We start from the raw sequence: 72,089 nt of genomic DNA on the forward strand, positions 1-72,089 counted from the left end.
CCTAAATTAAGGGGGGCTCTCAATGCCTCCCGATCTTTATCTACTCAGGGCCACCCAAGGAACAACCTGTGCCAAGTCTCAGTGCTTAATCATAAAATGCAGGGTGTTGTGCAATAGCGTCCCCAGTATCAGGACGGTTTCCGAGGTATTTACTAGAGATTCCAGGTACCCTCAGAATCTATTTCCTGTTTTCGCAAAAACTGCCTTAATGCGCAAAAGTGTATTCTGCTTAGCTAGTAAGATTTATAACAAATTCCCTGTTAGTTTTAGAATGTTACCCTTAAATGAATTTAAACGTAAACTATTGACATTTTTAATTGATAATTGTTTTTATTCTATTTCTGAATTTTTGCTACATAATTTTTAATGCCCACGGCCTGATATGAATTTCAATATTAATTATATTATAACTAATTATTACTCAATTTCCCAATTTATGTTGAATATAGTTACGTAAAATCAATTTCGCATGTTAGTATGTAAGGACATAATCACAGACATAATGAAGTTTTTGTACGCCATCAGGCAGAGTATAGTGCTACATATATGATATTGTTTACCACCACTGTAATCAGTTTGACATATACTTACAAATAAAACACTTTGGACTTTGGACTTTGGAAAATTCTCATAAATTAATGGGACACCAACCCATATCCCACAGTCACAGTATAATTCAGAGTACTATCGTGGTATGGCCACTCCCGCTCCCCGCTGAAAGTGCCGCCCACCCCCTCGGTTACCTCACAGTTACCGCCTGTCAAAAAGGCGATCAGTCGACCTGTCATATTTCACTCACACAAGCATAGTACGCGTTCACCTACACGAGCTTAGACTGTGTGCTAGGAACGCGCTTCCTTTAGAGCGTGCGCAGACAGAGAGCGGTCTGCGTTCTGTCAGAGTTCCGCGTTCTGGTGACCGTTGACCGCTCAAGAGCTCCAACGCACGCAGGCCGCGTTCAAATTCTCGCGTTCTAGTTTCGTTTAGGTCTTTGTACATGCAACATGTCACAGGAATGAGGAAAGTTCGTTTTCCTATGAAGAAATATTGCTCAAAAATTCCACCTATTAAATTCTCCTTACAGATGAACAGCGATTCGATATTTTTATTCGCATGTCGATGAATAGTTTCATTAATTGAGAAAAATAAAGGCTGGCTGTATTTTGAGTAATTATTTATTAAGGATAAAATAAACATAACAGCATTTCGTCGTGTACTATCTTTAGATTTGACCTCAGAAGTCCTCCTTTTTCCTAACCAATTCATTATTTTTTCTGTGTTTGCAACCTCGGACATCCCCGCGTTCCGGCGTTCTCTGTCTCGGCGGGAAAAGAACGCTAGAACGCGGCGTTCCGCTTTGACCGCCGCGGGCAGACTGCCCGCTGTGTGCGTTGCTGCTACAGACTCGGTACATTCTAAAGAACGCAGAACGCTGAACGCGGAACGCAGAACTCCAGACCGCTCTCTGTCTGCGCACGCTCTTATATATTTGATCACCAGTGTCCGAGGTGTGCCACAGTCAAGTTTTACGATACCAACGGCTGTCAAATAAAAGGTAATATATATGAATAGAATCGGTGGTGATATCCTTAACCCGTAAGTACACTATTTTGGCTACTGTACGCATTAAAAGGGTTCAGCTGGTTAAAATATTCGCTCGATTAGCTTGTCCAAGCTGTTGTAACAGCATTCGACTTTATTGTTCTTTTTAGAAGCTTGTTTAGCGCGATTTTGTTTACAAGCGAACTTTGCCTGTTCAACTTCCTACTTATACTGCAATGGTTGCAAACAAGAGTCAGGTATAACCTCATAGCCTGAAGTATGGTGCTAAAAAGTACGGGGATTAGGAGTTGCCATTTTATGGATAAAGAATGTACCTAAATAATTTAACATTTATTATTTATTATTCATTTTCATTTATTATTTTTAATTTTAACATTGACCGGTCTGGCCTAGCGGATAGTGACCCTGCCTGCTAAGCCGTGGTCCCGGGTTCGAATCCCGGTAAGGGCATTTATTTATGTGATTAGCATGGATGTTTTGTATGTATATAAGTATTTGTTTATTATGTATATCGTTGTCTGAGTACCCACACCACAAGCCTTCTTGAGCTTACCGTGGGACTCAGTCAATCTGCGTAAGAATGTCCTATAATATTTATTTATTTATTATGAATGGGCTTACTCTTGACCACAGACCACCCAAAGGCAACGACGTGGCCTACGATGGAGTGAGCTCGCCCAAAAGATGCCTCTTCACTGTTGATTTGAAGGTCGCCTAATTTTAGACCACGCAAAGTCTTAAAAATACAAATTAAATACATACAAAATGTAACATATATATTACGGAAGAGAGTCAAGTAAATAAAGAATCATTGTTATAATAATATTTTTAGTCAGAGTGCATACACTGTTTGACACAACATATTTTGTACCTCAGTTTTGACAATTTCATCTATACATAAACACATATTATGTAACACACTGTGTCTAAACTTTTACCCCCCAAAGTGGCCCCTATAATGGTCACAGGTTAACATTGTGTGTGTCAAATTTCAGGTTAATCGGTTCAGTCTTTTTGGAGAAAATTGGCTGTGACAGACGGACAGACAGACGCACGAGTAATCCTATACCTAAGGGTTCCGTTTTTCCTTAAAAAAAGTGATTTATTTTTGCAAATACTTTTAAGGTTACAATTACTTAAGTATACGTTAGTACTTTTTGAGGTACGGAACCCTAAAAATGGAAAAAGTTGACGATTTGGCGGGACTTGAACCTGCATCTTCTGCAATTCGTGCATAGCTCTTAATCATTTGGGCTGCGGAAGCCACGATTTTTCCTTTGATATAAAAATGTAGAATAGGTACATAGGTGCTCCTGTCATCTGTATTCCCGACCGAATACAATCTGGGTATATTCAAGTCAAGAGTGAATAGGCTATTACTGAACCAGTGAGCTACAACTTCGGTCTTGTCGTCACTTTCCATCTCTCACGCTTTAGCAAGTATGTCAGTGTGAGAGTGACAGATGTCTTATCCACGTGGATAAGTGATAAAATTGGCAGCATGATACGCCGGCAGGTGCGACTAAGGTCGATAACTGGTTAGTTTATAATAATAAAAAAGGTATCTACATACATACATATTATTCTATTTGTTATTCGATGTATTATTATTATGCCCAACAGAGGATGGGCATTATGTATAATGCCCGGGCAATTTAATTACTGCCCACTCACAGTGAGCATTATTCATAATGCCCGGGCATTATGTATAGTGCCCGATTTATCACTTAGTCCATAACACATACATATATATAATCACGCCTGTATCCCATAAAGGGGTAGGCAGAGCACATGAACTACTAAGTTTCAGTGCCACAGCACTCTTTGCAAAAAGGGGTTGAAAGAAATCCAAATTGTGCCATTGCAGTGACAGGTTGCCAGCCTCTCGCCTACGCCACAATTGAACCCATATCCCACAGTCTACGACACCCACGGGAAGAAAGGGGGTGGTGAAATTCTTAACCCTTAACAAAAGGTATCTATTCAATAAATTTCACAAATAATTGGAAAGAAATATGACATGTTCTTTTTTAGGGTTCCGTACCTCAAAAGGAAAAAACGGAACCCTTATAGGATCACTTTGTTGTCCGTCTGTCCGTCCGTCCGTCCGTCTGTCAAGACCCTTTTTCTCAGGAACGCGTGGAGGTATGAAGCTGAAATTTATATCAATTACTCAGGTCTACTGTCCCTTGAAGCTGTGAAAAAATCAAACTTCTAAGCCAACGCAATCAAAAGATACAGCCGTTTATGCCGCAAATTTTCGACACTTGCAAGGGAATCAAAACCTACAGGGTGCTTCCCGTGAACTCAGAATCTTGAAATTTGGTACGAAGCAACGTCTTATAGCATAGATAGATAAAGGAAAAATTACGAAAACCATAAATTTTTAGTTACATCACATAATATTTTTTTTTTTAATAATTTTAACCTTACTACCCATTTCCTCATAAACGCGTAGAGGTATTAAATTGAAATTCATACCAAATACTCAGGTCTATAATACCTTTAAGCTGTAACAAAATCAAACTTCTATGTCAACGCAATCAAAAGAAACAGCAATTTAAGCTGCATATTTTGAAACTCGCAAGTACTCGCAAGGGAATCAAAACCTAAAGGGTACTTCCAGTCGACCTAGAATCTTGAAATTTGGCATGAAGCAACGTTTTATAGCACACATAAAGGAAAAATTCCGAAAACCTTAGGTTTGTACGGAACCCTCGGTGCGCGAGTCCGACTCGCACTTGGCCGGTTTTTTATTTTTTCATTCATTTATTTCGGGACTTTTAATCTTAAAATTATGCCAGTCCCATCGTAACTTAAACTAAATTACAGTCATCTACGGCCTTACAGTATACTGAATTAAATATTTATAAATAAACAAATATATCTTTGCCTCTTCTGAGATCGGTATAGCTAAGATACTTTGAAATGCGCCTATATCTAATTTATTTATATTGAGTGACACAATCAACTGTTGTCTCCTATTTTCGTTTCGCACACATTCCGCTAATACATGCTGAACATCTTCTACAACATTGCAAGCTTCGCAGTTTGGGGATGGCACTTTCTTCATCATAAAAGCGAACTTTTTAAGAGGAATGTGTCCGGAACGAAGTCTTAAACCTATCTTGATTATTGTTGTATCGCACGTTTATACATGTACAGCAATCACAATAGTCTTGAAACACGGACGTTTGTGGTGTTTCCGACACGTGCAAATTTAGGATGAAGCCCTCTCGTTTGCCACGAGACTCTCCTGAGCGAAATAGCGTAAGTCCGTTTTCACATTATCCGATCCGATATCGTATGTCGAAATTGAAAACGAAATTGTGATATTGCAGTAACTGGTTAGTTGTTACGAAAAAAGAAAAACCTTTACGTTGAAATTTAGGTGTCTCAAATATTTATTTAAGAATAAGAATAAGAAAATATTTATTGACACACAAATTTAATAAAAATTGAACATTTACACAAAAATATAAAAAATACAATAGACAATTAGCATGCATGTCAAAAGGAACTGGCTCAGCATGTTATGCTGCGCAGCCATTTTGTTACAAATTGCCTGCTCAGCGCTGATTTTCAGTCCGTCCCCTTTTCTGAACCTCATTAACAACTATGCGGTGTAGGTATGTATTGTATTTAACACGAACAGTATTTATTATTATTTACTTCTGCGCAAATGATAACTAAATGATATCACGTTCAAACATTCTTCGTTTCATAGCATTTCTGTCATATCAGAATCATAACTATCAAATGCCTAGAATAAAACTGTTACAAGAACAATAAAATTCAAATCTGTAACGCATTCCAGAACGCTTTCATTCAAAATTACTTTTTAATTGTTTGGAATTCGAAGCTGCTTTTTGTGAACGTTTTGAATACTTTCAATTTGCGCTCTGTAAAAATGCGGGCTCGCTGCGACGATTTTAAGATGTTAGTTACTGGTTTGGTAGCATAGATGGCGCTGTCTTCAATTTTTTATGAGGTAACTAAAAATATTACGGCTATTGCTTATTAAAAACGTACTTAGGTACAAAGGAGCATGGTTATGATGACGGGTAAAGTATTTGTGAGGTTTTAAAAGTAAAAGGGACCATATTGTCGCTAATACAAATAAAACTAAATTTGCTTATGGCTGGTTTCAAACATTATGTCCACATGTGTAATGAGGTATATTTTATTTGAGAAGAGCACATACTATATCGTTATATTATATAATTATTATGATCGTTATTTACAGTGGATGCCTTGGAATTTTAGAATCTAAGTCTATTTTTCTTTTATCTATCAAGTATTTTGTAAAACTAGCACTAGACCCTACACATAGTGTTGTGTTCCTGTCGGTGAGTAAGGCTGCCAGATCTCAACGACGGTGTGGTGTGCTGGAGACGGAAGGTCCTACGGAACTAATTTGTTCCGTCTATTGTCCTTTGAGTTGTCGGCAACCCAAACCTGTGTACTGACGCTCACGTGACCCTACTTGAGTTACAGGTGTCCATAGGTGACGGTGACCGCTTTCCATCAAGCGGACCGTGCTTGCTTGCCACCGACGTCGTATAAAAAAAGATATATATTTATAATCTATAATATCAGATTCGATTCGCGTATTATCTAAAAAGAACTTCGTAGCTGCTTAGCTAATAATTTTTCACTTATATCACTTAAGTACTTAGAAATTGTTTCGCCATAATACGAGTACGAGGGTCATGCCAAAAGAAATTAGATACTCAATATTTACATACTTTATTCTTCATTACAGCTATCTATTTTTTCGAAGTATTCACCGTGAACACGTATACACTTTTCCATCCGTCTAAACCACTTAGAAAATACCGATGACCACTCTTCTTTAGACACCTCAGAAATTTCGTAATTATACGCAGCCAGGGCATCTTCTTTGTTCTCAAATCGCTTTCCTTTTAATTTTTATACGGGGCTAGGTCAGAGGAATATGGGGGGTGGGGCAGAATAGTCACGTTTTTTGAGCTGAAATAGTCAAGTGTTCTAGCGGAAGTGTGCGGGGCAGCGTTGTCGTGGTGCCAGAGCAGGTGCCGGGTTCCTGACTTCGGCCGCTTGTCACACCAAACTGACTCTTGGGGCACAAACTGTCACATACCATTCTGAATTAACTGTCTTTTGATCTTCTAGCACTATTTTAGCAATATGTCCCGTCTTGCAGAAAAATGAGGCAACCATTTGTTTTTGTGTGCTTCGGGTTCGGCGACATTTTGTTGGCGTCGGCTCATCTTCAAAACACCATACTGTGGTCTGTCGCTTTGTTTCGGGATCGTAGTTATATAGCCATGTTTCGTCACCTGTAAGTATATCATATACGTTTTTTTTCTCGCCTGCGTGGAATTTATCTATCATAAATTTGCACCAATCCACGCGACGGCCTTTCTGTAAATCGGTGAGCTTGTGCGGCACCCATCTTGAACAACGCTTATGAAGAGACAGATTACTATGAATTATAGTTTGCAATGCTGCTGATCCAATGTCCAGTTCACGCTCGAGCTCTACATATGTAATTCGTCGGTTCGCACGAATATTTTTTTCCACAGCCTGTACATTTTCTTCAGTGACTACGGTTGGCGGCCATCTGGTCTTCGCCTCATCTTCAAAGCTCTCCCATCCTCTTTTAAATTTAGAAAACCAATTAAAAACAGTTGCACGTGAACACGCAAACTCTCCAAAAGTCGAAACTAAAAGTTCAAAACACTCATGAGGTTTTAAACCTTTTTTAAAGTCATAATATATCATAACACGAAAATCACGTCGAGTAAGCTCCATTGTTGCAGAAAATTCCCGCCAAAATTATTTAGAAAAAAAATAATTAAAAAAAGAATCCTAAGAATTTCCAAGTGTTCCATTTTTACATTTATAAGCAAAAAACCTACCTTTAAAATGGTGTATAACTGGCCAGTATCGATCAAATGACCATGGAGTATCTAACTTCTTTTGTGCTTGGCATGCTTTTGGCATGACCCTCGTATGTATAGTAGATATGCGATTTCCTGTACCTAAATAATCCGCAAACATATTCAATAACAAATTTGCACACGTAGTATATTTACCAATAATTGATGTCAGTCAGTGAATGCGGTTTGGTTAGCTAACTGTATGTAAATGATGTAAGTAACTAAACGGTCAAGTAATTAAAATTATATTAGTTATCTGTTTATTCGTGTACAGCATAATAATTATCTCTTTGATTGGTTTACGAAAAATTTTGTGTTTATTTATTGTATTTTTGTACATATTCCAAAATTTATTTTGAATTTTGATTTGATGACAAAAGGTTTCAGATTCAAAAACAATTCCTTCTGGGTCTCAAGTTCAGTAGGTTGGATAATTTACTATAGTTTCTCTACTTTCTCTTTATTATGATGATTGACGCCGGTCTGGCCTAGCGGGTAGTGACCCTGCCTGCGAAGTCGCGGTCCCGGGTTCGAATCCCGGTAAGGGCATTTGTTTGTGTGATGACCACAGATATTGGTTCGTGAGTCATGGATGTTTTCTATGTATATATGTATTTGTATATTATATATATCGATGTCTGAGTACCCACAATACAAGCCTTCCTGAGCTTACTGTGTGGCACAGTCAATCTGTGTAAAAAATGTCCTATAATAAATATGTATTATATTATTATAAATGGACATCATCACACACTAGGTATATGGAATCCTGAATGACTGAAGCCTTTGATTGACTAATTTATCACACTATCTACACAAAGCTGAAAGGATTTAAGGATCATTGTATAAATATTAGCCAATAAGCATCACCGCAACCTTCACACATGCCAAATGTCAAGCCGACCGGATTACTGGCCAAATGTCAATATTGGCGCAGTTTGGGGTGGAAAGATCTAGCGTATAAGGGTAAAATATCTGGGCGACCGAGCTTCGCTCGGTTCTATTTTTATATATCACGTCTTTAGATAAAAAAAACTCTTATAAATACAAAAACAAAAAAAAAGACAAGAAACAAAAACTTAATTTCTGGCCGGGATTCGAAACCCTGACACCTACTATCTATCTGCGTACATTAGACCGACCTCGTACGACTGAGCTAAGCGGAATCGATGCGCGCGCGGCGAAATTAACGACCATATTTTACGTTTACTAACGCGAAAGAAAAACTCATGAAAACTCGAAAATTCGCGTTTTACGGGATCTAAGGCTACGCTAGATCGATTTTTCACCCCCGAAAACCCCCATATAACAAATTTCAGCGAAATCGTTAGAGCGGTTTCCGAGATCGTCGGTATAAATAAATATACAAGAATTGCTCGTTTATAAGTGTAAGATAAATATAGTTAGCCATATTATCATAACTAGCTTCGGATGAGACGTTCTTTTTACAAGCTTTTATTCAACTTGCCTTGTTAGTATGAGTCAACACGTAAAAGCTCAATTTGACCCACTTCCCGGATTCAGAATGAGCTGAAATTTAGCACACGTATATATTCATTTGATAATGCAATATTATGGTATGATGGAGCTGATGTGATGATGGAACAGAAAGGTGGTCGTAGGAACTCTTTTATGAAACGTCGTATCCCCATTGAGTAAGGGGTTTTTAAAAACGTCTCGGAGAGCAGTAGATGGCTGTTGAAATAAAGGTACAGTCGGCGATAAAAGCTTGTGCCAAAAAAATATTTTTTGCAAAAAAAACGTATTTATATTATAAATGGGCTTACTCTTAGCCACAAACTAGCCTAACGCAAAGACGTGGCCTACGATGGAGTGAGCTCGCCCAGAAGATGCCTGTTGGTAACATTTTCATCGACTTTATAACCTTTACCTTGAAAGTTATTGCAGGTGACTAACACACTGAGTGATAGAAGTCATAAAATACTACAAATTTTATGAAAAATGTACGTTTTACACGACTTCCAAAAAGAAGTATAGTATAGGGATGACGACTACATAAAAAAAATGGCATTCTGTTTAGTCCGTCAGTTACATCGTCCAATAATACTGAACACATATTTTTCGCTTTTTCTAATTAATGAAAAAATACAAAGATATAGAGCATATAAGTTCCGGAGTGGGGGCTTGTGACGTCACTTCTAAGTAAAAATTGTACCTAGGCATGACGTCACGCGAAACTTCAACGCACTGTACCGTCGTCATTTTTAGTTTACGAGAAAAAAGAAAAAAATACGTGTCTACAATTCTTTGATAATCTAACTGACGGACTAATTCTTTTTTTTTTAGTCGAATCGCCTATTGCACCTTGTCATTTCATATTACATATTATGACCTAAAATAATAATTACAATACCATACTCACCACATAGAGCTAGAAACCACAATTTGTGTTTAATAGCGCCGCTCACAAAGCTCTCTATTGGAGTCGATTAATTCATGTTTAGAATAGTTAGAAATTATCAGGTTCAGATTCGGGCTGACGGCTTATGTATTGGTGGTACAAGTTAAGAGAAAATAGCGATTTAAAATCAGAGACTAAATATAGCAGTACAATATGATTAGGGTTTCTGCTCGAGAGTCTCGAACTCGAGACTTCTCGAGAATTTCGGCTTCATTCGAGACGAGAAAAAAATGACAGGTATTTAATTCGAGACGTCTCAAGTCCTGAATGTAAAGTATGACCTGAAGTGAAATGCAACTTTTTGCCTTCTGCCCGGTCTCATCGCGCGGTGGTGGTTGCGGCGTCGAACGGCGGCCATAAATTGGAACGTGATAAAGCGATCTATCCTCTCGTTCCAACGTAAGCTGGCAGCGACTTTTTTGAGCTAGTTTTGACAGCCTCGTGTTATTTAAAAGCACTTCGTCATTACGAAAAAGTCAGCGCGTTCATGTATCTTGGGTCATTGATAAAAGAGTGCTATGGCTAACTTCGACAAGATTTGGAAGAACAGAGGAATCCGACGTCAAAATAAAGTGCGATTAGTTCGATCTCTTGTCTTCTCGATAATCTCGATATTTATGTATGGTGCCGAAACTTGGACCCTGAAAAGCTTTGACGTGGCTAAGATTGACGCTTTTGAGATGTGGTGCTGGCGAAGACTGCTACGAGTATAACTTGAAAAGCTAGATGAACTAACATCTCTATTTTGCAAGAACTGAATATCACCACACGGCTCTCCAAAATATGCCAAGAGCGACCCTCAGATTTTTCGGACACATTATGAGAGCACCAATGCATAATATGGCGAACATTCAATCAGTCAATTAATGGTAAACATTCTTGGGGTGGGGCTCGTAAGAGATGGTCTAACTGTGTGTAGAAATCGTGTGGCGGCAGCGTATACTGTGCAGTCCACATTGCTTATGACCGCGTTCAATGGAGACACGCTACTTGTGGTCGCGATCCTCAGCAATGAGGAAACGAGGAAAAAGAAGTTATTTTAAACGTTTAATTTCAATGACATTATGATGTAATACATGACATTTTAATTTACTTAACCCGTGAACAGGCGGGGAAGTTAAAGGATTAGGTGTTATTTTCAAGACTATAATTGTAGTTTTCTTGTTAAAATTTGATTTATGATTATTTCAAAGAAGATTTTTATTACTGTTACGCATTTTTTATCACAGTGTGGTGCAATAAAAACTACTAATCATATTGTTGTTTATTATTTTACCAAAATTTTACCATTTATAAAAAAAGACTCGAGACTCGAGAAGACTCGAGACTTTGGGCTCGAGATTTCTCGAAACTCGAGACTTCAAATAGGTCGAGAAATCAGAAACCCTAAATATGATAGTACGGATGGCAATCCTAATTGTGTCGTTAAAAGCCTAAATATTGCTCTTTTTACTTTATAATTTTGCACCGCCTACAACTCTGCTTTGCCTAAAGGTTGACTGGTAGAAAATGCCTCATGGCATTAAGTTAGCCTATTGTACATTGTGTTACTTTGTTTAATAAAGATTAAATAAAATAATTTTAATGAATGGAAGCAAAAAGCCCATAAATAATTGGCTAAGAAATTTATCTATGATGACATTGAGAAAGACACGAAACTACACGAAGGCGCAAGCGAAATAATGCTAGAGTGTCAATATGAATTTGATTTTGTATGTTCATAACATGACAACCCTTAATAGTTCGCTTGAATAAGAGCCATACTAATATTATAAATGGGAAAGTGAATGTGTCTGTTTGTTTGTCCGCCTTTCACGGCAAAACGGAGCGACGAATTGACGTCATTTTTTAAGTGGAGATAGTTGAAGCGATGGAGAGTGACATAAGCTACTTTTTGTCTCTATCTAACGCGAGCGAAGCCGCGAGCAAAAGCTTTATAAAAGCCGTTATAAAACTTTGATGAAGAGAGCATTAAACGCAAAAACAGTGCACTGGATCTTGTAACTCTGTGAGTATTTATTAAATTAGAGTGGCATGCTCTGAATTAATTTGGCTGGGCATCCATCTTTATCAGGTATTGTTAAATTCTTTGTTACTGTTGTACACATTTGAGCACTCTTATATTTTATTTGAATATTGCTACCGGGTTTAGTCACATTACACATTTAGGCTTCCCGTGACCAAATCACAATATTCTTCTGTCACAAATCTCCTATTATTTTTCAGTTAGAATCGCCCCCGCTTTTAACTTAAGCCATCGATTTACTCATGAAATGCGTAATGAGGCATACGATTTGCATATTATAGATGTTTACTGCTGGAATTAGTTTTGGCGGTAATAGTGCTAATATAAGAGTAATTTCGTAGCTTCGACCGGATAATTCATATTGGGCTAAATAATTTTGTTATAATGCAATATGGAAGCCACCTATTTAGTTTAAATTGCATAGAGTTTTTTTTTGTAGACCGTGTCAGTGGCAAAGAGGTACACGGTCCGCCTGATGGAAAGCGGTCACCGTAACCTATGGACGCCTGCAACTCAGGGGTGTCACATGCGCATGATGATAAGTTTACCTATTATGGATAATAACCAGCGGAACTGTGATTAGTATTAGCGCCAAAGAGTGATAATAAAGTATACAGTGTTTATCTATTTTGTAACATGAGTTTTTGCTTCATTACTCGATAATAAAGTTCTTATGCCTATACTTAGTCTGAACTCACGTTACCAAAATAGATAAACACTGATGTTTATCTATTTTGGTAACGTGAGTTTTTGATTCTTTACTCAATAGAATAGGTCATAAATTGTATGGAGAAAATGACTCGTGTATCTATGTGGCAATGAATATATGTATAAAATGTATTTAACAGTAACAGCAATAACTAACCTAACCACAAAATTAAAATTTTGAAAAAACCCCCGACTGCGACATAGTTGACCGATTTTCATGAAACATGGCTAAGAACACTCCCGACTAACTCAGCTTTCAGACAAAAAAAACTAAATCTAAATCGGTTCATGCGTTCGGGAGCTACGGTGCCACAGACAGACACACACACAGACAAACAGACAGACAGACAGACAGACAGACAGACAGACAGACAGACAGACAGACAGACAGACAGACAGACAGACAGACAGACACGTCAAACTTATAACACCCCTCCGTTTTTGCGTCGGGGGTTAAAAAAAACTTTAGTTTCAGACAAAAAAATTGAATTCCCACTTTTTTTTAACCCCCGACGCAAAAACGAAGGGGTGTTATAAGTTTGACGTGTCTGTCTGTCTGTCTGTCTGTCCGTCTGTCCGTCTGTCTGTCTGTCTGTCTGTCTGTCTGTTTGTCTGTCTGTGTGTGTGTCTGTCTGTGGCATTGTAGCTCCCGAACGGATGAACCGATTAAGATTTCGTTTTTTTTGTCTGAAAGCTGAGTTAGTCGGGAGTGTTCTTAGCCATGTTTCATGAAAATCGGTCAACTATGGCGCAGTCGGGGGTTTTTTCAAAATTTTAATTTTGTGGTTAGGTTATTAGTGACAAGATTTGCTTAAACGCCTATAACCACAAAATTAAAATTTTGAAAAAATCCCGACTTTCAGACAAAAAAGACTTGAGAAGAAAGAAATGACACACACACAGACAGACAAACAAACAGACAGACAGACACGTCAAACTTATAACACCCCATCGTTTTTGCGTCGGGGATTAAAAATACAACTGAAAAATAAAAATCGTCGCTGGCAGACGGCACTCGGCCTGTGGCTACGGCGCACAAAAGGACGCCAGGAAATTTGCGTCCCGCCCTCATACTAACTAATTGGTTTTACTCTTTAGCGCGCATAGTTTCTGCATTACACTGGGGAGGATTAAAAATGGGTCAGATTGTATGCGTATTCAGAGATGATTGGTTGGTACATTTTTAAGCCCCGTCGCAAAAACGACGGGGTGTTATACCTAAGTTTGACGTGTCTGTGTGTGTGTGTGTGTGTGTGTGTGTGTGTGTGTGTGTGTGTGTGTGTGTCTGTATGTCTGTCTGTCTGTGGCATCGTAGCTCCCGAACGGATGAACCGATTTTTATTTAGTTTTTTTTTGTCTGAAAGCTGAGTTGGGCTTCCCACAGACAGTCTTAAAAATTCATAATCTTAAAAAAAACTTGTATGCAATCTGACAGTTCAAACTGACATTGACAAGACACTGACAGATCTGTCAGTGTCAATTTGCATACAAATTTTTTTTAAGATTATGAATTTTTAAGACTGTCTGTGGGAAGCCTTAGTCCGGAGTGTTCTTAGCTATGTTTCATGAAAATCGGTCTATATGTCGCGGTCGGGGGTTTTTTCAAAATTTTAATTTTGTTGTTAGGTTATTATACTTACCTTGTATACTAGAGAGCAATCAACATAACCGAATATAAATGTAGTTATGCAAAAAGGTGACCCTATTTTATTGGCAGGTGTAATTATTGTTTTCGGAAAATTTTAAACATATTTTACAGTTTATAACACATGCCATGTTTATTAGTGACATCACCAATACCACTGACAATCAAATATATGAAAGAGGCGCGTTCTTAACACACTGTCTGAGCTCGTGTAGGTGAACGCGTACTATAAAAAAAAAAAAAAAAAAAATGGGTGGAAAAATCGAATGCCACATGGATGGCAACTACCTTAAATATTGTAAATAGCACATTTTGTGTAAGGGAGACTTTCCTTTGTTTATGAAAACAATAAATTCTGAATTTAAGGATTTATGAAAAATCGCTTGCCTCAGTCGGGACTCGAACCGGTCAAATGTGACACAAAATAACGTGCTGTATTTTATGATGCAGATTGAAAGGGTTACTGGTAAGCTTAATTTTTCTCTAAATAACAAATAAAATACAATCAGAATAACGGAAGGCCATGAAAATTTCTTCTTAATTGCGGTGCATTTCACGTGACGGGTGAGATCAAAAAGGTAATTGTTAGTTTTCATGGCCTTCCATTATTCTCATTGTATTTGTTATTTAGAGAAAAATGAACCTTACCAATAACCCTTTCAATCTGCATCATAAACCCCCACAAAACAAATTTCAGCGAAATCGTTAGAGCGGTTTCCGAGATCGTCAGTATATATAAATAAATAAACAAATAAATATACAAGAATTGCTCGTTTAATAGTATAAGATATGACATTGGGGTGTTTTTATAAATTACTAGTGCATATTAATGCTATTATAAGCAGATGCCTACCCGATGGATGCTGTTAACTCTTTTAAAATTTATTACAAGCAAAATATGTCCCTGTTATTAATTTCCCTAAAAAAATGTTGCGCATACGACTTGCGTACGCGGCGGTAGCGCAACAACTTTTTTCAACGAGCATGTGGCTGGCCCGGGCCTTTATTTTTGTTAACATCCGTTTTTCAAGGGTTAAACGTCTAAGATCACATCCACAAAAAAACTAGTTCGTTTTCTATTCCATTAACACATATTTTAAAATAATAGTTAGGTTTTAGGAGTGGATTAGTAGGTGGTAGGACAGGGGGCCGATTTTTGAATGTCGGCCATTCGATTTCGTGAAATTCGTTCAATAATATCTCCACTACTAGCGATTTAAATTCTACTAACAGAATCGAAAACGAGTGGTCTTTACATGGTCTTTACCACTAGTTTTACGTTATTTTTTGTCACATTTGACCGGTTCGAGTCCCGACTGAGGCAAGCGATTTTTCATAAATCCTTAAATGCAGAATTTATTGTTTTTAAAAACAAAGGAAAGTTTCCCTTACACAAAATGTGCTTTTTACAATATTTAAGGTAGTTGCCATCCATGTGGCATTCGATTTTTCCACCCTGTATATGCTTGTATGAGTGAAATATGACACGTCGACTGTTCGCGTTTTTGACAGGCGGTAACTGTAATGTAACCGAGAGGGGGGTGGGCGGCACTTTCAGCGGGGAGCGCAAGTGGCCATACTCTACGATAATACTCTTTATTATACTGTGTCATAGCTTCCGAACGGATGAACCGATCTAGATTTAGTTTTTTTTGTTTGAAAGCCGAGTTAGTCGGGAGTGTTCTTAGCCATGTTTCATGAAAATCGGTCCACTATAGGGTTTTTTCAAAATTTTAATTATAAAGCAGAAAGATGTCCGAATCTTGAAAATACTTCGCTGAGCCCGGTAGACCCTATTGGTATCGAATATTATTATTACTCAAAGATTAATAAGAAGTTTACACTCTTCTAAAATAAGCGATCGATTGATCATCTTGCTAACATCACATTGTTGAACAGGTGATTAACAAAACGATCAGCTGTCAATACTAGTATAGACAGATGTACTATAATTGACTTCTAGTACCAGTGGTATTTCGTGAATATTCATATGCACCTGCTTTTGCATTCTTGCACCTTACTTGCCTCAAAAGGGATAACAGGAACCTGCCACCCAGTATGATGCACTAACAATATACAGTATGTGAACTAACGAAAACCATTTACTGTAACCTGTAAATGTCCAGGTGATACTGAGAAACTTTTACTATGGGATCAACCCCGAAATCACGAAAATATCTTCTGACAGTTTCATAGGTAGTTTTATTTTATAGTAAGTATTTCCTATGGGAGAGTAAATTTTTATTTCGCGTTTTGGGTGTTGGTCCCATAGTAAAAGTTTCTCAGTATCACCTGGACATTTACGGGTTACAGTAAATGGTTTTCGTTAGTTTACATACTGTATAATATATAGTACGACCGGTCTGGCCTAGCGTGTAGTGACCCTGTCTGCTAAGCCGCGGTCTCGGGTTCGAATCCGGTCATTTATTTGTGTGATGAGCACAGATATCTGTTCCTGAGTCATGGATGTTTTCTATGTATATAAGTATGTATTTATCTATTTAAGTATGTATATCGTCGCTTAGCACCCATAGTACAAGCTTTGCTTAGTTTGGGGCTAAGTTGATCTATGTAAGGTGTCCCGAATATATTTTATTACATTCCCCGTGATAAAAAAATCCGTAACCCCATTCCCGGGCCGGTGTATATTCCGGATAAAAAACTTAACGCTGTATATATTTTGTTATTTGATTTATTTTAAGGGCACAATACCATGTTATTCAATACCATGGAAAGAGCATAAAATAAACCTATCGTTTTCGTTTCGCCCGTGTGGTGTCGGGTTAAGAATTTCACCACCCCCTTTCTTCCCGTGGGTGTCGTAGAAGGCGACTGTGGGATATGGGTTAAATTGTGGCGTAGGCGAGAGGCTGGCAACCTGTCACTGCAATGGCACAATTTCGTTTTCTATCAACCCCTTATTTGCCAAGAGTGGCACTGAAACTTGAGTAGTTTCATGTGCTCTGCCTACCCCTTCATGGGATACAGGCGTGATTGTATGTATGTATCGTTTTTTTTACCGATTAAGGAGTCAAACAAGGAAACAACACATAAGAAAACTAAATAAACACCGCATCCAAACTTGACTTAACTAACCCCAGAAGATCAAGCCTAACCCCTCCTAAGCCCTGAAACCCCAAAACCCTAACCGGAAATTGTCGCCATCTTCAATTAATCCTGGCTAACGAACGGACGCCGGAAGTAGGCCCCGCCGGTACTTCCGGGTATGTTAGTTGATTGGAGGTTTAGTGTTTTAATAGAGTTTTCTAAAGATATTTTTAGAATTTATCATAAAATAAATATTTTTAATTAAAATAATAGGCTATAGTTTCCTATACTCAAAATAGAATATTTCATTTCATGCAGTGCACGAAATAAAGCACCACATAACTACAAGAAAAATATGGACAATAGTTATGTTTAAGCATAATTTCTATTTAATAAGTCAAAGAGAAATATAAGAGTTTTGAATGATTCACGGTTATTTTCATTAGACTTATATTGACCGGGATATAGACCGTGATTACCTTTTTGATTTTTGTCGAGCTCCCGATATTTCGACGCAGTTGCATGCATCATGATCACGGAAAACTGACGAAGGAAGGTAATCACGGTCTATATCCCGGTCAATATAAGTCTAACAAAGAGAAATATTTAAAATAAATGAATTGACCGTGACGTCACTCGTCAGTATTTCATAGTACGTAATTCTATATTAGCAAATCGTTTTGACAGTTCTTAAAAAGAAGCTGATTTGACATGTAGGAAGCTAGCCTATTATCTCTCTAAAGTCTGTTAAAAACTTAAAACAACAACCTACTCCAAGCTAAAAACGAAGAAGTAGGTACATTACGATACAAGTGCTGAAAAGGGGAAATTACGACATGTCAAGAAATGTACTTTACTTTGCGAACTAGTGCCGAAAACAACTTCTTTCTCGTTTGGAAAGGGATATGTAATACGTGGTAATATATATAATGTTGCTGGTGGAATATATATAAGCGCTGGTGGCCTACTGCGACATTCGATCCGGAGGTCGCGGGTTCGAACCCAGGCTCGTACCAATGAGTTTTTCGGAACTTAAGTATGTGAGGAATGTCATTTGATATTTGCCAGTCGCTTTTCGGTGAAGGAAAACATCGTGAGGAAACCGGACTGATTCCAATAAGGCCTAGTTACCCTTCGGATTGGAAGGTCAGATGTCAGTCGCTTTCGTAAAACTAGTGACTACGCCAAATCTTGGAATTAGTCGTCAGAGCGGACCCCAGGCCCCCATGAGATGTGGAAAATGCCGGGATAACGCAAGGAGGATGATGACATGGACTGAAAATTTACTGTATTTAAACACCAATAAACTATTTCATTCAACTTCAATATGAAAATACAAAGCAAATAAGAAAAAATTAAGTTGTATGAGATTTAGAAGAGCGCACCAAGCGGGAAGTTTTGGAAACACAGTTTAACTAAACTAATTCAGCTATTCTAACCGAAATGACAATCGTTGCCGCTAGACGCCGATCGAAACGCAGTCTGTCTCTGTCGCGCCCCTGAAGAGTGACAGAGATAGCTAGCTACGATAACGATATTATCGTGAGCGTTTAATACATTCGTTTACGTGCCATGTTGCGAATACCACACTACAAGATCTAACTTAGAGTAAGTTACAAAGTTGGTAGTTACCAAAGTATCTGTTAAGTGATTATATCAATTTGCTACCTCCCCTTGATTGTTTAGTAGGGAGGGGGAGGGGGTAGGTTTGTACGGAGAATATTAGATTATTCACGGTGTAACTCGAGAAACTCTTTTGTACGTAGGGCATAGCGAATGATATTCCGCTTTGTGTGGTAGGGCACAGCACACCGGATATCATCTCGCTCGAATCTAGAGCAGAGCCCAACTGGGGTAGTACCTTACAGAAGACCGCAGCCAAATAGCACTAGACCCTACTCACAGTGTTGTGTTCCTACCGGTGAGTAAGGCTGACAGAGCTCAACGAGGGTGCGGTGTGCTGATGGCGGGAGGACTTACGGAACTGACTTATTCCTTCTATTGTCCTTTGAGTCGTCGGCAACCCGAACTCTCCTTGGAACTTGTGCACTCCTTTTTACAGTGTATTTAAAACAGCAAAAGGGAATGTACAAGTTTCTAATGGGGTGGCAACGCGCATGTGACACTCTTTGAGTTGCAAGCGTCCATAGGTTACGGTGACCACTTTCCATCAGGCGGGCCGTACGCTTGTTTGCCACCGACGTAGTATTAAAAAAAAATCGGAAGATCAGACAGCGTTTCGGTCGCAACTAGCATCAACTATTGTTACTTCGGCGATGCCGATAGAAGAGTTTGTATAGGCATTTGTAGTGTATAGATGCTTATGTATATGATTCATGTAACTCTCTGTCTATTCCGTAGGTTAAGGCTCATATTGCAGTATTAAATCATTCTTCAGAGACAAGTTGTTTCCATCAACCTTACATGGCGTCCCTGCCAAGATCCATCAACCAACCTTGTTACAATTACCATCGTGGAAGATAGGTTCGATCTTTACTTGAAGCACACCTCGGACACTGGCGATCAAATGTATGAAAGAGGCGCGTTCCTAGCACAGTCTAAGCTCGTGTAGGTGAACGCGTACCATGCTTGTATGAGTGTGATATGACAGGTCGACTGTTCGCGTTTTTTGATACGCGAGAGCGGGTGGGAGGCACTTTTAGCGGGGAGCGGAAGTGGCCATACTGTACGATAGTACTCTTTATTATACTGTGTTTGAAGGCTTGATAGTCAATGACAAGTAACCGTGGACACACGTATTGTATCAAGAGTATAAGTAAATAATGCCGCAATATTTCGCTAGATGTCACTTTAATCAACTGTGTCTCCATCCCCTCTTTTGGATAGTAAGGTATCGTAGGACTGTCTACCGGAATTTTTTTTTGGATACTATGCTATCGTAGGACTGTCAAGTGGATAAACTGTTGTACTAAGTGCTATATTTGTCTACCATTCTTCATCACATTTCACCTACTCAAAGGTTAGCTGGAAGAAATCCCTTAAAGGGATAAGTTCGCCTTTGTACTGTCTATCCTGTGTCATATTTGTGTTTTGTGTTTTGTACAATAAAGAGTTTAGACATACATACATACATACATACACACCACAGGAGACAGTATTCGCAAACTAAATTCACTAAGTCACACAGTTTTCAAACTATAATTGAAGTGTATGTGTTAAAGTGATGATATCAGTTTCACGCCCCTTGATTGGTTGGGGTTTGGGGTGGTAAATAATTTCATGTACCTACGTAAATAGTACAAAAACATTCAAATTAACCTATCCACAAAATTAAAATTTTGAAAAACCCCCGACCGCGACATAGTGGACCAATTTTCATGAAACATGGCTAAGAACACCTGCGTCAGGGATTGATTAGGTACTTTTATTATTAAAACAATGATTTTAGCATATTCTTCTTAAGGACATGTCGTTCAAAAGTTAAGGATGTTAGCATCGTGAGCTGAAGACCCGGGTTCGATTCCCGGCTTGACCCCCGATTTGACTTGGTCACTTTCTATCAGTTTATTACTAACCTTCTTGTTTACTTGTTGTATTTATAACCCTTGGGTATTCTTGAATAGTCATCATAAATAATATATGTAAGTTAAAGATAAATATATAAGTACACAAAGTTTTACACATTACACAGGCAATCTTAAATTAAAAAAAATAACACCAATCACATTTGAATAGTCATCCGTAACGCAGGCTTCGTCAGGTGGCCACAAATGCAAATCAGCACCATGCTTCGTCACAACCAAACCAATGATGATATCCGCAAGTAAAAAGAATGTAATAAAAACAAATGCCAGTGTATAAATTGCTAGGGCTAACCTAGGTCAAAATATCAGTATAAAAAAGAAATACATATTGAAATGAAAAATGCTTTGCATTGTACGTGAAAACATGCAAAAACAAGAAAACACTGGTAATTTGCTTATTCTTTTGTGGTATAGTGATAAGTATGTTAGCTTCGTAAGCTGAAGACTGTGGTTCGATTCCCGGCTAGGCTACCGGTGTGTAAGGTCGCTTTTTTACACGACTGCCCCAAAAAAAAGAGTGTATTGTTTTCGGCGTTCATGTTTGTAAGAATGTATGTATGTGAGTTTCTTTGTTCCACCATAATCTTTAATAAGTATATGATTGTTTTATTCTTCTACATACTTTTTGTATTTATTACCCGACATATATTATATTATATTATATAACTATAATATATCATAAATTATCAATTTATCACCAAAACTAGCAAATTCACTAAATCACAAAGTTGGTAAACTGTGAAAGTAGCTACATGTGTTAAGTGATTATATCAATTTGTCGCCCCTTGATTGGTTGCGGAGGATATTGATTGGTGGGGGTGGAGGCTAGTTTATGTTCAGTAAGTCAACTGTTGAACCATTGGGCACTATAAAAATATACATACGAACGAAAGGGAAATTTTAGATGTCGTTTAAATAAAATTCTTTGAGAATTTCATTACGAATACCTATTTTATGTCGCATGATTGTTTACAAACCGCTTTAAGTTTTTTTGTTGCAACTAGAACTTAGTACTTACTTACCATTTATTCGACCTATAAGATATTATAAGATGTCTACCGGGTGCCCGGTAATTAATGGACAACCTTTTAACCATCAAGACGGCACCTTATACTGGTCAAAAAAAGGCTTAGTAAAAGTCGCCAGGTTTTCGAGATTTTCACAATTTTTAAAATTTTAATACTACCTAAAATTTTGAAAAGTGTGAAAATCTCGAAAACCAGGCGACTTTTACTAAACCTTAATGTCGGTTTTCTGGACCACTATAAGGTGCCCTCTTGGTGGTTAAAAGGTTGTCCATTAATATCCATTGAAATTTTAAAAAAGTGTGAAAATCTCGAAAACCTGGCGACTTTTACTAAACCTTAAAGTCGATTTTCTGGACCAGTATAAGGTGCCCTCTTGGTGGATAAAAGGTTGTCCATTAATTACCGGGCACCCTGTATAATTGCCTCATCACGGCGTAGAACCTAGCGGCTAAAATGCGCAACGTTTTCGATGCCTACTTAAGTACCACACAGTATAGACACAGTATAATAAAGAGTACTAGCGTACAGTATGGCCACTCTCGCTCCCCGCAGAAAGTGCCACCCACCCCCTCTTGTTACCTCACAGTTACCGCCTGTCAAAAATGCGAACAGTGTCATATTTCACTCATACAAGCATAGTACGCCTTCACCTACACGAGCTTAGACTGTGTGCTAAGAACGCGCCTCTTTCATATATTTGATCGCCAGTGTCCGAGGTGTGGTACAGGGTACATAGCTAAATATACAAACACTTAACTATCTCGCTTTTCCGCATTGGCGTGACAAAACCAGACGGCGTTTCTATTGGAGTCTCAATTATCATTCACCTAGGCCGGCTAAGATCCTTTGAAAATACGTTGCAAGCTTCCATCAAATTCGCTGACGCTCTCAACTCGCTAGTGTAACAGGGGCCTAAACCAGCCACATACCCAAAACTAAAAAAAAAAACCCTTAAAAATCGTAAAGATTGGCCTCATCTCAGCTCAGTCCTAAATGCTCTAATGTTTTTCTATTAATATAATATACTCGCTATTCGGTGAAGGAAAACATCGTGAGGAAACCGGACTAATTCCAATAAGGCCTAGTTTACCCTTCAGGTTGGAAGGTCAGGAAGGCAGTCGCTTTCGTAAAAACTAGTGCCTACGCCAAATCTTGGGATTACTTGTCAAAGCGGACCCCAGGCTCCCATGAGCCGTGGCAAATGCCGGGATAACGCAAGGAGAATGATGATAATATACTCAAGGTATTATTATATCGATTTAGACAAAGTACATACATACATACATACAATCACGCCTGTATCCCATGGAGGGGTAGGCAGAGCACATGAAACTATTCAAGTTTCAGTGCCACTTTTGGCAAATAAGGGGTTGACAGAAAACGAAACTGTGACATTGCAGTGACAGGTTGCCAGCCTCTCGCCTACGCCACAATTTAACCCATATCCCACAGTCGCCTTCTACGACACCCACGGGAAGAACGGGGGTGGTGAAATTCTTAACCCGTCACCACACGGCAAGACAAAGTACTTACAAAAAAGTAGGTATTGACATTTCCTTGTTTGGTTACTGGCTACTATATGTCTACTGCGACGGAAAGTGGTGAACTAACGAAGTTTTCTCTAAGGCTCGCTATTGGCTTTCCTGTCCTTTGGTTTCCTTTTAAACCTAATAAGTGTAGTATTTACACGGCGCCTGACCTCTACTACCTACGAGTTTATGTGAGGCTTGAGTGCAAGCTCATATTGAGCGTATAGGGAGGCGTACGGCGTACATGTCAAACAATAGGCTACTTGACCCTTTTTCAAGTCTGTCTTATATGATTAAGTAGCTACTTAAATAACCTAAGCACAAAATTAAAATTTTGAAAAAACCCCCGACCGCGACCTAGTGGACCGATTTTCATGAAACATGGCTAAGAACACATGACATGTAAAGACATGTAAAGGTGGGGTCGCTACTCTTGAGAAAGGTCCTCGAAATTGGATCGAAATATGTCGAACGCTATATCGACTTAATAAGTGAGTAACCCGCTTAAAATATTTTTAAATAAGAACACTCCCGACTAACTCAGCTTTCAGACAAAAAAAACTAAATCAAAATCGGTTCATCCGTTCGAGAGCTACGATGCCACAGACAGACACACACACAGACAGACAGACAGATAAACAGACAGACAGACAGACAGACAGACAGACAGACAGACAGACAGACAAACATACACACAGACAGACACGTCAAACTTATAACACCCCTTCGTTTTTGCGTCGGGGGTTAAAAACAACAAAAAATGTTTTTAAAGTATACTTTTACGTAATCAGGCGAAAACAACACAGTCATGTTAATCTATAAATTATCTGCGCATCAGTCAATTCGTAAACAACATTTCCTGACTTTTTAAGTATGAAAGCATAAAGTTCAATATGTCAGTGATTATTTTGACATGCAGTAAGGTTCGAGTTCGATGACGTCACTACATCGCCGACAGCGTTTTCGGTGGCCAAAATAAATAAAAAATTACACATATTTTTAATCGAAAAGACGTAGGTAGTCATCATACACTTTTAATACCCAAAATCTGTAAATATTGTTTTTTTATTCCAAATACTACAGAAGACAATCATTTATTGTGTTGTGCCAAAGTTTAGTAGCCTATTGAAGGTCATACAAGAATCCTGACTAGACGCTGTCGCTGATTTGGCTTTGATATCTTTCCTACAATGGATAGGTGGGCATTTTCAGAATTCGGGCCCCTCCAATTAGCGTAAGTTGTTAACAATAATTAACTCCCTGTCAGTTTTGTGAGCGGGGAGCGGAAGTCAGCGGGGAGCGGGAGTGGCCACACTACTATAGCACTCTTTATTATACTTTGGCACCTCGGACATTGGCGATCAAATATTATATAGAATAGAATAGAATAGAATAGAAAAACGTTTATTGCAGAAACCATCATACAGCATCACATACATTTTTAAAAAAAGAGAGAAAAAGAGAGATCTTATGAACTAAATACTTAAAACTATATTGCTTATTACAATACAACAAAAGATGCTGATGCTGCAGATAGAGGCCACAAAAGGACTCCACTCAGCATATGCTCCAGCATATAATGCTACAGCGCTGGTCTTCCGTGAAGCCCAGGAACTAAGAAGATAGCTCAGAAAACTAAAGGCAGTGTCAATATAAGGAACAAAAAAAGTAATTTGATTAAAATAAGGAAGTGGATAGCAATTATTTGAATAATATATAAACAGGTCTGTGAATGTATTAAATATAATATAAAGTGAAATATATAAATATTACGTAGTTGATAAATAGACATCATATTTTAAACAACTAAATACTCATAATTATCGTTGTAACGCCGTTCTGACATATAGAAAATCATTTATGTAGGTATTAGGTAGGTACGCACAGTGTTACGGCTAAAGGCTACTTGCATTAAATTATCTAAATGTGATGTACGGAACGCGAAGAACACGGCAGTTGCAAGTTAAAAAGATATTGCTTGAATTTAAGTTTGAAGGAGAATAATGTTTTGCAGTTGCGTATGGGAGGGGGTATGTTGTTCCAGCACTTCGTGGCAGAGTAGCGAAAACTGCCACGAAATGCTGCGGAACTGCCGTGTCTTGAACAGAGGAGCCGAATCGCTTCTCTCATTGGGCGGGAGGAAAACGATAACTTTTCAAATAGGTAATGAGGTTGCTTGGAATTTATTATCCCAAAAAGTAAGGACGCAAAGTGTAAAGACCGTCGTGAATTCATCTTTAGCATCTTGCCACTATTAAGATAAGGAGTAACATGAGTACGTGGAGGGATGGGAAAACAAAAGCGGGCGCAAGCATTCTGGATGCGTTGAAGGAGTGCCCTCGAACGAGCGAGCAAGCAACCGTTAATCACAGTATCGACATAGTTCAGTTTGGATAGTATTAAGGTATCGCACAATTTTATTCGAAGGTCGACACTGAGGTATTGACGAACCTGGTATAATACTCTCAGTCGATAAAAGCAGTTCTTAGTTACATCGAGTACATGTTGTTCAAAGCGTAAACGTTCGTCTAAGAGTAGTCCAAGGTTTCGTGCCTGGGCGACACGTTCGAGGCGACTTCCTCCGAGCATTACGTTAAGGTCAAAACTGGTGACTTTGTCTACTTGGCCTTTAGTCCCAAGCACCAGAAACTTTGTCTTGTTGGGGTTAAGAACTAAGTCACACTGCCCTGACCAAACATCAATACGATCGAGATCCTGATTCAACAACTCCAAGGCAGTCTTGGTCTCCCGGGGATGGAACGTTTTGTAAATTTGTACATCATCTGCATACATGTGATAGTGACAGTTCTTTATGCAGCTCGTAATGTCTGCCACGTACAGGATAAACAGAACTGGACCCAGAATTGAACCCTGCGGGACTCCACAATTTAAAGATGAGTTCAAAGAGTAATCCGTTAGTCCAGAGCGATTACGCAGTCCAACTTTTGGGAACGCCCAGAGAGATAGCTATCGAACCATTTTATGGTTCTGCCGTCGAAACCATAATAAGTAAGCTTAGACAACAGTAGCGGTATATTTATAGTATCGAAGGCACGTGAAAAATCTAGGAGGACTAAGATAGATGCCTCACCTTTGTCTTGTCCTGTTAGTATGTCATCGATTACGTCAAGGAGTGCTGTGGCTGTGCTGCGTGCTTTCCGAAACCCAGATTGCTTACTTGGTAAAATATTATTCGTTTCTACAAAATCCGTTAATTGCCTACATACTACTTTCTCCAGGATTTTCGACATAAAACAAAGGATGCTAATAGGCCTGAGGTCCTTTAAGTCCGTAGGTTCAGTTGTCTTGGGTATAGGCCGTACTATAGCCGATTTCCAGTCATCTGGAAAAACACCGGTGCTGATGGATTGATTGATGATATTTGTAATGATATGTAAAGTCTTAGGCAACGTGAGTTCAACCATGTCCAACGTGATGTTGTCAGTACCAACCGCATTGCTTGAAAACGACTTAATTATTCTCAGCACAGTGCCCTCATCTACTGGTTTCAACGTGAATTTCGCTGAACCAAATCTATGAAAGAGGCGTGTTCCTAACGTACAGTCTAAGCTCGTGTAGGTGAACGCGTACCAAAGACATATGTAACTCCGTATACATAAACGGATAAAGTCTAAATAAGAACCTCAGAGCCATATAGAAATAGGTACGGTGGCCTAGATGGCGTTACACCTTTGGGGGACGCTCGGCTAGATGGCACTAATATTCATTTTTAACATTTTAACACATTTTAAATCACACGGTTTAAATGTTTTAAGCCTGTGTCGAGAGATGGCTGTCTATACTGTGATTACACATTTTACTTTGACAGTAACTCTCTATAATACTTGATCCTCTTTGCGATAATTAAGCATGAAATTTCAATAAAAATATTGTTTTTGTGTTAATTATATAAACTTTAAGCGTTATACATTGACAATGTGAAAAAAGTAAATTTTTAGACAGATTTTATGCTTAATTGTCGTCAGAAAACTCACAGCGACTTAATTTTTGTTTATATTTCAAATTTTGAATCGGTCCCATAACTTGGATGCGATCTCACAACTCTAGAGGGTCTATTTTAAGAGCAAGAGCCAGTTTTTATCAACGCCATTTTAAGCATAAGGAATGTGACTTGTAAGGCCGTTTATATTTACTCGTAACTATAGGGTCAGAAAAGTATAGTCTTGTAGTAATTTATTTTACAAGTATGGTTAGTGTTTATACAATTTAAATGAAAGTCTTTTAACTAGATACCCTTGGGGTATTGATATATTCATTTATTCCTTTTGGTTTTATACGTCCTTAGAGATATTAATATTTATACACTACATAAGTCCCCCACCGCGTCTGCTTGTTGCATGTTCGCGATAAACTCAAAAATGCTTGAACGGATTTTGATACGGTTTTGACGTATAAGTAGAACGAGAATACCTTTTGGCATTAAGTCCGTCATTTGTACATGTTTCTTTGGCTGTGCAATAAAGTTTAAATAAATAAATAGTACCACAGATTATATATCCCTAATAGTACAAGTACAGAAGGCTCACTCCTTTGATTTTCACAAAATGCCGCCATTCTAAATTCTTACCTACATTAACAAACCGCACGCGAACAGACGACATGGAGTTCTGAATGTTATAATGCGCGGCGCTAAGGCCGTCACTACTGAATGGGCCGCGAATTCGCGGTCGCTGGTATGTACTTGTAGCTCGGCTAAAGATTCGCGAAGTAGATAGTACCTACTACACGTCACAATTTGCGGTTTTTGAACGTATCATAATAGAGGGTCTAGTGTACCAATAAAATGATGGATAGGTACCTAAATAATAATATGATATTGATGCGTACCTTACCTTGACATTTCGTATCTTCAGCTGCTCAAAACAGGTGTATTGACGGCTGTCAATACTAGTTTTCATTGCCCTAGATAGACATATTATATGTAATTTTCTTAATGAGTAAACAAGCGTGTAAACATACACTGTGTATAGCTAATACGGGTGAATCTCTTAACGGTGGTGAGTATAGGACATAAGAAATGTAATAAGGTTGACGACTACATAAAAAAATGGCATTCCGTCCGTCAGTTAGATCGTCCAAAAATACTGAACACATATTTTTCGCTTTTTCTAATTAATGAAAAAATACAAAGATATAGAGTATCAAAGTTCCGGAGTGGGGGCTTGTGGCGTCACTTCTAAGTAAAAATTGTACCTAGGCGTGACGTCGCGCGAAACTTCAACGCACTGTACCGTCGTAATTTTTCGTTTACGAGAAAAAAGAAAAAAATAAGTGTCTAAAATTCTAAGATAATCTAACTGACGGACTAATTCGTTTTTAGGGTTCCGTAGTCAACTAGGAACCCTTATAGATTCGCCATGTCTGTCATGAAAAGTGGGGGCTGATATTTTTTTTTCATTCCAACCCCAACGTGTGATATATTGTTGGATAGGTACATATTTATAAATGAATAAGGGTTTACTAAGATCGTTTTTTGATCGTTTTGGGATTTGGGTGAAATTGTGGCGTAGGCGAGAGGCTGGCAACCTGTCACTGCAATGTCACAATTTTTCGTTTTCTTTCAACCCCTTAATTGCCAAGAGTGGCACTGAGACTTTAGTAGTTTCATGTGCTCTGCCTACCCCTTTATGGGATACAGGCGTGATTGTATGTATGTATGTATGTATGTTTTTTGATAATATTAATATTTTCGGAAATAATCGCTCCTAAAGGAAAAAAAAAAGTGCGTCCCCCCCTCCCTCTAACTTTTGAACCATATGTTTAAAAAATATGAAAAAAATCACAAAAGTAGAACTTTATAAAGACTTTCTAGGAAAATTGTTTTAAACTTGATAGGTTCAGTAGTTTTTGAGAAAACTACGGAACCCTACAGTGAGCGTGGCCCGACACGCTCTTGGCCGGTTTTTTTTTTGTCGTCTCGCCTATTAAGTACTAATAGTGCAAGTTGAATAAAAGCTTGTAAAAACTCACTGCAGAGGCTGTGTCTGGTTGCTTATGATATCCATACTCCATACTAATATTATAAATGGGAAAGTGTGTGTCTGTTTGTTTGTCCGTCTTTCACGGCAAAACGGAGCGATGAATTGTCGTGATTTTTAAGTGGAGATATTTGAAGGAACGGAGAGTGGCATGGGCTACTTTTTGTCTCTTTCTAACGCGAGCGAAGTCGCGGGCAAAATCTAGCTAGTATCTAATAAAACAAATAATTCAATTGACAAAGATATATTAATAAAACATTTTATTCATTCACTTTCACTATCATTCTCCGATTCCTCAAGCTTGCTATCATCGTTATCTTTCGCTCTCAACTTCTTTATCAACTTCAAAACTTCAATTCTAAATTCAATTTTAGAATTCTCAGACAACTTTTTAACCGACGGCGTTATAGATTTGAAAAACGATCTATCTTCATCCTCTTCTCTTTGTATTAAATTAGAAAGAACAGCTATTATATCATCTTCGTTCGTTCTATTTTCTATTTCTGGATATTCTGTTCTTGGTCTCTTCTGTGGCGGATCTTCTTCTAGAGTGACGAACACTTTCTGGTCCCAAGGTTCTGTTTCTTCTGCATCTTGTTGTTCTGTTTCTATTTCATCGTAGTCTTCTGGATTCCTTTTTGGTGCAGCTGGAAAGCTGGTGTTGATTTTTTCCAAATAGCTGTTGAAGAAAACATAATTATTACTAACGTATTTTGAAATGTTCACAACACTGAGTGCACGCTAGGGAATGCGAATCGGTTATAACCGTAACCGAAATAATCGGTTAAAACCGGTTATTTGCCAATTTTTATAACCGATTATTACGAATCTCAAATAACCGATTACGGTTATTATCGGTTAATTTTTATGACAAAAATTGTATTAATTGGACCTTTAGTGACTCTAAAATACTTTCTCCGTCATTTGTTTACTATAGAATGAAAATATTATTTACTTGTAAACGATATTAATTGAATATTGTATCACGTCAAAGGCCTTTTTATCACATAGTAATTTACAGCTGTTTTTATTTAAAAGACACAGACATGCTTACATTCCCTTAATTTTTGTATTTTTTCGAGTATTTGATTGAAAATTTACCATTTATTTATTCATTTATTTTATCATTTTCAAGGGATAACAAACAACTATACAAATACATTTTATAAATGGAATTACATAATAAGTCATTCATAATAAGTAATTTTTTGTTTGAAAATAACCGTAACCGATTACCGGTTATCGGTTATTTTTCGGGCATTACCGTAATCGTAAACGGTTATGAAATGATCGGTTATTACATTCCCTATGCACACTCATATTGAGATTGCAGCATTTTTTTAGCTAATTACAAACAAAAATCTCTAATTAATTACATTTACACAGTATCGTTAAACCAATAAGGTTTGTCTCGATAGCTATTCCATTCCGCGGTAGATCTGATGTTATACAATACAACAATCATATATGAAACAATTGAAGCTCATTCATGCAAGTGTCCTGACTAGTCCTGAGTCGACGCTGTATAGGGTTGACGCTGACGTGACGCTTGCCCGCCCCGCTGCATGCTCCACTAGGAGCGTCTACTCAGGCCTTGCACTTAACGGCCCGGCCACGACATTGGTCTAAGCGCGACAGCGGTGAGCGGCAGCCATACGAGCGAATGAAAAGTCCCATCGCTGTGTCTCGCTCCAATGTATGGCCGCCGCTCACCGCTGCCGCACTTAGACCATTGTCGTGGCTGAGCCGTAAATCAGAATATTATTGTCTTACCAATCATCCAAGAATCTGAGCAGCTCAGCATGAATATAGGGTCGGTTTCGACGACCTAAGTAGTCCGGTTTTAAAGACTTCACGTAGGAATCCCTGATGTTGTACCATTTCTTCATTATTGTTATACCTGTAACAAAATAGTATATTACGATACAAGTGCGTAAAAAAGGAAGAAAAAAGGAAGAAGAATTTCCTTTTCGCACGTGTATCGTCCGACGTTTTTCAGTACAGATGAGCCTCCGAAGTTTCGACCTGGCATATAATGAACCACTTCTCGAACTAGTGCGTAAAAAAACGACCATCTGTACTGAAAATATATTATTTATTAACTGGAACCGGTGATATTGATCGGATCCGGTAGTTCCTAAAAATGGCAGATCTTATTATTTAAGAAAACTTTAAATTTTACTATAATAATAGTGCTCCCACATTGACTTTTTTTTAAGGAAACAGCGTCATGATATTGACATGATATTACACTGTTAAGTATACCATGTTGTATAACATTTATAACAATGTTGAGACAGCAGCATAAACACAACTAGGTCGTATTTATGGCATATGCCAAAAGGACAGACGGCCATTTATTTAATTTCATGATAGTTTTTTTTTGGAATTAACCTATGGTTTCTAGTATAATTGTATCAGTTGTGTTTGGCAGTATCATTGCCTTCTTCATAATGCGGGGCAAAGGTCATGTGTCATAGTGACATGCGGCCATTTTTTAACCCCCTACGCAAAAACGACGGGGTGTTATGAGTTTGACGCGTCTGTCTGTCTGTCTGTTTGTCTGTTTGTGTGTGTCTGTCTGTGGCATCGTAGCTCCCGAATGGATGAACCGATTTGGATTTAGTTTTTTTGTTTGAAAGCTAAGTTAGTCGGGAGTGTTCTTAGCCATGTTTCATGAAAATCGGTCTACTACGGTCGGGAGTTTTTTCAAAGTTTGAATTTTGTGGTTAGGTTATTTTTGTTTATTTTTTATTAAATTGTGTTTTTTTAATGATTGTATATATATTTACGTATACCCAGGTCGTGTTTGGCGGTAGCATTGGCTTGTTTATACTGCGGAGCCAGATCCTCGAATATCTGCGCCCAGGCGCGGTCTCTCGCCAGCCTGTCCTTGTAGTCAGGGGCGTTTCTGTCCCAGAGACAGGGGCGGGCCTGGACAAGTTGTATCAGGTGTTTTGTGTTCTTGTAGGTGAAGGCTAGGGGTTCGTATTCTGAAACAAAATAACATATTCGTAAACAATACAAGTCAAGAATCGTGTGAGAAAACTGATTTTAAGTTATAAAAAAACTAATACCTACATATTATTTACAAGTAATCTGTTTTATAGGGTTAATTTTTTTATTAAACAAATTCATCATGAATTCTTCATTAAGTAAACAATAATAACTGTAAATTACTTTGTCAGCGTATTAAGTTTTAATAGCAGTAGGTACCCTTTTGCGAGTTATAATAAGTTTTATGCAAAAATTTCATTATTGGCACCAGCTTTTATCGCCGACTGTACTTTTCTTTCAACAGTCAAAAGAAAAGAAAAGAAAAGAATAATCTTTATTGATAACAATTGTTATATGTCCATATTTTGTTCCATACTATTTATGTCTCTATGTATATGTCATGCGTTTATCATCATTTATAAATTAATCAATCTACCTAATACACTTACTACATACATATCCAAATCGTTAAAATCGTTAAAATACAACATTAAATTGTAAGTGGAATGTCAAAAAACTCATCATAATTGTAGAACATCTTCTCAAGGAGCCATTTTTTAATTTTTAATTTGAAAGTTTCTGTGGAAGCTGCATTTCTAATGTAATCGGGTAATCGATTGTAGACTGTGGGTCCGAAGCAGTAAATCGACTTCGCCGACTTTGCGAGTGTGTGTCGCTCCGCCACCAGCCGATCCCCGTGCTTGTTACTGCGCAGGGGGTATCTGGCGTTCATACCTCTGCGTTGAAACTTATCTAGATTGGTGTGTGTGAACGCCGCTACCTGCTGTATCAGCATACAAGGCAGAGGTAGAATTTGGAACTCTATGAAAAGCTCCCGGGCAGGAGCGTCGTTCGGCTTACCTGCCATGCCGCGGAGTGCTCGCTTTTGCATTGAGAAAACACGATACCAATCCGCGGCACGAGCCCAGAGCTCCACGCCATACGTCAGCACGGAGTGGACCGTCGCGAAGTAGCATTCGCGGACCGCGGCCCTACCAGCGGTGCGCGCCAGTCGACGCAGTGCGTAACAGGCGCGACCGAGGCGACTACACATCTCGTCAATGTGCCTCTCCCATGTGAGCGCACTGTCGAGGTGGAAGCCCAGCAAGCGTGTGCAGGACGCGTGCTGTATAGGGGCATCATCCGCACACACTCGTAGGTTCTGACTAAGATGCCCGTTTAGTTTTATTGTCATAAAACACGTTTTATTTTTGTTTTCATCTACTGCTCTCCGAGATTTTTCTAAAAACCCCTTACTCGATGGGGATACGACGTTTCATAAAAGAGTTCCTATGACCACCTTTCTGCTCCATCAATAGGATCAGCTCCATCATACCATAATATTGCATTGTCAGTGTCACGTGATTTACATATATGTGTGCAAAATTCCAGCTCAATCGGAAAACGGGAAGTGGGTCAAATTTAGCTTCTACGTTTTGACCCAAACTAACATACTAAAGGCAAGTGGCAAGTTGAATAAAAGCTTGTAAAAAGAAAAAAAGTAAGATGGGCAAACAATTCAGTGAGAGTATAAAAACATTATAATGCCCCTAAGTTAACACAATTTGAGATAACACGATTGCATAAACAAATAATAAATAGAATAAGATATGTAAATATGTAAGTTATTTTATCATTTTATGCAATATATTGTATCTAACCATAGAAGAAGTGACTCAAATTCATTATTTCAAACCCATGTGTCTCGGGACTAGGTTGCACAGCGGACACCAGCCTTCACAAATAAGCTATAACAAAAATGCCGGAACAAAGCATCTAGACAGTTTAATTTATTGTAATATTCTGATGCATTTGTATGCGAAATCGTATTAAATGTTAACTGGCAATAACCTTTACTTTGAGCGCAGATATTTAATTAACTTAATAACATACCATTAATTAATTGGTAATATTAATGAGAACTAATTAATATCATTGATCAAGTTTCTTCCTGTAGTTCCTGTATCATGTATCACGTTGGATTTAAATATTAACCACTATTTGTGTCAATCTCCAGCAAAACATCCCACTTTGTGCCGTAAGGACGTTTTGACCGATTACTCGTATGAGAATAGAAGTGAATATCGACCTTATGGTAACTGACAAAGTGGGAAATTTTACTAAACACACTCACAATGTAAGATGGGCAAACAATTCAATGAGAGTCACTAAAGAAAAAGCGACCAAGCCCACTGGTGGCGAGGCCGGGAATCGAACCCGGGTCTCCAGCTATCGCGGCTGACGTGCTAAACCGCTACACCACCCCGACCGCCTCGCCGCGAAAAAATATTAAATAAAATAATTTGATTTGTTCCCTACATCAACATCTTTATAAGTTTTTCTAGTGAAAAAGTGGGTTTGCCAGACTACAGCACATACATATACAACATGACACCTTTTTATTGGTCAACATGGTCCATAATTCAAGAAACAACATGTTGTTTATTTTATTTCGGCGTATATTTAAATAAAATAAATCTATTTTAAACCCCTGACGCAAAAACGACGTCTGTCTGTCTGTGGCATCGTAGCTCCCGAAGGGATGAACCGATTTTGATTTTTTTTGTTTGAAAGCGGAGTTAGTCGGGAGTGTTCTTAGCCATGTTTTATGAAAATCGGTCCACTATGTCGGAGGTTTTTCCAAAATTTTAATTTTGTGGTTAGGTTATTAAGCTATAGACAAAACTAGCAATTGAAAATAAAAGCAGCTTTACAAAGAAAAATTACCAACTTATAAATGAAAATAGCATATGTAAAAAACCAACAATAGTTATTTATTTTACAAGGGGGCAAAGTAGTTGTTTAACCGCACGTGCCAATATTGATACCCGAGCAAGCGAAAGATTCCAATATTGAACCGCGAGCGTAGCGAGTGGTTCAAAAAGTGGAATCTTGATCGTTGCGAGGGTATCAAGGCACGAAGGTTAAACAAACTTTGCCACCGAGTGAAACACAAAAATTTTCACCACACCAACACGAACAAAATACTGACTATAAAAAATCAAAATAAATGAAATCCATCAATTTATTCAATATTTATGATTCAAAATCATCATTTATAGGTAAAATCTAGCAGCCAGATTAAGACATCGAGTCAAAATTTGTATGAAATTACTTTGCCCCCTTGTGGATAAAATGCAATTTTGCTATCTGTTTTCGAATAGCAAAGAAAGCCTTTACCAGTTGGTGTGGTGAAAAACCTATTTTTTCAAAATCTTGAAAAAATTAAGCAAAATGTACGTATCATAATAAATTTGATTTTTTTACCATTCAAATACCAACATACACACGTGGCAATAAAATCGAAAATAGCTATTCTTAATCAAGCGCACTGCCGAGCACTCAAAATGTACATAAACTACTCCATACAAATTTCAACTTTAATACCTTCCACTACGGGTTACAATAGGTAGCGCCAGTTACAACCCACGATTGTATTAATATCAAAACACAATCTATATTATATCTATTACCATTTCTTATTAATAATGTAAAATAAAACACGGTTATTAAATAGAACATACAAAGTAACCTACATTCAAAGAGAAGTACATACCAGTTTCATTCATTACGAACCGATTTCGTTTCCGATTAAAAATGGCTGCCGTACTCACAAATACAATATTATTACACTTTTAAACATCAAACTAATCACTTAAAAGTCTCATAAACTTTATTCTAAGAATATTTCGATGTAAATAATTATGTTTATTTTAAGCGATATTTGAAATGTAAACACAACGTATTCGTCGGTCGACGGTAAGGCACTAACCGGCAGCCGGGCGACCGGGCCGGGCGGCCGTGCGGCACGGCAACATCGCCGTACGGTAAGTCGGCGCGCACGGTTTGACAACAGCGCTTTTGCGTCATGCGTTCGATTTTGCTGATTACGCTAAATTGTTTGGATAAAGTGTGTCAAGTCATTTCTGTTGCTGAAAAACGCGGGAAATTTAAAAAAAAGTTTTTTGTGATTTTATTAATGCGAAGTAAGTACTTTATAAATTGTTCTTATGTCTTTATTGATGATGTTTTAAAAGGTACAAATACGGCATAACTGGTGACTAAAGATTACATTTCGTTCGTAAATAATTAATGTAAAATGCTAATTTTATTGTAACTTATAAATCACTGCATGACTTTTAGAATTAATAATTGCCTAAAGCCCCATTTAGATGGTACGAGTTTCTCGCCTCGAACGTACGATTATCGAAGTACGAGAAAAAATATCGTATCATGTAAACTATGCGTACGATATCGCACGAGAGGGGGCGATAATCGCCTCGCCTTTGATATTTATATGTCTCCGTGTAAACAAAACACATATGCGAGAATCGTATACGAGTTTATACGCTACTCAGTCGAAATGAATTCAGTAGAAATCATGTAAAACATGGTGTTTTTATATTTATAGCTGCCTCTCAGTAACTGCTAAAACCAAAAATAAATTCGGCTTATTAATATTATACAGTTAATGTTTACCTACTGACATTTTACCCCATATATCTATGGGGCAAAATGCCTACTATGATTTAAAAAAGAAATATTTATATTCTATGTTTAATAATATCCTAAACCTAATCGCAAGTATCGCAACCAGGATTTTATTAGCTAATAGTTAACGCTACGGTCGAATTCATTATTTTCCCTATTGTATATTATTGAGACCTTCATAAATCATTTATAGTGTTTTTATTATTGGGTACTATTCAACTTAAATTCAAATAAATCCAAGGTGAATTATACCCAATATTATAAAAAAGCATATAATATATGTGTTTATAATTAATTAATTAGCAACTAAGCACGCAAGTTAACAGGTAACAAAACTCGTATGAAAATCGGTTCGCTCCGATTCGTGCGATAATCGCACGTTCGAGAAAAAATGTCATACGAGAACCGGTTTAGACGAGTCGAGAAATGTTATGGAAATATCTCCTGAAAATTCTTCTCTCCGTCTAAACTATTTCGCCTGGCGATAATCGCCTGGCGAGTCTCGCATACGATACTCGTATGCGAGTTTTTATTTCTCGCACTAATGTAAACGTTTTGGTACGATACTCGCCAGGTGATTATCGCATACGATAATGTCATACGAGTTTCTCGACCAAGACGGGCGAGAAACTCGTACCATCTAAATGGGGCTTAAGTTTAAATGTTTATTTCTGTCATTTTTTCTTGTGTTATGTAATAGTGCAGCTACTTTAAATTTGCATGCTACTCCAAGCAGGATATGGTTGAACTATATTTTATTGTACATTTGTAAACCCATATTCAGCAAATAAAGAAATACAAATACAAATACAAGTTCGAAAAAAGGCACACGACCGAAGGAAGTGTTTTAAATCGACAAGTTACGAATTTCCTTTTGGCATGTGTATCGTACGACGTTTTTCAGCACAGACGGCCCTCCGAAGTTTCGACCGGCAAGAAATCACTTCTCGCACTAGTGCGTAAAAAAAGCAGCATCTGTACTGAAAATTATTCAGCGTATGGAAAAATAAACAGAGCCCCCAAACGTTCTTACTAGAACCAAAAACCCCATAGTTATCTGTAACGTTCTCACTTGATTCTCACTGTCAAGTAACGCATTAAAACCTCATGGTAACCCCGCAGCAAAGCCATATGTAACTCCGTATAGACATTAAGTCTAGAAAGAGAATAATAGTCTAAAAAGAAAGTACTTCACGACCATACAGAAAAAGGTACGGTGGCCAAGATGGCATTACACCTTTGGGGTACGCTCAGCTAGATGGCGCTAATATTAATATTTGACATTTTAACACAAATATCAAGCTAAGAATATGGGCCAAATTGTCAAGCCTGAGGCACACCTCGGACACTGGCGATCAAATATATGAAACAGGCGCGTTCCTAGCACACAGTCTAAGCTCGCGTAGGTGAACGCGTACTATGCTTGTATGAGTGAAATATGACAGGTCGACTGTTCGTGTTTTTGACAGGCGGTGACTGTGAGGTAACCGAGAGGGGGTGGGTGGCGCTTTCAGCGGGGAGTAGGAGTGGCCATACTGTACGATAGTACTCTTTATTATACTGTGACTGAGGTGCAAAAGTTTTAAGCCAAGAGATGGCAGTCTATGCACTGTGATTACACATTTTACTTCGACACTATTCGACAGTAACGCTCTATAATACTCGATCCTCTTTGCCCCGCAGTAAAACGGTTTCAGGGGTGTGCAAAGCCGAATCTCGCTAAGCCGTGTAATTACGCACGTGCATTGTTCAACCCTAAACGTTTCATATTTTCGCTTGACAAGTGACAGGCGGGGTAAGGCTGTGGTTATTTGTACGCAGAGCGTTTATACATACACTCACGCCTGTATTTTTAAACAGGGTGGGCAGAGCACATAACAACAAGTAAGTACTTAGCTGGCGCGATAACCCAAAATGAATTTTGGCCTCCATCACTAACGCCGTGTCTTGCGTGGGCGACGGTCGCGCGACCGTCGCGTGACCGTCGCCGTCGCGTCTCATACTTGCATATCGATAAGGTTTGATTTCGTATGCGTCGCATCGCCGTCGCGCGACCATCGCGCGACCGTCGCCCACGCAAGCCACGGCGTAAGTATTATTCTTAACCCGTAACTACACGGACTATAATATTTCTTTAAAGGTTTTTTTAAATGTCTAAACCCACCCGTTGACCCCGCCTGGCCCGTTTTATTTAATAAACCTCAGTTTAAATTTATTTTTGGCAATATAACCTAACCACAAAATGAAAAATTTAGACAAAACTCCGACCGCGACATAGTAGATGGATTTTCTTGAAACATGGCTAAGAACACTCGCGACTAATTCAACTTTCAAACAAAAAAACCTAAATATAAATCGGTTCATCTGTTAGGGAGCTACGATGATGCCACATCCACACACACACAAACAGACACGTCAAACTTATATCACCCTGTCTTTTTTGCGTCGGAGGTTAAAAGACACAAATGTACGGTCAACCAATTTGAATCCTAGGCCACTCTAGAACCCTGTCTCATTTAAACCATGTTCTATTTGCCATAAGAAGTCACATTGACGTTGACTGTGCAAAGGTTCTACAGTGGCCTAGGATTCAAATTGGTTGACTGTACGTACTTATTCTTCGCAAATAAACTTACTTACTTACTTATTATATTATTAATAACAATAATAACTTACACTATGTAACACAGGCCTTCTTCAGCTTACCGCGGGAGTCAGTAATTTTTTATTAAATACCTATAATTATTTATTTTATTTATTTAATATATCTATCTATAGCAGCCTTTAAAGCGCCTGTCTTCGGACATAGGCCTCCTCTCCATTCCTCCAGCCTCTCCATTCATAGGCCTCCATCCATCCAGTTATCGCCAGCTAGTTGGCAGATGTCATCTCTCCATCTAAGGGAGAGTGTGTACCACATTTTCCGGAATCGTATCTCTGTCATCTTTCTATTTAATAGAAACTAAAATAACAATTGGATTGCACATACAAGTATATCCAGTAAGTGAGGGCTGTTCCTTTAGCAATATCAGCAATCACTTTGCTTGATAGCTGACTTTGATTTGTCCTATTGTGGTCCTATAGACATTTTATTTTTATTTTATTTATTTCAAAAATAGTGTCAAATATAAGTGTAAGTAGTTTCAAATATGAGTGTCAAGTCTGCAGTCAATTGCCTAAGCTATGCGTCAATAATATCAACATCCAGCGTGCATTCTCTGAGTCCGCGTTGCACGTGATAGTTGAAAAGTAGTGTCAAGCGTCGCAAGAGTTTTCATATCGCTCGCGATTAGACGTGGCCTTAGCTGAACTATCGTCTGTCTGAACCGGAATTCCGGCGCGTCAGCCGGCGCGGCCTTTTCACTGCACAGCTAGATTGTTTCTACATGGAGAAGCCTTATTTACTACCGACGACTCTCATGTCAGATTATAGTCCTTGTCATAGGACATTTTGTTCCTTTTGTAGAGTTTTTTTATGACATAGGAGGTAAGATCACTGCCGCCCATGGACACCCAAAACACCAGAAGTGTTGGAGGTGCGTTGACGGCCTTTAAGATAGGTGTATGCTCTTTTCTTGAACTTCAATTTAAAAAAAAAGCTGTAAATAATGAAGCTGTAAAACAATTTAAAAAAGCTGTAAAATAATTCGTTTTTTTCGGAACTTATGTGCGAAGTATAATTTGATATTTGCCAGTCGCTTTTCGGTGAAGGAAAACATCGTGAGGAAACCGGACTAATCCCAATAAGGCCTAATAGTTACCCTTCGGGTTGGAAGTTCAGATGGCGGTCGCTTTCTAAAAACTAGTGTCTATGCCAAATCTTGGGATTAGTTGTCGTAGCGGACCCCAGGCTCCCATGAATACTAAACTAGGCCTTATTGGAATTAGTCCGGTTTCCTCACGATGTTTTCCTTCACCGAAAAGCGACTGGCAAATATCAAATGACATTTCGCTCATAAATTCCGAAAAACTCATTGTCAGCCGGGGTTCGAACCCGCGACCTCCAGAACGAAAGTCGCATGTACTTACTGCTAGGCTACCAGCGCTTGGCTAAAATTAAATAAATAAACTGAAATTCCTTCTCGCATTATCTACCTTCATCGGTCAAATACAGCAATCTTCCATCATTAGTTTTGCTTCGCATTCCTGTCTTCGACACGCGCTAACTTCTGTCCCTTTCTTTTGTATTAATTATTGACGTGAAAGAAAGAGATGGATGGTACAAATAAGATTTATAAGTTTATCAGTTCGTCGCGTCGAATAGTAGGTACTTGCTACTTACTTAAGTTATTTTTGTCTTGCTTATACGTCTCTAAAAGTAGTATTTAAGTAGTAAAGGCATATACATCGTGTAACTTACGGAAATCGAATAATATTAACATCATATTTTTGGTCATATTTTAAGACTAACAGTCATGTCAAATAAACTCTTCTGGATTTCGCTGTTTCAGAGTACTAAAGTAAAAAAAAAACTTTTTGTTTGTTATTCAGTACTCAAGGTTTTTATAACGACGTTGACGCCATTATGGGGCATAGTTTAAACTCAATATCCTTTTTGATAAATGTCAAAAATGAAACCTTAAAAAAAACTTTTACGTGAAAATATAAATATATAAAAAATATAAATATTACAAGACATTCTTACTCAGATCGACCGAGTCCCACGGTAAGCTCAAGAAGGCTTGTGTTGCAGGTACTCAGACAACGATATATATAATATACAAATACTTATATACATAGAAAACATCCATGACAGGAACAAATATCTGTGCTCATCACACAAATAAATGCCCTTACCGAGATTCGAACCCGGGACCGCGGCGTAGCAGGCAGGGTCACCACGCGCTAGGCTAGACCAATAGAAAAAAAAATTTTTTTTTTGGCAAACCTATCTCAATTTTTTTTTGTACACGCGGTGATCAAAAATATTTATTTTACTAACCCTAAATAAACATTCACAATTCTCAGAATATCACAACATAAACACATATCCATATATTCAATATTACATAACATAATATAAGACAATCCACGGAAGCATATTTGTAAGTTATGGCCTATATTACTTTGATTCATTTTACCGAACCAATATTGTCGTTCTGTTGTTATTGGTTGTGTTTATTTATAGAGGTTTCACTACATTATACACCCTGTTTTGTTGAATTCCGTTAACTTTAACGTAAGATCCATTACATATAAAGTAGCGTCGTAGAGGCCATTGAGATCAAGAAATATCCAAACTTTAATAGAGAGGATGGCTTTACTTTACCACCGGCTTGGGATCCAGTAGTACATCTGATAATGGAACAAGCACGACGAAGGCTGTGAGGCATTTGTGTTGTATGGTGTTGGACATTTGCAGTTTGTTTCTTTGTCAATTTTGTGTAGATTAATTGGTTAATTATTTTTTAACAGAGTAATGGTAAATTTTTTGAATATTGTATAACTAGCTTTATTAATAGTGTGTGAACCTGCCTTAGAAATCTATATTATTTGTGGTCATGGTTCGTTAATATTTCTTGTAAGTGGGTAGCTTTTGCACATTTTAATTTTTCCTCAGTCACCCGTTGACCACGAACGCTGTAAAGAGTTCGAAACGTCGGGATGTATTTTAAATTCATTATACGCGATTTAATCCGTTTCCATAGTTTTATTTCATGATGTTTTTTTTTGCGAATTTAACTAAAAGTGATAGGACTACAAGGTGGTTCCTGATAATGAACCTAACGCATGTCGAATTTAACGGAAAACAAAAAAAAGCACAGTGTATGATGTACATAAAGTTACGACTGCATTCCCAAGTGAGGTTGACAGAGCATATAAAATGAAGAATTGTGAAACTTTTCGATTATGTTAGTACTCGTAGAATTTAAAAAGTTGCTAGTAGTGGAGATATTATTGTCCACTCATTATCCTCCTTGCGTTATCCTGGCATTTGACGCGGCTCATGGGAGCCTGGGGTCCTGACAACTAATCCCAAGATTTGGCGTATTAGGCTTTTACGAAAGCGACTGCCATCTGACCTTCCAACCCAAAGGGTAACTAGACCTTATTGGAATTAGTCCGGTTTCCTCACGATATTTTCCTTCACCGACTGGCAAATATCAAATGACATTTCGCACATAAATTCCGAAAAACTCATTGGTGCTAGCCCGGGTTCGAATCCGCGACCTCCGGAACGAAAGTCGCACGTACTTACCGCTAGGCTACCATCGCTTCTATAGATATTATCGAATGAAATTCACGAAATCGAATGGTCGACATTCACATCTCGGGCCAGGGCTATATAAAATGTCAAATGACATTTTTAACTACACTGTGTAATGTGTAAACTATGAGTTAAATAATGACAAACTGCAATACGCCGTGGCTCAGAGAGGAGCCACTCGATCAATTATATGAAAGAGGCGCGTTCCTAGCACACAGTCTAAGCTCGTGTAGGTGAACGCGTACTATGCTTGTATGAGTGAAATATTACAGGTCGTCTGTTCGCGTTTTTGACAGGCGGTAACTGTGAGGTAACCGAGAGGGGGTGGGCGGCACTTTCAGCGGGTAGCGGGAGTGGCCATACTGCACGACAGTACTCTTTATCATACTGCGACACAATACACTCTTTTTCTTTGGGCAGTCGTGTAAAAAGTCAAATGACATTTTGAACTACCTTGTGTAAACTATGAGTTAAATAATGACAAACTGCAATACGCCGCGGCTCAGAAAGGAGCAACTTCATAAAGTAGGTTATTTTTCCATCTTCGCGTAAGTTTGCTTTGCACTCTGGTAACCATACTTTAAGCAGGAATAAGGAATAGTACATTTTTCTTCGTTGGAAGATGCCTACGTCCATATTTATAGGCAGGTATTACTAAAAAATCAATCATGCTAGCCATCAATCTGGTCTGGCCTAGCGCGTAGTGACCCTGCCTGCTAAGCCGCGGTCCCGGGTTCGAATCCCGGTAAGGGTATTTATTTGTGTGATGAACACAGATATTTGTTCCTGAGTAATGGATGTTTCCTATGTATATATGTATGTATTTATCTATATAAGTAAGTATATCGTCGCCTGGCACCCATAGTTTAATACGTCCACTGCGGTAGGGGGTCTTTAGACCTCTTACGAAGTATGGTTAATTACGAGTTACATTAATTGCCGCAGCGAAGGTGTTAAGGTTTGCTTAGTTTGGGACTAGGTTGATCTGTGTAAGGTGTCCCCCAATATTTACTTATTTATTTATTTATCAATAAGTCTTGTAGCGATACTAGAGAAGTTTTTTTATAAGAAGATAACCTTATGATGACTTTCTTCATGACTTTGGTGTTATTTTTATTTTTACCATAAAATAATGTTATTCTTAAAATCTCATACTTTCCTTCTGAATTGCTGGTAGGTCATCTAGGAGCCCTAAACTGGAGCTACCTGTTGTGATGTTGTGTGAAACACGGGTGTATTATAAACAGCCCTGTGTCAACGGTAATCCATCCGTAACCTTAACGGTACCGGCGCTGCGAACAACGAGACTTGCCTCTCCTTATTCACAAAACTTATTCACTTAAGTTATCATGCCGATAAAGTTCGTTTGTCCCGTTCTATCACACCAATACGTCGGAAAGGGACAAACGAACTTTATCGCCTTGATAACTTTAGTGAACGTTTATGAATATGGGGGTTAAATTGTATTAGTGTTTATATCGGGACTTAGCTCCAGTTTAGGGCTCCTAGATGATGTAACACCATACATAATCAGCAGTTCAGAAGGTAAGCCACGATTCCATATAGGCGTTAAGCTTCGATGTGCGTTATTTTATTGTAAAAACAACACTGAAGTTGCTAATATATCAGGCATGTGCAAGGGTGATACCAGGCCAGATAGATGTGATAGTGTACTTAAAACGTGTCCTCAAGAAACACTACGGCATGGTCACCCCACAAAACTCTCAGCCACTAGAGTATGGCCATCCCGACATTTACAAACACCACACGGGACACACATTTGTTTGATAGCACTCCGCATTTTCGGTGCAACTGCTATCACACTGATAAATATTTTATGTGGTTCTATGGAAGTTTAAGCGTCTATAGGCTACATTTACAGCTTACAAACAAGTAGGCTGGACTACGAATATTGATATTCCCATGAAGAAAAACCAGATGGTGGCCCAATTTTCAATTTTGATATTGTTTCATAGTCTTAGATCTTCACTTATTTAATATCAATTTTGTTAAGATACAGAATGAAGACGAATATTTTCCGTCATTTAAATGAGTTTAATTTCTGATGAGGTGATGAAATGTCCTTAGGATCGTCATGTATAATTTTCTTGTTTCGTTATTCTTAAAATTTTGCTAAGATCTTGTCCTCAAGAAACACTAGGACATGGTCACCCCACAAAACTCTCAGCCACTAGAGTATGGCCATTCCGACATTTACAAACACCACACGGGACACACATTTGTTTGATAGCACTCCGCATTTTCGATGCAACTGGTACAATATTTTATTTCAATCTTTAAGTTGAAATCGCGAAGCGTTTGGTTGACGTATTATGTGCGTTTTCATATTAACTGATATTCTATAAGTTCATAAAATAATGGTGTTACTTTACCGCACTAGTGCGCAAAATACTACATTACTTGCCCGTGCCGAAATTTTAGAGGGCCATTATATACTGTAAAATGCTGTAAAATAACATGTGCAAGAGATAATTCAGATGATTTAAAATAATTCCTTCAGTCGTCTTTTTAATTTATCATAATTCGTTTTACGCACTTGTATCGTAATGTGTTATTTCAGTATTTCCAGTACAGATTGTGCTTTTCTTACGCACTATTGCGAGAATTGGTTCATTTATTGTGAGGTAGAAAATTAATTCGGAGGTCATCTGTTCTGAAAAACGTCTTACGATACACGTGCGAAAATGAAATTCGTAACTCGAGTCGATTTAAAACACGACCGAAGGAATTTTATCGAACTTCCTCTTTTTCGCACTTGTAAATTTAATTTGAAGTTAATATTAATTACTGTTTCGAGAAAAAATATTTTAATTTTGTAATTTTTTATTTTATTTTCTCTCACATTTTCCTTTTTAATCTTCACATTAACCATATCGTAGATAAATAAGAGCAAACAATAAAGCCGTTTGTACGTCACAGTAAATTTTGTGGAAGCGGCTAACACGAGATAGCTCTTTCCTTAGAACTTGGCTCCAAATATACGGGCTAATATTCCACCATACTTGTGAAATAAGAATGAATGTGGAAGTGACGAAAAGTAAGAATGCGCTGGCCTAGCGTTAAGTGAAGTCTTAACTTAAGACGTCACGGGTTCGAACCCCGGCTCGTACCAATGAGTTTTTCAACACTTATATGCGAAATGTCATTTAAGTTAATTTGCCAGTCGCTTTTCGGTGAAGGAAAACGTCGTGAGGAAACCGGACTGAAATGAAATGAAATGAAATCAAAATTTTTATTTTCCAAGATACGCCGGCTCTAACCCTACGCCTCAGCCTCGAGAAGATTTCAGTTGGAGGGGGTATCCACTGTGGGACCGGCAAGAAACTCGGCGGGCCACTTCTTTTCAAAACATTACATCTTATAATTGACATGCATTAAAAACAAGATACAATTTAAAAAGCAAAAATATTCATCAAACAAAAATTAACAGACTAGGTACCTACTCTATGGAAATTAATTTCAATAAATTATACAAAGTACAAAGCTACTATGATTAGTAAGAGATGCTAGAGATGTATAGAGTCTCTAAGTGACTAGTAGGTATAGTTAGTTACCCTTCGGGTTGGAAGCTCAGATGGCAGTCACTTAAATATAAACTACTGTGTACCTATTTCAAATCCTGGAACTAGTTGCAACAGTGAACCCCAGGCTCTCATGACTTCCATGAGCCATAGCAAAAGATGTTCGTAGAAGAATATTCGACGTTCGTAAACGCAATATAAAAATATGAATTCTTAATTGAAATAAAATTTCATTCATTCGCTTGCTCTCACGCGGTCCATCGGCCTTTGAAAACGGTCATTCTCAAGACGTAATTGCGAATTCTAGTTACAGCGAGTCATTCAGTGGAATTTCAGTTCTAATTCTATTATATCAGAATTCAAATTCCACTGAAAATAGAAGCGTCGCGGCAAATACATGTAACTAGAATTCTAGACTAGAATGAGAAGACTAGACGATTGAGAATTACCGTAAAGTAAAGTATCTATCTTATTAAAACAACAACAACAACATCAACATACAATCACGCCTGTATCCCATAAAGGGGTAGGCAGAGCACATGAAACTACCAAAGCCTCAGTGCCACTCCTGGCAAATAAGGGGTCGAAAGGAAACGAAACTGTGACATTGCAGTGACAAGTTGCCAGCCTCTTCGCCTACGCCCATATCCCATAGTCTCCTTCTACGACACCCACGGGAAGAAAAGGGGTGGTGAAATTCTTAACCCGTCACCACACAGGCACTTATTACAATTATTACAATTGTTATTTATTATCTTGCTCACCACAATTTCTCCCCGTATGTCGCCGCATCCCGTGCCGGGATTAAATAATAGTAAAATCTTTGCCAACTCCAAATTCAAACATCCCTTGCCAAGTGGCAAGCGGTACACGGTGACATAATTAATTTGAGAATCCACCCCCAACTGAAAGCCTTCTTTGAATTTGTTCGAAATTATATAATCATAGATTAAACATAAGAAGATACCATCCCATACATTAAAATGCGACCGCCTAAGAACGCGCATACACTACACCACACATAGATGGCGCCACACAAATGCCTTGTTGCCATCGATTATTTGTAGATTGGCATTGTGTCACTTTCGAGCCATAAATCTATGTCTTGGCGTTAAGTGTCACTTTCGAGCCATAAATCTATGTCAAAAGTGACACTTAACGCCATCTACAAGTAAAATCGACAGCTACAAGACATTTTTGTTGTAGCGCCATCTATGTGTGGTGTAGTGTATGCGTGTTCTTAGGCGATCGCATTTTAATGTATGGGATGGTATTATCTTCTTATATTTAATGTATGATATAAGGTACAGAGGGACAAGTCTCGACGGGGGGGAGGAGGGGGGGGGGGGGGCAATTGTAACTGATATTTTTTTCCACTATTATACTACGATGTTGAGTTCTACCTATATGTATCCACTGAACTCGCCTACCATGTATAACCGTGGACACTCTATTTAATAATGCAAACATTGTAAAACATGGAAAAAATGGAACAGTTGCATTTGTCCATTTTATAATCGTATGACATACACAAAAAACAGGCAGTTAATATGAATATCAGAGAATATATATTATATTTTATGTTGTGTAGGTAAATTACATATTTAATGATATTGAGATTCATATTATCTTTTTTCTTCTGTGACAATTTGATATGTTTTCTCTGAAGAAGAACGACGTATTATTAAGCAATAATATAATTTATTGAAATTAATTTCCATAGAGTACCTAGTCTGTTGATATTCTTTGATGAAAACTTTTGCATGTTAAATTGTATCTTGTTATTTAATGCATGTTAATTATAAGATGTAATGTTTTGAAAAGAAGTTGCCCGCCGAGTTTCTTGCCGGTCCCATAGTGGATACCCCCCTCCCAACTGAGGGGGGACTGAAATCTTCTCGAGGCTGAGGCGTAGGGTTAGAGCCGGCGTAGCTTTATTTGACGTTCATATGCGCATTGTAATATGCCTACTTGAAAAATAAATATTTCATTTTCATTTTTTTTTTACACATTAAAATACAATTTAAACTAAAATTTGTCCATGCAGTGATTACACATTCTACTTTGACAGTAACTCTCTATAATACTTGATCCTCTTTGGTTTAGTTTAGTTTGGTTTATTTCTCTCATTTATACAAATTTCACACAATTAAAATTTACATTTCAACTTATATTACTATTCGTATAATGATCGTTACAAATTTTAAATATGATACTGATAATTACTTTAATAATTTTAGGCATTAAAAAATCGTTTGTTTACCTATCCAGGTTCTATGCACCACCAAATACCCCCTCACACCACCACCACCACCACCACCAAATACTCCCTCTACTAGTCTACTGTTAATATGCGCTACTATTCCCTTACTGGTACATGCTTGTACCAAAAAACACGAATACCGGTACACATCCCAGCCCTAGCATGTTAATTAAAAACGTAATGCGTCAGAAACACCCCAAGGTGGTGCAATTGCAAATATTCGAGGCTTTTCCTCATTCGTTTTTTCCTGTTTTTCGTAATGCGAGATTATTTGACACGAATATGAAAAAGTAACGTACCAGGGGCTGTTTTTTCAAAAAACACACATTCTGATAATATAATGTTACTTATTTTAATCATGTGAGGCTGAATTTGGTATATAACTTGGCCAAGGTACTGAACTTTCATATCCTACCCAAAGGATGTCTGGAAGAGATCGCTCTTTAGCGATAAGACCGCCTGTTGTCTACCATAGTCAACGTTATGTGCTTAATTTTTTGATGTCATCTTGTTATAGACGTATTGGTGAGCAATAAATAATATTTGTATTGTATTGTACTCGTATTGTAACACAAACTAACTTGCAGACACAAAATATATTCCCATTTAAGTAACAACTGGTACGATTTATCCAACTCTCCCCTATTACACTTTTTATAAAGATTGTACTATTATACAGAGTGGGGCCTGTAACAAAGGCGAAGAATTGAACTCTAGGCTATTCTCCTTATACTGATCAACATTTGTTCGGCGGCTTTTAAAAATAACTTGTATTTTGATTTTTATCACACTTGAAAGTTTTTTCTAAGAGGTAATGTATTGCGAATTCTGTTAAGTCTTAAGTGTGACAGACAACGTCAATGACAACAATAATGGCGTACATTGAAGCTAATATTTATTTTGTATGAAAAATTAAAAATTTAAAGACTTCCTAATTTTTAAAAGTCACTGAACAAATGTTGATCAGTATAAGGAGAATAGCCTACAGTTCAAATCTTCGCCTTTGTTACAGGCCCCACTCTGTATATTCTGTGATTGTACTGACCAAAGACTCTTATTAACACCATTAAAACCGGGTACTTGAACTTAGCCGACCCCATAAAAGGAGCTTCTCAATTTGTTTAAGTAGACACTTGTTGAAACTAACTCCAATTTTGAGGTCCTAATTCAGTCAGCCATTTTTGGAGAGAAACGGTTTCAAGAATGTGTAGTGTGAAAATGATTGTCAACTGCCTTCCTGAGAATGTTAGGAAATTATTGTCTTTGACGACCGGTTTGGCTCTATCAGTCGGTAGTGACCCTGCCTGCTGACGCTGACGTTCCTTTCTCCGACGCGAAACGAAAACCAAACGCCGCGAATGGTACTGGCTCTGTCGCGCCAATACGCAAGAGCGATAGAGAGATATCTACTAGCGTTTGTGCCATTCGGCTACGCATCCTGGGTTCGAATCCCGGTAAGGCCATTTATTTTTGAGACAGATATTTGTTCCTGAGTCATAGACGTTTTCTATGTAATGAAAATTTCTGCAAGGCAACACTGAGCAAAAAGAAACCTACCTTAACTTACTAGTAAATATTAATTTACTAGTAAATAATCAATTTTAGGCAAGGCTTGTACGGACCAGCCGCTGTTGCTATGTATATAAGTATTTGTATATTATATATATCGTAGTCTGAGTACCCACAATAGAAGCCTTCTTAAGCTTACCGTGAGCCTCAGTCAATCTGTGCAAGAATGTCCTATAATATTTATTTGTTTTATTGTCTATACGTCTATATGTCGGTGGTAACACTGGTAACAAACTTTAGATAATTTTAAGCTCACGGTAGTAGTGTCGTCCCGTTTTCACACATATTGATTTGAAAGGGATCACTCTAGAATGTTGCCACTTTTTAATTTTTACTATTTTTGGGCAGAATGTAGATGTACGTAAAAAAAAGTTGGGTCGCATTATATATACTAATATTATAAATGAGAAAGTGTTTCAGTCTGTTTGTTTGTCCGTCTTTCACGGCAAAACGGGAAGCGACGAATCAAACGTGATATTTAAGTAGAAGTAATTGAAGAGATGGACAATGACAAAGGTTACCTTTTCTCGTTCGTCGTCGTTTTGTCTCTTTCTAACCCCCCACTTCCCTTAAATGGGGGGTTAAAGTTTGTATGGAGCATTCCGCAATTTTAGAATTTAACGCAAGCGAAGCCGCGGGCAAAGCTAGTTAGGTATAATTTAACAAGCTACAGCTAAGTTCTCTTAAAAAAAAACAACTATGAATGTCCGGATATGTATTTATTTAAACTTCATTGCACAAAAATATACAAAGATGTAGAAATGGCGGACTTAATGCCAAAAAGTATTTTCTACCAGTTAACCGTAGGGCCTAATAGAGATTCAATACAAATGGTGCAGAGAGAAAACAAAGAGTTGATGTGAAAGAGGAAAGGCAAACTATATTTATCTATAGACTACACATAATTTTACATAAATAGATATTTAAAATAAACTACCTTTTGCCCGCGGTTTCGCTCGCGTTAGAAGTAGCCTATGTCACTCTCCGTCCCTTCAACTATCACCACCTAAAAAATCCGTTTTCCGTTGCTCCGTTTTGCCGTGAAAGACGGACAAACAAACAGACACACACTTTCCCATTTATAATATTAGTATGGATATTTTAAATATTACAGTCATATATAATACATACAATGAAATAAAATATAATATTGATGGATATCATTCGAATTTCAGTCTAGTATAAATTGTATATTTTAACTGATTAAGTATCAACTGATATTCGTTGAAAAATCGTGCACAATGTTTTACTGGTTCAGTTTTTAAAAAACCGGAATGGCGTCTTGAGAAGTCGCGAATACAATATATTAATAAAAGTCTGTCTTGTCTTAACTTTATTATCCAAAAAAAAATCTAGCCTTGATTCCATCGATGATTTAATTTGAACATATCTATGATCAGTTGAAATACATTTTCAATCCGTATTATTTATAAATAGCTATACCACTCCCGAAAAGAGAGATCTAAATCAATAATATGCCTAACCACAATTCGTATAACAATATCAATTTCAATTAAATTTCATCGCCATTAGAATACCCTCATAATGTTAAAACTAGACACAAACTAACGTACAAATTAACCAAAGCGGACTGGCACAAAGCTTTGGTATGCTTTGTGTACACATTCGCTAGGGTTGTGCTAGTTTCATGTGTTCATGTGTACTATCAGTTGCAAAAGTGCATGGCGAATTTATCAATGAATTCATTCATAATCTCTCCATGCAATTTTGCAGCTGATAGTACATCGGCATTAATATTTCCGAGTTACTCACCACTATTAGGTGGACTATGCGAGGCCGCAGTTAAACGTTCGAAAATTACGGAATGATCAATACAAACTTCCACCCTCCCATTTTAGAGAAGTGGTGGTTTTGAAAGAAACGAAAATAGCTTAAGTCACTCTCTATCCGTTTAACTATCTCCACTTAAAAAATCACGTTAATTAGTTGCTCTATTTTGCCTTGAAAGACGGACAAACCAACAGACACACTTACTTTCCCATCTATAATATGAGATATTATAATATGTAGTATGGATATATGTACCAATATCGTCAAACTAGACGCAAACTTACTTGTACAATTAACCAAAGGGGACTGGTGGTACAAAGCTTTGGTATGCTTTGTGTACACATTCGCTAGGGATGTGGTAGTTTCATATGTTCATGTGTACATCGGTATAAATACCCACTAGTTGGTGGTCTATGAGAGGCCGCAGTTAAACGTGAAATGCGAAAATTGCGGAATGATCCAATACAAATTGCAAGGAAGTAGGCAAAAAATCGATAAGACGATTCGACTGACCTGCTGTCAAATTTCGGTACTGTATAAAGTGTCCGTTTTGTACGTCAGTACTATTATTTAGTATTTGAGCGTTTCTTTTTTGTTCGCCACTTTTATGAAATGTGATATTTTTGAAAAAAATTATGCTATTTCTACTCATAATCACTAGCTTTTTCAATCCTACTAGTAAAAAAAATTGTCCCATACGATTTTTTCTTATTTTGTCACCATTTTCCGTACATGTTGTGTGGGGTAACAAAAGAGGAAAGTAACAAAAATGTATGGAAATTCTGGGACACTTTTTGTCTCCCGGTGAGATTGAAAGTACTCGTGATTCTGAGTACAATTGACCTAAAATTCCCTAAAAAAATCAAAACAAAAAAAATAGCAAAAGAAATAAGAAATGCTCATTTGCAGAGATATGTCTGGATTGGTAGTAGAAATGAAATCATGGGACATCCCTAGTCGGAAAGTTAGAGAAGGGCACGTGTGTGTAATGTTATTGTTTCGTTTGAACGTCGGACTGCTGGTTCCGTTGTGCTGCTCATTCTGTTTTTAACATTATTATAAATTTGAAACCAAAATACTTAATACCGGTGTGATAGGGTTAACCCTTAAATGCATAGTAATGTATACATGCATCACGCCTTTTTGACTCTATTGACAGTATGTCAAAATTCAAATTTGAAGAAATCTTTGTCAAGGCACATCTCGGACACTGACGATCAAATATATGAAAGAGGCGCGTTTCGTATGTAGTAAGTGTATTAGGTAGATTGATTAATTTATAAATGATGATAAACGCATGACATATACATAGAGACATAAATAGTATGGAAAAAATATGGACATATAACAATTGTTATCAATAAAGATTTTTCTTTTCTTTTCTTTTTCTTTTTCTTTTCTAGCACACATTCTAAGCTCGTGTAGGTGAACGCGTACCATGCTTGAATGAGTGAGTATGACAGGTTGACTGTTCGCGTTTTGACAGGCGGTAACTGTGAGGTAACCGAGAGGGGGTGGGCGGCACTTTAAGCGGGGAACGGAAGTGACCATACCGTACGATAGTACTCTTTATTATACTGTGGTCAAGGTCATGCATTTAAGGGTTAGCAATATCATCACCCCTTTTTCCTCCCGTGGGTATCGTATAAGTCCACTGTGGAGGGTTTCCATTGACGCGTGGACGATTGCAACCGGTCACAGCAATGTCACGATTTCGGTTTCTTTCCCCCTTAATTGCCAAGAGTGGCACTGAAGCTTGAGTGATTTCATGTGCTCAGCCTGCCCCGTTCGGGAATACAGACGTGCTGTATGAAAATCGCATTGCTTTACTAGTTTTGTATTATTGTAAAAACATAACTGGGTGTTTTTTAAAATAAATCTCAAATATTCTTAAAATCACGAGCTGATTCGATCCTGACGATAAAAAGATGTGTCCCAAATTTTTCCATAGAAAATTCGACATTTTTAAAACGTCTATCACGCTTGTAGTAATTTCGGACACATTTTTTAATCGGGATCGAACCAGCTCGTGATTCTGAGAAGAACCCAAACACGTCCAGATCTGGAAAAATTCGATATTCAAGATTTATTTTGTAAGATGCTTAACTACAGTGCGATTTAAATCAGTTAACGATTCACATTTTACCCTTCGGTTTCGGCTCTTATCGAGATTGCATAAGTGCGAGCAAGATAGATATAAAACCCGAATAAATCTGATGTTAATCTTACAAGGGTGGGAAAAAAGACGATGTCAATAATTACAGACCCATTTCTGTTCTACCTGCAATCTCCAAAATTTTAGAAAAACTTATTAATATTAGATTGGTTTCATATTTAGAAAAATATAAAATTTTATCTAGTTCACAATTTGGATTTAGAAAGGGCAAATCTACAGAAGATGCAGTACTAGCCCTCACTTCATTAATAACTCAGCATGTAGACAAAGGCGACAGATGTATGGCAGTTTTTCTGGACCTTAAAAAGGCCTTTGACACCGTCTCGGTTCCTACTCTTGTGTACAAATTAGAGCTGATTGGAATAAGAGGCAAACCCCTGGATTTATTGAGTGATTATCTCCATAATCGTGAACAGCGAGTCAAAATTGAGGAATACGAAAGCCGTGACTCAGACATATCGTATGGTGTTCCTCAAGGCAGTGTACTAGGGCCCACGCTGTTCTTGATCTATATTAACGATCTGACTAACATGCATGTAAAAGACGGGCATGTATTTTCATACGCAGATGACACTGTTATTGTATTTAGCGGAAAATCTTGGGATAAAGTGTATAACAGCGCTGAAATTGGACTAAGCAAAGTATCTCACTGGCTAAAATGTAATTTGTTAACACTGAATATATCAAAAACGACTTATACCTGTTTTACAAAAACCATAAGTACTCAGCCATCTGATAGTCTTTCTCTAAAAATACATACCTGTCTTCCAAATCACACCTACGACTGTAGTTGCACACAAATAGAAAAAGTCAGCTTCACAAAATATCTTGGCATTGTAATTGACCAACGCCTTTCATGGTACTCACACATTGAATACGTAAATAATAGAATTAGAAAATTGAACTGGATTTTTAAAACTCTTAGGCACATAGCGTTAAAGCCTCTTCTTAATCAACCGTATACTGCTCTAGCCCAATCTGTAATTTCTTATTGTATTACCGCTTGGGGTGGGGCAGCTAAAACCAAATTTCTTGAAGTAGAGAGGGGACAGAGAAGCTTGATTAAGGTCATGTATTTTAAACCTTTCAGATATTCGACGGAAGAGCTTTACAAATATTCTGAATTACTCTCAATCAGAAAGTTGTTTGTACTGCAGACAATTCTTAGAACACATAAATCCTTACCATACAAGCCTAATCTTATTAATACAGGAAGGCGAAAACAAAATGTTGCACTGGTACCCCCCACTAAATCACGTTTTGCAAGGATACAGTACAGCAAAGTCTCACCTCGTCTGTATAATAAAATTAATAATAAATTAGATATTTACCCCCTTTGATTATTTCAATGTAAAAAAGTTGTGGCAGAATGGTTAAAGTCACAAAGCTATGATCAAGTGGAGACGCTCATTTTATAATACACAACAAATAAAGAATACATGCATACTCGTACATCCACATGAATACGTATCACACACCCACCCACTCATACAATACACCCCCCCTACACACACACACACGCACGCACGCACGCACGCACACACGCACGCACGCACGCACGCACGCACGCACGCACGCACGCACGCACGCACGCACGCACGCACGCACGCACGCACGCACGCACGCACGCACGCACGCACGCACGCACGCACGCACGCACGCACGCACGCACGCACGCACGCACACGCACACGCACACGCACACGCACACACACACGCACACGCACACGCACACACACACACACACACACACACACACACACACACACACACACACACACACACACACACACACACACACATACACATACACATACACATACACACACACGCACACGCACATGCAAATTATATTAATACATGATTTTACTTTCTTAGATTATATTTTCGTTAGATTTATTTTTGTCAAAAGCATTGCACTTCTAAATTGTTAATTAAAATAATGTATACAAGTTGTTATGGAAGAGCGGGGTCTTCTGACACAGGTATTTTATACTTAATAGAAGACTCCAACCTATATAAATTGTTACCCCTACATTGTTTTACCAATAAAATATTTTTCATTTTTCATTTTAATCATATTGTAAAATCGTTTCTATTATATTACTAAGTGCTTCCGCTGTAGAGTACGCTCTTCAGCCTATGCCAATTATTTTGGCCACTAGTTACGGCAAACTTTCGTAGTCACTGTGAACAGAGTACCAAGAGGCAAAGTCACAAATCACGATTGCTTACGCTTCAAAAGCGTGTCCTAGCTCTCTCCCTATCGCTCTACTGTAATAGCGGGACAGAGCCTGCGTTTTGATCGCCACCTAGCGTCAACGATTGTCACTTCCGCTAGGCCGGCAAATATCAGAATTCACATACAGGTTTCCTCGAAACAGACACAATTCAATCATTTTCAGTTTAGACGGAATCTCTAGGAATTTCATGCCAGCCTAACCAAAGATTACGTGGCGGCAAAGAATACGCAGAAGCAATAATCAAGCTTTACAGTTAAAGATGAACATGGATTACCTGAGGAGAAAATATTGACCTGTAGGTACATAAGTTACATATACAATAGGCTAGTTTCCTATACTTAAAATAACTATAAAATATTTTATGAAGTGCACAAAATAAAGCACCATATAATTAGAAGAAAATATGGACAGTAGTCATTTTTAAATAAGTCATGAAGATAAAATATAAAGTAAATGAATTGACCGTGACGTCACTCCTCAGTATTTCATAGTAATTCCATAATAAGTAGCAAATCGTGTTGACAGTTCAGACGTTAGTAGGAAACTAGCCTATTGCCGTTCTAAAGATATTAAATTCTTCAATTAGGTGTGATTTTTTTGAACTGAAACAATTGAAAATTATATAAAACTTATTTAATTAGAATTATTCTCCTTCTTCTTCATCGTCCTCACTGTCAGACCCTCCTTTGTATTGTACGTCTATTGGCACCGCCGTTTACAAGATTTATTTATCATTCTCACTCATGCTTTTTTGCACGTTTTGGTTGAAGCGTGCTTGCACGCTGCTTGGCACTTCTGGAATAGTTTTAGTAAAGAAAAACTGAAGTTTAAAGATTTTGTCAAATCTAGATTTCTTTAAGGACTTTTTCTTCATTCTAACAGTAGAAATACTACAGATTGTGGGTATTGAAGTTACTTATGGGAAAAAAATCGAGATTGAAATAAGTTACATAAAATAAGATGATTTCACGAAAATGCGTAAAATAACCGAAAGATTGCATTTTAGTCCTAAAATGAAGTTTTACGAGCTAAAAAATGAAATAGACAAAATTTCAGGCTAACCCTTTTTCTTACGTAAGTATCAAGTTCTTCAAAAAAGGTGTAAAATAAAACTTAAAATCATATAAAACTTATGTAATTAGAATATTATTCTTCTTCTTCTTCATCGTCCTCACTGTCAGACCCTCCTTTATACTTATACGTTTCTTGGCACCGCCGTTTACAAGACTTCTTCAAAGCCTTCGATTTCTCGCTGACGCACTCATGTTTCTTACACGTTTTGGTCGAAGCGTGCTTGCACGCTGCTTGACACTTCTTGAAGGAGGTCTTTTTGCAGATTTTGTCGAATCTATCTCTAAGGATGTTTACTTCGTGGTCTTCTGATTTTTGCTATGAACAAGTTAATCATGAAATAAAACTATGGAAACGGATTGTAAGTTCCTTATACGCGATATAATCCGTTTCCATAGTTTTATATTTTATATGTTCCTGTTATTTTCACAATACAGTGCGTTGTTGCTTTGAATTGGTACAGTGAAATCCACAGATGTCATATATACCATAGATCAAGCAAACGTATCTACTTAGCGTGTCAAATGAACTCAGTGAAATCCACTGAGTTGTCCGTCTTTACTCGCAGCTTGCAGCTTTCGGGCGTCAATTTTTGTAAGTTGAAGTCAACCAAAACATAAAAAATGCCTCGTTACGTGATATTCAATTGCAACAACACAAAAATTATGAACAATCAAGAGTCTGAGACATATTTAAAATTACAGGCAAGAATCAACTTCAGTACAAAATTTGACACACTCGGCCCCTATACAAATATATGAATTTGTTTCTTCTAGTGGTGAAATCGCAAAACCGTTTCATGCGTATTTCGTTTTATATGTGTTATATAATTATGTCTAATTTTCTGCTATTATTAGTAAACGTAGTGGTATGAATATAACGAGACCTTAAATATTCTTAATAGTCGCTATCGTTTTAGTTTTTGCTTCCTTGATTGTACAGCAATAGAAATCAATCTGTTGAGTAACTTATAATAAGGAAGTTTTAAATATAAAAGCTACTTACCCCTTTCAGTGATCTCTTCCAATGAACCTAATTAATCAGAAAATATATACATGAATGAGCATTGTAAATATTGTAACGTTGTTTTAATAATATATGTTTTTAGACGAGTCGTTTAATGATTTAAACGTTGGAGTAAAATTCTGTTATCTAAGAAAAATACCAAAACAAACTTCAATTAAAGAAGCATGTGTTGAAATATTCCGATGTTTCTTTGCATCAGAAGAATTCAATCACGTCTATCTAAAACTGAAAAAGAAACACTCTTAATTTGTTCGGTTTGCTACAAAACTTGTGTGAAAATAGACAATTATCTCGTTAATCGTATTGTGATTACTTACTATCTCTTTTACAGCTTTTTCTTTACTCTTTTTCTTTTCAGAGTCCGAAGACTCTTCATTCTCTTTTTCCCTTAATATATTTTGTATGAATTTATCTTTATTTTCCTTTTCCTCCTTTTCCGAATTATGCGTTGTATCTGAAATTGTTTTTTTGTTAATGCAACTCTTATTTGTAGTTTTTTCTCTAAAATATTTTGTTTTGCGTGCTAAATCTCGTTTGGAATGGAGTCTAAACCAAAACCAGTTGTTTTTTCTGTATTGTCAAAACGATAACTATTTTGTTTTCTAAAAGTGTGGCATCTCGCAATTGCCTAAAATTCTTTGGCTCCGCCAATACGAAATAGTTCCTACAGAAATTTTACCTGGTCAACAAAATTTCACGAATTTTCGTGAATAGGGCCTGTACGCGAAAACATCAGGACAAAGTAAAGATTTTTAGATTTTTTTCTTATCGTAAAACAAAACTTGTGCTAAAATTGTTATATTATCAGCATCTTATATTACAATTTATCGTCCATTATTTAGCTCAGTATCTATACCTACCTCATTTTCTTTCTGTTTTTTTATCCATACTTCTCTATCACTCTTCATCTCATCTTACACCTGTTCTTTTTTTCAAAATTTTCACACAGTCTAGATAGCCTTTTCTCGGTTTTTTTCTAACTTAACTGTAACACCATATCCCACCTCATCAATCATCATATGCCCTTATCAAGATTTATCCCTTACCTTTTTACAAATAAAATGTGAATACCTGTGTTATCATCAAGTTCCAGTCCCATTCTGCAACTAGATTTCTGATTACCAAACTGTTCGTTACAACCCTCGTGACCATAATTTCTGAAATCGTCTTTATATTTGGAACTACATTTTCTACTTTTTGAACATACGTCGTTTAATACAGCCCTTAATGTCTGAAATCATTAAAAATAAAAACAAATAAATCCTCTACATTCATTTGGTATTGTAGTTTTGTATTTGTATTTATTTACCGTCCTTTTAAAACTACAAAATACACAATTTTGTAGACAATTTCTTTGGTGAGAATAGAATGACTCTTGCTTCACCTTTCAAAAGGCCATATGTCTATGACTGTAGATTGCAACAATAGAATAGCTTCGTGTTTTAGAAACAATATGATAAGCCACTGACCAAAATGTTTGAGGAAGTCCAAAGTCCGAAGCGTAATTAATAAACTGAAACAACTCACACAAAGAGCGTAAAAATACAAACCTCCCTGGAGTTACTATATACTCCTAATCTAAGGAATGCTACACCTAAAGTTAGATTAAAAGTTTAACTCAAATACCCTTAAACACTTCCGAAGTACAACTTGTTGGCAAGCATCTTCATATGCTTGTCGTAAATATGTAGCTTTCTTAACTTCATTATCTATCGCTTTGTCTTCTTCTGAAGGAGACTCGTGATTCGCTTCTTTCGATTTTGTTATCTGCTGACAGAAATGTTATATTTACTTTTCTGATGGTAAAGGATTGATTTTTAAGTCTTTCCCATCACGGAACAATGGTATTCCGGACCTTTGGGAGGCGTGCGCGGGGCCGAAGCCAACACGTAGAGGCCCTTTCGACACTTTAATGAAATGTAAGGGTACACCGAGCGGATGTTGCCCTTGCCCGTATCATAGGACACACGCAGAGGCAACACCCGCCAGGGTGTAAGGACTATTTGAGAGTTAATGGAATCTAAAATGAACTGGTCTATTTTGATGAAAGTGATGGACTAAATACTGGGCTATGGATAAAAAACCGGACGCCTGCCTAATAAAACGGTATCCAATTTTATTTCCGGCAGACGGTGACTCGTCCCCACAAGATGGGCCCCCACAAAAAGCGACATCCAAGATGGCTCAAGGGCAACACCGGTGTGAGAACTCAAGGGTGTCGAGAGGTGTACACCGCTTTCTGCCCAGTGGCTGTTAAGCCACTGCACCAACTCGCGTCTTATGCAAATTTTCACTTCCACCCCTGGGGCATATAGCCCTAACGACTCCACTCTGGACGGCCAGCCAAGGCAAGCCAGAGGTAGAGAGTACTGTCCCACCCACCCGCCTTACGGGTAACAGAACTCCCCAGGAGCACTCGGGTACGTGGGGTCGCTGTTCCCCAACAGCTCGCCACAAGCTGCCCTGCGTTGACTGATTGCACTGGTAAAACCAATGGGCGATGGGGTCGTCACATCCCTACGCCTTAATATTATTAGCTTGGAATATTCTCTTTTCCATAAAACGCAATCAAATCATGTTTAAATTAACTTAGAGTCAAGTAACCAAATTTAAAATCACATTACCTTAGGTTCATTGGAAGCAATATCCTTTGGCTTTGTAGTTGAAGTATCTTTATGTTGATTTCTTTTTCCTTTTGCCACTTGTACAAGTATAACTTTTTTCTTAATTTTTGGCTTTTCAGTAGAAATCTCTTCGCTTTCAGAATCATTGGATTTATCTGATGTACTTTCATCTGAATGAGATTCTTTCTCATCTTTTTCATTTCTTAATTTTATTTGAGTATCTTTTTTTATAACAGGTTTTTTTGTTCGGAGAGGAATAAAAATTTTCTTTGGACGGATGTTGTTTATGAGTTTTTTTGGTTTTCCAATTTCACTAGCACGTTCTCTTTCATTTTCACTGGGAAATGAAGGAGGTTTTCCATTTATTACGATATAATCGGACGTAACTTTTCTATCTTTATTGTCCTTGTTTGTATCTTCGCTTGATTTAGCCTCAGAAGCCGTGTCATCATCAGATTCTTCAGTTTCTGATGAAGCCATTTTCTCCAATTCTTTATAGTTTTCCATCACTTTTTTTATCAAATTTTTTACGCCTGATATGTTTTCTTGTATTGTAGCAATATCTGGTGAAAGTTCTTCCAAATCCGCATTTGAAGTGTGAACTACCTTAAAAATGTAGGTTTTTTAAGTACCTGTCAAGTTTTTATTGTATAAAATGCGTAAAGTCTGTGCGAAAGAGTCGTTAATTGTAGGGGATCCAGTTTAATTCTGTCCCTTCTCTTTTACTGATCAGACTCTATAAGGATTATTTTTAAATACCAGTTTAAGGGTCAGTTGCATCAACTACATTTGACAGACACATCATTGTCACGCAGCAGAGGTCTACGGAACTTCCCATACAATAAAATTTGACGGATGCTTTAACGGTGACAGACGGTTTGGTGCAACCGGCCCTATATCAATGTAATACAAGTAATAAAGAGTAAAATTAAAACTATAGATGGTCATGCACGTGATATCACTAAAAAAGGCAGCTTTAAAAAATATTCGTGAAGATCTATTGTCCAAAGAATTTGGCGCCTTTTTAGTAACAATATGGCCAAGCAACCATGTATAAAAAAGTTTTTTTTTAATATATATTATCAAGAACATCGTCATCTCAATTATAGATCATCCTCCTTGCGTTATCCCAGCATTTGCCACGGCTCATGGGAGCCTGGGGTCCGTTTTGACGACTAACCCCAAGATTTGGCGAAGGCACTAGTTTTACGAAAGGCCATCTGACCTTCCAACCCGAAGGGTAACTAGGCCTTATTGGGATTAGTCCGGTTTCCTCACGATGTTTTCCTTCACCGAAAAGCGACTGGCAAATATCAAATGACATTTCGCACAAAATATCCGAAAAACTCATTGGTACCAGCTGGGGATCGAACCCACGACCTCAGGATTGAAAGTCGCACGCTCTTACCGCTAGGCCACAAGCGCTCCGTCACCAGAATTATAGATACATACCGAAAATATAAAAATAACAACACAAAAACCAGCACAAGCCCGTATATGTTTCAAAGTCATTTTATTCTTTATAAAGTTATTTAAATCAATGAACATTAAGTTGCTCAGCCGTAACAATTCATAAGCAGTAAAATGGTTTATTGTTTATTGATAAATGTTATGTAAAAGAAGAATACGAGTGAAATAGAAAGTGTAGAAGTAAACATTCATTCAATATTGAGTATTTGAAATAAATAAAATAAATAAATATTAAATATTATAGAACATTCTTACACATATTGACTGAGGCCCACGGTAAGCTCAAGAAGGCTTGTGTTGTGGGTACTCAGACAACGATATATATAATATATAAATACATAGAAAACATCCATGACTCAGGAAAAAATAACTGTGCTCATCACACAAATAAATGCCCTTACCGGGATTCGAACCCGGGACCGCGGCGCAGCAGGCAGGGTCACTACCGACTGCGCCAGACCGGTCGCCAAAATGTTTGAATTCTCATTCAAATTTATGTTGTAAAACTGAGCATATGTTTCACAATCTTAATCTGAGCGGAATTCACAATAAATACATATATTTTATTAACTTGAACCCTCATACGCAAGTCTCGGCCAAAGAGGATTGAGTATTATAGAGAGTTACTGTCAAAGTAAAAAAAAAACATTCAGTCGAATGGAGAACCTCCTTCTTTTTTGAAGTCGTTACATTTACGTTTTTGAGTATGTGTTTTGTGAGACAATCGAAATAGCTGTTAGACCCATCAGTAAATTCCCTAAAGCTCTTGGGTCCATAAATATCTAATCGGCCCACTGATGGGTGATCGGGGACCCATAAATATGACTGAAACGCGAATTAGAGATTACAACGAACGCTTCCGATGCGTACTTTGCTTGTGAATGTATGTGGCTGTTTATTAGAAAAGGGTCATAAGGATCTTTCTAGACAACGAACTTTATCAAAACCGATTCTTATGGATGGATTAAATAAAGTTCGTACCCATTAGAAACTTGTACACTCCCTTTTGCTATGTCCTAGTAAAAGACAACTTCCCAAGCAATATCTATTGCTTTATTTCGTCTATCAAAACCGATTCTTATGGACATAATAAATCGACGAAATAAAGCCATAGATATTGCTTGGGAAGTTGTCTTTTTACTAGGACACAGAAAAAGGGAGTGTACAAGTTTCTAATGGGTTGGCAACGCGCATGTGACACTCTTTGAGTTGCAGACGTTAGGTTACGGTGACCGCTTTCCATCAGGCGGGCCGTTTGCTTGTTTGCCACCATAAAAAAGTTAACTATAAATTAAATTCATAATTAATCTGAATGCGTATTCCCTTATCTATTACATATAGAGGTAGGCAGAGCACATGAAGCAAATCAAGTTTCTGTGCACTCTTGGCAATTGAGGAACCATATTGATAACCTCTTAAGTTAATTACGCTTTGATAAATCTTTATTTTTGGGAGGGCACACATTTTAGTACCTAGTTTTAAGTTGACTACATACTAACTCCGCTTTACAATCGGACGGATCCAATCGTCCACTGGATACTGATATTGCAAACCGAAAAAACATAAGCTCATTAAAACATTTCTAGCTCGCTATCCTCAAATGTAGAACGTCTCAACATAATTAGTAGAACTCTTCAACATAATTATGTAGAACTCTTCAACATAATTATGTAGAATGTCTCAATGGCAGAAAGTTTTTCATTCAGATGTGGAAACAGGATCGAACGGCAACAATAGCTGTAGTGTGGAACGAGAAACTTCTAGATGGAATGGTGCATGGGACAAACTTGTAGCGTTTTAGTGTCGCCATCATCCTCCTTGCGTTATCCCGGCATTTGCCACGGCTCATGGGAGCCTGGGGTCCGCTTTGACAACTAATCCCAAGATCTGGGGCCCGTTTCTCGAAAGGTACAAGCCTTGTATTACAAGTGCGCGAACTGTTAAATCGTATGAGTTGTCATGGAAACACACTTGTAATAAAAGGCTTGTATCTTTCGAGAAATGGGCCCCTGGCGTAGGCACTAGTTTTTACGAAAGCTGCCATCTGACCTTTCAACCCGAAGGGTGACTAGGCCTTATTGGAATTAGTCCGGTTTCCTCACGATGTTTTTCTTCACCGAAAAGCGACGGGCAAATGTCAAATGACATTTCGCACATAAGTTCAGAAAAACTCATTGGTACGAGCCGGGTTCGAACCCGCGACCTCCAGATCGAAAGTCAGACGTGTTTTAGTGTAAGGCAGCGGTTCTCAAACTTATTTTCCCATGGAACCTTTTTAGAAATCAAAATATCTGATGGAACCCTTAAATTATATAAATACAAAAAATGTTTATTGCAATCTTTATTTTAATAAAAAAAGTTTTATATTTCTTAACAATTTGAGAATTTTATGGAAGAGAGGTGAAGCTGCATATCAGGTAACCAAGATTCACACGGAGCCTCCAGAGAGGCTTTGCGGAGCCCTAGGGATCCGCGGAGCACACTTTGAGTATGGCTGGTGTAAGGAATAAAATTCGTTAAAGTTTGAATCATTGGTTTAAGAGGACTCGCTTGGTAAAACGAACGGACACCTTCCTATAAAATTGGTCAGTGTCTTCACATTCTCATTGAGACTGTAAGTATTATCATTCTGTTCCATATTGTAGTAAAAAATATTGCAAGTACATACTTAGATACCTACTGCTGTCAAGATGCGTTACCTATAGATTAGATTAGATTAGATTAGATTTCTTTATTTCATGATAAAAATTACACTATAAATTTGCTACATGTCGAAATTATGTTTACCTTCTCATCATGATCGTCAAAAATTACATAATAGATTCCAAATAAAAATAATTGTGTCTCCCAATAAGGATCGTCATTTACAAAGAAAGAAAATACACATGCCAAGCTAAATAAAATTAATAAATTAAGTTACAATATAGTCAATCTAATCCGTTATTACTCTCACCAAAGACATATATATTAACTCCGTATAGACAGATAAAGTCTAAGAAAAAAACGTACCTCAAAACCATACAAAAAAAACGTACGATGGCCTAGGTGGCATTACACTTTTGGGGTACACTCAGCTAGATGGCGCTAATATAAGCTAACAATATGGGCCAAATTGTCAAAACTGAGGTTCAAAAGTTTTAGCTTGTGACGAGAGATGGCAGTCTATGCACAGTGATTACACATTTTACTTCGACAGTGTCTATAATACTCGATCCTCTTTGCCCTCACGCAGAATATTTGATCTCCCAAGATTGACAGTGAATTGGTATTAGTACTTACAATAAGGTATGGTCTTAGTTTCTACCAAGTAGGAAAATGTATAAACACGAGCTGTTTCGTGAATCATCCTTTATTATATAATTTGTTTCTCACTACTGCAGTACTTATTTAGAATACATCTATTTTCTAGTATTTTGATAACAGCGCCATCTCTCGTCACTTATACTTCACTCAAGAAGATAACAAAGCAGTTTGTTAAAAAAAGTATGTCCTCTATTGAGGCCATTATTGTACTTTATGATTGGTTCCAGTCTCGTCTCGCCAGCTTCTAGAAGGTTCTAGACATTAGATAAGTATTTAGAGTTTGGGAATGTTTTGCTTTTAAACTAATTAAGTAAGTAAATAGAAAAGTTTTTAATCAATTTGGTAGCTCACTGATGTCAGAATTATATTTTTATTTTATTTTATGTACTAGTCACACAAAACAGACAAAATTGAATACTTTATTATAGTAAATACCGAAGGTAATAATGATCGAAGAGCTGGCGACTTTCTCGCACATCAGCATTGCGATACAGCGAGGAAATGTCGCCAGTATCCTTGGTACAATGCCGCAAGGGCCTATTTTAGACATTAGCTAGCTTTTAATTTTAGTCTTAGTTTCTTATATAATAAAATTATGTAAATATATTCAGTAAATATACATGCACAATAAGCATGCACAACACGAACAAATAACAATTAGTAAAACTTATGCTAAATTATACTTATTACATCCTCTATGAATTAATGAATATGATAACCCAGAATTACTACTTTTATACAGTTGATACAGCACATAACAGCAATTCCCGTTAAGTTTGTACATTTGGATCACGTCTCCGATTTTGATAAAAATTGGTAGGCTGATAGAGTCCACGATGCTGAGCAAGATCCACTAGGTTTCCCAAAATGTCCTAGATTGTTTGTATGAAGCTTTCCATTTTTGTTACCGAAAATGTATAGATATCTGGTAACAAAAAAGGAAGGGGTCACACAAACAACCTAGGACATTTTGGGAAACCTAGTGAATCTTGCTCAGCATCATGGACTCTATCAGCCTACCAATTTTTATCAAAATCGGAGACGTGATCCAAATGTACAAACTATTCGGGAATTGGTCATACAATAGGCTCATAGACACGGTAAGGATGTTTGAAGCATTTCCAAAAAATAATCGAATTAAAAAATATATTTCTAGTTCGAAATAAAGATAAGAAAATAAAAAATCCTTTATGTAGGTACTCGAACTAAGTTTTCAAACACAGATCAAGCAAACGTATCTACTGTGTGTCAAATGAACTCAGTAAAATTCACTGAACAAACCGCCATACAAACAGATGAACTTGTTTCTTCTATCTAAATCTAATTCTGTGTTTTCAAATATGTTTCAATTAAGAACATAATTAGAATAAAGTTCATACATCCTGCATACTATTATAGTCATAGTCATAGTCATTTATTCATGAAGAATTTACATTGTGTGTGAAAAATCTTATATAAAGGTACTTAAAAATACTTAAGACTACAATAACAAAAACACATAACATGCAATTAAAATTGAATTCAAATAGAAAAAAATTAAAATTTTGAAAAAACCCCCGACCGCGACATAGTGGGCCGATTTTCATGAAACATGGCTAAGAACACTCCCGACTAACTCAGCTTTCAAACAAAAAAAACTAAATCGAAATCGGTTCACCCGTTCGGGAGCTACGGTGCCACAGACAGACACACACACAGACAAACAGACAGACAGACAGACAGACAGACAGACAGACAGACTGACAGACAGACAGACACGTCAAACTTATAACACCCCGTCGTTTTTGCGTCGGGGGTTAAAAAGAACTGTCACAATTACTTAATCTACATTTATACTTAAAAATTCCTCTACAGAATAATAACATTTTTCCAACAAGAAAGCATTTAACTGTTTTTTAAAATATTATAATTATAAATAAATTTCATGTCAATGGGTAAATTATTGAACAGCCTAATCGCTTGATAATTTGCGGATTGTTTGACCACTGTCAGTTTGGTCATAATAGGTTGTGGCAAGTCTTTCCTCCTAGTAGCAAGACACCTTTCTTTCCGTTCTTGTGTTTCAATATCCTTAATGTTTTTAACTAAATCTGTCAGAACTACTGATATATACTATACTTTGCTTTGCGAGCTAAAAAAAGCAAACTTCTAACTAAAGGTTAAACTTTGCGTTTCAAGTTTAAGCGGAAGACAAAAGTGGGCAAATTGTTGTAAAGGCAAATATGAAGTCTCAATTCAGGAGTTTACTGCTCATCCTTATTCTGATAAGGATTGGGGTACACTGGGCGGGAGTATAATAATACTCTTGACTTATATTGACGGGGATATAGACCGAGGTTTCCTTTTTTTAAATCGAGTTTCCGATATTGCGACGGACAGTCAACTAATTAGAATCCTAGGCCACTCTAGAATCCTGTCGCATTGACAAATTGACACCGTGCTTTATTTGCTATAGAAGTCAGTTTGACATTTACTGTGAAAGGGTTCTACAGTAGCCTAGGATTCAGATTGGTTGACTGTATGTAGTGACAGTAACATGCATCATGCTCACGGGTTACTTTATGATGGTGGGTGCAATCTCAAAGTTGTGTAGACAGCGCGTGGTCTGGGCGTGGTTACACTGTGGCTTGCATGGACGACGGGCACGCGACTACGATGCGATGCGACGCGGCGCGACGAAATCAAACCTTCGACCTCTGTGGTAAGTGACTTGGCGACGTCGATGAACATTACAAATTACAAATCATTTATTCAGAAAATAGGCCACAGGGGCACTTTTACACGTCAATATACAAGTTGAACTGCAATTACACTTGATAATATAATACTAATTCTAAGTTCTCACTAAAGTATTACGCTACTACAATGATTAGAGATGTATAAGGTCTCTAAACGTCGATATACAACTAAAAACTATACATAATAATATAGAAAAGTACAAATACAAAAAAGAAGTCTAAAATTACTTTAGAGATGCAAATGACTCTAAATGTCACAACTAAAGATAACATGTATACTTAATCTAATTATCCTTAGAGATGTATACTTGTATAGGGTCTCCAAGAGTCAAAATCGTATAGGTAATCAAAATATTATCTAAAAGAAAAGAAACAAACGAGAACCGAACAAAGTGTTACCATTGATGATAGGCGGTGCGAGGCGTCGCGACGGCGATGGTCGCGCGATCATCGTCCACGGCCACGGCGTTACAGTTACCTAGGTAGCAAAATGAGTACGCTAAGGGGAAAAAAAAGTATTAAAAAAATATATAACTATTTTTTTTTAACTCTCGCGATTCCAAGCTATTAATTTAACTAATATTTTGATATGTTAAGTAAACGTGATAGTTATATACAGGTATGGCTTAAATATTGAAATTCATTTGTATCCCATCTTGTTTTGCAAGGATTACGGAGATAGCTTTCATTGATTTTTCTGCTGATATCCCTTCTATTCATATAAAGCGTATAATATTTTTCTATATGCTGATTCGTCACCTCGGCCTTAAAACAAAATAAAGGGCAAATTATTTTCTTAATTATAAAGAATCTCTCAGTGTGCCCCCGACTCTACAGGTAGAGTAAGTTGAAAAGTACCCATTCCTTAGTCTTCGTGTTTGCATTTTCATACGGAGCCCTCTCTATTTCAGCATTTAGTTAAAATTCTGTAAAGTTACCTAACAGTATCTCTACCGTGAGTTTTTAACCTTTTTAACCCCCGACGCAAAAACGACGGGGTGTTATAAGTTTGACGTGTCTGGCTGTGTGTGTGTGTGTGTGTGTGTCTGTCTGTGTGTGTGTCTGTCTGTGGCATCGTACCTCCCGAACGGACTAACCGATTTAGATTTAATTTTTTTTGTCTGAAAGCTGAGTTAGTCGGGAGTGTTCTCATGAAAATCGGTCTACTATGTCGCGGTCGGGGGTTATTCAAAATTTTAATTTTTTAGAATAAGTCACGTGAAACTCTAAGTGCTAACAATATGTCCCCATTTCACCATAGGATCACCCACAGAACTATAAAAATATGCACTAAGCGTTTCGCTTCAACATTTCTTTTGCGAACCGCCAAGAAGTGGAATGCCCTGCCTGAGTCTGTGTCTCCGCATGAGTACAATCCAGATTTCTTTAAAGCAAGAGTAAATAGGTATCTCATAGGTAAGCGTGATCCACCGTAGACCGCATCATCACTTACCATCAGGTGTGATCACGTCTACCTATTCATACTAAAAAAAATTGTGCTTGAATCACCTATTACAAATCCTTTAGTTACGATAAAGCAGGAGAGATGCCAACTACAAAACAAATTTAATAGATTTTTGGTTCGTATTTTTTTTGCAGATTAAACTACTTATGAAAATTATAACAAGGTGCATTAGTGTGATTCCGAAAATCGTCTAATTCCGAAAGTCGCATTAAATCACCATTATTTCAATCATATCAAGATTCCCCTTTCTGAATTACCCGAGCATTTCTGTCATTCGGAATTACCCTAATGCACCATAAGCATGCAAGATAAGTCAAGCCCTGGAGAGAAACTACCTTAAATCGACGTGAAGTCATAATAGTTATTTGTTATACAAGGGGGCAAAGTTGTATTTTAACGCCGAGTGTGGAATTGAAAAACGAGCAAGTGAAAAGATTCTATACTTAGTTGAACCACGAGCGAAGCGAGTGGTTCGAGCATAGAGTCATGAACTTGCGAGTTTTTTAACACACGAGAAGTAAAATACATTTGCACCCGAGTGTAACACAAAACTTTTCCCCTCACTATAGCGAGGAAACTACAACGCAAAAAATGCGTTTATCACTGCTTCCAGTAGTTCCACGGGTGGTAAATCATCTTTATTACTAGATTCACCTACTTTTATCAATTTTAAAGCAGTTAATTTGACTTTATTCAAGGTCAAATTACTTTACCCCCTAGTGGATAAAATGCGTTTTTACCCGCTGGTATTAAAGGACAAAACACGTGTTTCCGAGCTAGTGAGGGGAAAAAATATTTATCTTTATTTTATTTCATAGCAATAAGGAGTACTAGCAAGACGAGTATTATTAAACTGAAGCAGAATGAAAGTCGTGCCGAGATGCTCGCATTCTTACGGCATATTGCAGTTACTTGATACCAAAGAGGATCAAGTATTATAGAGAGTTACTGTCAAAGTAAAACATGTAATCACAGTGCATAGACTGCCATCTCTCGACACAAGCTTAAAACTTTTAAACCTAGCTCAGTTTTAGGAATTTGGCCCACATTCTTAGCTTAATATGTGTTAAAATGTCAAAAACGTCACTAAAAATACAAGAAATCTTGGCACTAAAAAAGCGCGAAATTAAAATTTTCTATGGGACTTACACCTTCGACGGTACATTTTCAACCAATTTTTTTTTTATTATGAATGGGCTTACTCTACCACCACAGACTAGCCAAAGGCAAAGACGCGGCCTACGATGGAGTGAGCTCGCCCAGAAGATGCCAGTTCACCCTTGATTTGATAATATGAGCTCGGAAATATAGCCGCCGGCAAGGAATTCCACCCCTTGGCAGTGCGCATAAGAAAAGAAGAAGCAAAGCGCTTCGTGCGAATTCGCGAAATATCTACCAAGTAAGGATGGAGACCGGCCGTGCGTCTAAGAGTCCGATGGTAGAATGGGGGCGGTGGAATAAGCTCGTGTAGCTCTTGAGCACACTCCCCGAAGTGCAACCTGTAAAACACCGACAGACTGAATTTTAAAATGTTAAGGCTCGTCGATGATTCCACCAACGTCAAGGTTTAGGAAAAAAGGCATTTCATGAAGACAATATTATCTTAGGCGAGTCCGTCAGTTAGATTATCAAAGAATTTTAGACACGTATTTTTTTTTTCTCGTAAACGAAAAATG

The 72,089-nt window shown here is 37.6% G+C and overlaps 2 protein-coding genes and 1 non-coding gene across 3 annotated transcripts; all 3 read right to left on the reverse strand.

The window, feature by feature from the left end:
• Positions 1–29,677: 29,677 nt before the first annotated feature.
• On the reverse strand, positions 29,678–36,223 carry LOC125237152. Its single transcript, XM_048144131.1, has 4 exons — positions 35,991–36,223; positions 32,236–32,430; positions 31,211–31,337; positions 29,678–30,116 (listed from the first exon to the last, which is right to left on the reverse strand). Exons 1-4 carry the CDS (start codon positions 36,001–36,003, stop codon positions 29,702–29,704), a joined length of 750 nt encoding a protein of 249 aa, XP_048000088.1. The 5' UTR covers positions 36,004–36,223; the 3' UTR covers positions 29,678–29,701.
• Trnas-cga lies at positions 34,631–34,704 on the reverse strand. Its single transcript has one exon. It is a non-coding gene; the product is annotated as a tRNA-Ser (tRNA).
• A 23,113-nt stretch (positions 36,224–59,336) lies between the features above and the next one.
• On the reverse strand, positions 59,337–62,939 carry LOC125236954. Its single transcript, XM_048143873.1, has 5 exons — positions 62,890–62,939; positions 61,438–62,043; positions 60,440–60,580; positions 59,885–60,044; positions 59,337–59,359 (listed from the first exon to the last, which is right to left on the reverse strand). The coding sequence occupies exons 2-5, from the start codon at positions 61,942–61,944 to the stop codon at positions 59,337–59,339; spliced, it is 831 nt and encodes a 276-aa protein (XP_047999830.1). The 5' UTR covers positions 61,945–62,043; positions 62,890–62,939.
• Between the last annotated feature and the right edge of the window lie 9,150 nt (positions 62,940–72,089).

The sequence above is a fragment of the Leguminivora glycinivorella genome, chromosome 20 (genome assembly GCF_023078275.1).
Source record: "Leguminivora glycinivorella isolate SPB_JAAS2020 chromosome 20, LegGlyc_1.1, whole genome shotgun sequence".
Taxonomy (NCBI): domain Eukaryota; kingdom Metazoa; phylum Arthropoda; class Insecta; order Lepidoptera; family Tortricidae; genus Leguminivora; species Leguminivora glycinivorella.

Bases quoted from the DNA above. Each gene is read 5' to 3' on its own strand.
- LOC125237152 (XM_048144131.1), bottom strand. The intron at 31,338-32,235 runs GTATACGTAAAT...ATTTTGTTACAG, and splicing joins TACCGCCAAACACGACCTGG to GTATAACAATAATGAAGAAA. The intron at 30,117-31,210 runs GTAAGACAATAA...TTTCTTCAACAG, and splicing joins CTCAGATTCTTGGATGATTG to CTATTTGGAAAAAATCAACA.
- LOC125236954 (XM_048143873.1), bottom strand. From the start codon at position 61,944: ATGGAAAACTATAAAGAATTGGAGAAAATGGCTTCATCAGAAACTGAA. The intron at 60,045-60,439 runs GTATTTGAGTTA...TAATGATTTCAG, and splicing joins TACTTCGGAAGTGTTTAAGG to ACATTAAGGGCTGTATTAAA. The intron at 59,360-59,884 runs GTATTCACATTT...GTTTTGGTTTAG, and splicing joins GGAACTTGATGATAACACAG to ACTCCATTCCAAACGAGATT.